A 72,089-nucleotide genomic window follows, 5' to 3' on the forward strand; every position below is an offset into this window, starting at 1 on the left:
GGTCTCTCCGTTTACCAGTACTAAAACACGCAACTTCATACCAGGTCATGCCATTTCTGCAGCAATTACTCGCAAGAACACTAAATACTTAGATGTTTGCACTTCTCTCGGGTATGGGTTCGGTGTTTTGGATTTCTCCACTTTGGTGAGCTTAGTACGGATTTCTTAACTTTCCTGAAGAGATTAAGGAATTGCATGGCAGGACATGATGCCAACTTCAAGATAGGCAATTCTCGTTTTCATAGGCTATGGATCGTTATTCAAAAAGGTGTTGGTGCCCAACTTGTTGCTAGGCTACCCACCATCTCTTGTAATATTGATTTTGAATAATAATAATAATAATAATAATAATAATAATAATAATAATAATAACGTGGAGAGAGACTCTCCGGCGAAAACACAAGCGATTGAAAGCTTGGGTTACTTATTCTATTATTACAACTTCAATCTTCATCCGAACGATTTTATCATCCACCTAGTTCGATTCCCCATCGCTTCCTGCATCTTTTGATATCCTTTAGACTATCCCTTTTCGCAATCCTGTGTTGCAGGTTATGGTTAAGGTAGTTACTTTTCCTTCATCACCAAGATGCCACGAACTAGATCATCTTCCAGGGATGCCACTCAATCTACCACCATACCAGCCCCTCTACGAAGTCCTTCATCTTCATCTGCAACTTCCTCGGAAACTAGCGTTTTGTCTGATAATGAATCAGATGATGATACATCCTGCCATTGTCCCTTTAAGGGTTTTGAAGGCTGCCAAGACTGTATAGATGGCAGGGGATATGCAAAAGTTACATTTCCAGGCACATACAAGACCAACACTTCTCCATTACCAATGGGTTAACTATCTGCAAAGAAAATATTTGTCAAAACGTTCATGTTTATCATGCCTGGGAAAAGCTTTTGAGGCACCTACGTATGTGGTTATGTTTTCCCTACATGAAAGGGTACTCTTGAAAACGCCCGTGCAGAGATCATGAAGGGTGAACTTTAGCAGGTCCTTACAATGGAAGAACAACATCTTTTCTGATTTACGGCGTTAACAAGCCAACCTTATATGGTGATGTGTCAGCTAATGTATCCACTAATTCATCTGCTGGTACCCCTCAAGATAATGTTGTGGTAACTGGTGACGCCCGTGTGGTTTTATCAGTCGACACACTCAATTTGATTTATCAAAAACAGATACCCACAGTGTCGAGTATTCTTCCACAGTGTCGATTGCAGTTTTCTAGGACCCTCAAAGCTTCATTAGACAGGGTGATACATAACCCCAACGTCCTCCTGTCATGGCTTCAGTTGCTCCTATTACCTGTTTGCCCTTTAAATCTATACTTTCGCAACAGTTCCACAAAAGAACGATCAGGTAACAGGAAGCATCTCCAAACTCCAGCTATTAATCAGGCATTGGCCAAATGGTGTGAACCTACAGGGTGCCTTGCATTGGTTGAAGAAATCCTGCAGACGCATAAAGAAATTCAGAAAGCAAGGAAATCTTCGAAACCAAAGCGGAAATCGAATGTCAAAACCTGCAGGAAGAAGTTAAGCTAGGGACACTATACTGCGGCGATTCAAATCCTTTCGTCTTGTGGAGTGGCACCCTCTGGTTTGGAAACTTTGCACGAGCTGCAAGCCAAGCATCCACCTGCACCCCCTGTTATTCCTACAGATAGTGTCAATGCATCACCGATTACAGTATCTAGCAAGGCAGTTTTGGATGTCATTCGAAGCTTACCAAAGGGTACCTCATGCGGTAGGGATGGCCTTAGGGCTCAACACCTACTCAATGCATTAAGCGGACCTGTAGCAGCAGTCTCTGATGACCTGTTAAGCTCCATGGCAGGCGTCATTAATCTGTGGTTAGCTGGTACATGCCCAGAAGCTCTTGGTAAGTTTGTCGCAAGCGCCCCTTGTACACCTTTACTTAATCCTGATGGAGGACTTCGACCAATTGCTGTCGGAACTATACGGCGAAGGCTCTGTTCTAAACTTGCTTCCACGACAGTAGGAAAAGAAATGGCCAATTATTTAGGCGATTATCAGTTCGGTGTGGGATTCCATTATGGTGGAGAAAGCATTCTTCATGCTGACAATACTCTTATGGAACTCAAAGGTAAACAGACTAATCTTACAATGATGTTGGTGGACTTTTCAAATGCTTTTAACATGGTCGACCGTTCAATTCTCATCAAAGAAGTACGATACAGATGTCCTTCTATAGCCAGGTGGGTCGAGTTTTGTTATGCTCAACCTGCCCAATTGTATTACAATGAATACACCTTATCGTCTTCGCGTGGAGTGCAACAAGAAGATCCCCTTGGACCTCTCCTGTTTGCTTTGGTGTTGCACACTCTAGTGTTGAATATTTCTTCTCAGTTCTCTTTGGACATGCGTGTGTGGTATCTCGATGACGGAATGGTCATTGGCGACGCATTGGAAGTGTCCAAAGCCCTTAACATCATACGCCAGGAAGGTGCAGATCGTGGGTTACATTTGAATATTAAGAAGACTGAAATCTTTTGGCCATCTCCGGACCCCAGACGTATGATGCAAGGTGTATTCCCGGATGAAATTGGTAAGACTGATAAGGGAGTAAAACTACTTGACGGCCCTGTAAGCCTTGACTGCCAATGCAGTAGTGATTTGATCATGGATAGAGTCGACAAAACACTCTATATCATGGATTCAGTTGGGAAATTGAAATACCCGCAGAACGAGCTCCTTCTCCTTCGTAATTGCACCGGAGTTTCACGTCTATATTTCACCCTACATACGACCAGTCCTCATGTTTTAACGACAGCTGCTGAACATTACGACCAACACCTTATCTAGTATCTCTGGCACCTAATAACTGGGGATGGGGCCAGTTTTGGTAGACTACAACAACGACTTGTTATTATGCCTATGTCTGAAGGGGGTTATGGTGTTTACACAATGGCAGACACGAGCCATTATTTTTTACTTGCTTCCAACATTCAAACACATCAGCTGCAAAATGCCATTCTAGGATCCGCAGATGAGGCGGCTCCGAGGAACACTTACCAGCAGGCTCTTGATAGGTACAAAGAATTTTGTGGTCTCTCAACTTTCAACTTCAACTGTACTGCCCCACATCCAATGAAAACCTTGGCAGCACAGTACTTTGAAGTTGTCACACGAGAGATGCCATCTCAGTTCACCTTATCACCAAGAGACAGAGCATTATGGCAATGTAACAAGCAACCACACGCTCAATATTTCTTAAAATCTAAATCTATACCATGGCTAGGCCAGACGTTAGGTCCTCGATAATTCCGTGCTATGGTGCAATACCGATTGGGTATTCCATTGTTCCCTGCAGAGTGTAGTTGTTCGTGTTGTGGGCGTGAAATGGACATTTACGGCGACCAAGCCCTGCACTGTGCTAGCGAGGTCGGGCTAAAATTACGTCACGACTTGGTGCGTGATGTGGTTCTTGACATTTTCTATAGAGCTGGAGTAGCGGCTAGAAAAAAAGAGCCATCTCTGGGTTTTTCTTCCCAATCGGACAATGCCCTTAAACCCATAGATATTCTCATTTGTAATAGGGAGAATGGAAGAGATACCTTCTTTGACATCACGGGTGTTTCCCCCTTTACTGGAGGCGGAGTTTAATGTTTTTCCGCTGGAAAGGCCATTACCGTCGCAATTAATCGTAAACTCAGTAAGTATGTGGCTACTTGTACGACCCTTGGCTACAATTTCTGCGCCTTGGATTTCACGACTTTGGGAGAACTTGGAGATGATTTCATCGTCCTGATGAAGAGATTGAAGAACTTCTTAGCCAACTATGATGTCAATAACAAAGTTGGCGGATCCCTTTTTCATAGAGTAGGCTTGGATAATCAAAAGGGTGTCGGTGCACAGATTGTTGCCCGACTTCCTCCTATTTTTGTGTAATTATTACTCTTTGTTCTCAATAAAGGACCCTTACAACATCGTTAATAATAATAATAATAACGTGGAGAGAGACTCTCCGGCGAAAATACAAGCGATTGAAAACCTGGGTTACTTATTCTATTATTACAACTTCAATCTTCATCCGAACGATTTTATCATCCACCTTGTTTGATTCCCAATCGCTTCCTGCATCTTTTGATATCCTTTAGACTATCCCTTTTCTCAATCCTGAGTTGCAGGTTACGGTTAGGGTAGTTACTTTTCCTTCTTTACCAAGATTCCGCGAACTAGATCATCTTCCAGGGATGCCACTCAATCTACCACCATACCATCCCCTCTACGAACCGGTCCTTCATCTTCATCTGTAAATACCTCAGTAACTTCCTCGGAGACCAGCGTTTTGTCTGATAATGAATCAGATGATGATACATCCTGCCATTGTCCCTTTAAGGGTTTTGAAGGCTGCCAAGAATGTGTAGATGGCAGGGGATATGCAAAAAGTTCTATTTTCAGGCACATACAAGACCAACACTTCTCCATTACCAACGGGTTAACCATCTTCAAAGAAAGAATTTGTCAAAACCTTCGTGTTTATCATACACGGGAAAAGCTTTTGAGGCACCTACGTATGTGGTTATGTTTTCCCTGCATGAAATGGTACTTTTGGAAACGCCCGTGCAGAGATCATGAATGGGGAACTTTAGCAGGTCCTTACAATGGCAGAACAACATCTTTTCTGATTTACGACGTTAACAAGCCAACCTTATATGGTGATGTGTCAGCCAATGTATCCACTGATTCATCTGCTGGTACCCCTCAAGATAATGTTATTGTACCTGGTGACTCCCGTGTGGTTTTATCAGTCGACACACTCAATTTGATTTATCAAAAAAAGATACCCATAGTGTCGAGTATTCCTCCACATTGTCGATTGAAGTTTTATAGGACCCTCAAAGCTTCATTAGACAGGGTAATACATAACCCCAACGTCCTACTGTAATGGCTTCAGTTTGTCCTCTTACCTGTTTGCACTTTAAATCTGTACTTTCCCAAGAGTTCCACAGAAGAACGATCGGGTAACATGAAGCGTCTCCAAACTGCAACTATTAATCAGGCATTGGCCAAATGGTGTGAACCTACAGGGTGCCTTGCATTGGTTGAAGAAATACTACAGACGCATAAAGAAATTCAGAAAGCAAGTAAATCTTCGAAACCGAAGCAGAAATCGAATGTCGAAACCTGCAGGAAGAAGTTAAGCCAGGGACATTATACTGCGGCGATTCGAATCCTTTCGTCATATGGAGTTACACCCTCTGGTTTGGAAACTTTGCACGAACTGCAAGCCAAGCATCCACCTGCACCCCCCCTGTTATTCCTACAGATAATGTCAAAACATCACCGATTACAGTATCTAGCAAGGCAGTTTTGGATGCCATTCGAAGCTTCCCAAAAGGTACCTCCTGCGGTAGGGATGGCCTTAGGTATCAACACCTACTCGATGCATTAAGCGGACCTGCAGCAGCAGTCTACAAGGACCTGTTAAGCTCCATGGAAGGCGTCATTAATCTGTGGTTAGCTAGTACATGCCCAGCAGCTCTTGGTAAGTTTGTCGCAAGCGCCCCTTTGACACCTTTACTTAAGCCTGATGGAGGACTTCGACCAATTGATGTCGGAACTATATGGCAAAGGCTCTGTTCTAAACTTGCTTCCACGGCAGTAGGAAAAGAAATAGACAATTATTTAGGCGATTATCAGTTCGGTGTGGGAGTCCCTTGTGGTGGAGAAAGCATTCTTCATGCTGCCAACACTTTTATGGAACTCAAAGGTAAACAGACTAATATTACAATGATATTGGTGGACTTTTCAAATGCTTTTAACATGGTCGACCGTTCAACTCTCATCAAAGAAGTACGAGACAGATGTCCTTCTATATCCAGGTGGGTCGAGTTTTGTTATGCTCAACCTTCCCAATTGTATTACAATGAATACACCTTATCGTCTTCGCATGGAGTGCAACAAGGAGATCCCCTTGGACCTCTCATGTTCGCTTTGGTGTTGCATATTATAGTGTTGAATATTTCTTCATAGTGATCTTTGGACATGCATGCGTGGTATCTCGATGGCGGAACGCTCATTGGCGACACATTGGAAGTGTCCAAGGCCCTTAACATCATACGCCAAGAAGGTGCAGATCGTGGGTTACATTTGAATATTAGGAAGACTGAAATCTTTTGGCCATCTCCGAACCCCAGACGTATGATGCAAGGTGTATTCCCTGCTGAAATTGGTAAGCCTGAGAAGGGAGTAAAACTACTTGGCGGTCCTGTAATCCTTGACTGCTACAGTAGTGATTTGATCATGGATAGAGTCGACAAAACACTCCATCTCATGGATTCAGTTAGGAAATTTTAAGACCCGCAGAGCGAGCTCCTTCTCCTTCGTAATTGCACCGGAGTTTCACGTCTATATTTCACCCTACGTACGACAAGTCCTCATGTTTTAACGACAGCTGCTGAACATTACGACCAACACCTTATCCAGTATCTCCGGTACCTAGTAACTGGGGATGGGGACGGTTTTGGTCCACTACAGCAACGGATTGTTACTCTCCATATGTCTGAAGGGGGTTATGGTGTTTACACAATGGCAGACACGAGCCATTATTGTTTCCTTTCTTCCAACATTCAAACACATCAGCTGCAAAATGTCATTCTAGGATCCGCAGATGAGGCGGCTCCGAGGAACACTTACCAGCAGGCTTTTGATAGGTACAAAGAATTATGTGGTCTCTCAACTTTTAACTTCAACTGTACTGCCCCACATCCAATGAAGACCTTGGTAGCACAGTACTTTGCAGTTGTCACATGAGAGATACCATCTCAGTTTACCTTATCACCAAGAGACAGAGCATTATGGCAATGTAACAAGCAACCACACGCTCAGGATTTCTTAAAAGCTATTCCGATACCAGGGCTAGGCCAGACGTTAGGTCCTCGACGAGTCCGTGCTATGGCGCAGTACCGATTGGGTATTCCATTGTTCCCTGCAGAGTGTAGTTGTTCGTGTTGTGGGCGTGGAATGGACATTTACGGCGACTACGCCCTGCACTGTGCTAGCGAGATCGGGCTAAAATTCCTTCACGACTTGGTGCGTGTTGTGGTTCTTGACATTTGTTATAGAGCTGGAGTAGCGGCTAGAAAAGAGCCATCTCTGGGTTTTTCTTCCCAATCGGACAACGCCCTTAAACCCGCAAAAATTCTCATTTGTAATTGGGAGAATGGAAGAGATACCTGCTTTGACATCACGGGTGTTTCCCCCTTTACTGGAGGTGGAGTTCAATGTTTTGTCCCTGGAAAGGCCATTACCGCCGCAATTAATCGTAAACGTAGTAAGTATGTGGCTACTTGTACGACCCTTGGCTACAATTTCTGCGCCTTGTCTTTCACGACTTTGGGAGAACTTGGAGGTGATTTCACCGTACTGATGAAGAGATTGAAGAACTGCTTATCCAACTACGATGTCAATAACAAAGTTTTCGGATCCCTTTTTCATAGAGTAGGCTTGGCTATTCAAAAGGGTGTCGGTGCATAGATTGTTGCCCGACTTCCTCCTATTTCTGTGTAATTATTACTCTTTGTTCTCAATAAAGGCCCCTTGCGGCATCGTTAATAATAATACTAATAATAATAATAATAATGTTTAAAAGCCCTTTGCGACAATCTTTATAATAATAATAATGATAAAATAAGGAGTGTGTGGGACCGGCCATGGCTAGGGCATGGTCGGCCGGCTAGTGGCCCGGTCTCGTGAACCTTCCCTAATTTTATATCTTTTCCTTGGTGTGAAGGAAATATCATGAAATTGAGGAATTTAATGGGATGGAGGAAATAATGATAATAAAATAATAAGGAACGCAAGGTGTGGGTCCGGCCACAACTAGGGCATGACTGGCCGGCTAGTGAACCCGGTCCCGTGACACTTTTGCTAATTTTATATTATTTCCTTGATTCAAAGGAAACACCATGAAACTGAGGAGTTTCCTTAAAACGAAGTAGTTTTGTTCAAATGAAGGAATTTTCATGAGATCAAGGAAAAATAATAAAATATGACAAAATAAAGAACTAGGCGTGGGACTGGTCACGGCATGACTGGTCGACCGGTGGGCCCAGTCCCCTAGCGCCTTAGCTAATATTTTATTATGATTATTTTTCTTCCTATTTTGCATAGGTCCATCGTTCCTTCGTATTTTTGAATGCCCGTTCATGCATTCAGGTGGTCGTTAGTGCATTATTGTTGAGTACACTTGCACCATTTAATAGCGACTCAAATGCCCGTACGTTGAATATTTATCACTAACTCATGGAATTCTGCTGGGAAGAACCACGAATTGAAGTAATGAAATATTATGAAGAACATAGAATATTTCTGAATATTCAGTTAATGAATTTAAGGATTAGAAATAATTAATTGATGGCTCTATCCTAGCAGGCATGCTGTCTAGGAGTATTAATTATTTGAGAACTGAGTGATATGAGCTTGTTGAAGCGTCATATTTCTTTTATATAGTCAGGGAAAACATTGTTACATCCTGAAGACGTTATTGCTCTATACTAGCAGGCAAGCTATCTAGGAGCAGTCCAATAGTTCGATTCTATATAGAAGTAATTACTGAAATTACTTAGTATTCATGAGATATGTCGTTGCCTCATTTGAGAGTTTACACATCTACATATGCTCTGAGAGACAGTATTCTCATTCAGAGGTTCTTGCGGCATGAGCTTTCATGCTTCAATGAGAGACATGAGCCTCAATACTCATTTGATTGCTGGATCAGGAGTATGTACAATTATGGTTTTACGATTTTATCCTTTTTTGAAAATCCACCATCTACATTAAGTCCCATGCTTAGTGAGGGACAGTCATGTTCCCTAGTCAGCACTGGATGGTGATTTTCTAGTTACAGACGAAATAAGTAATTGAACTTAGTCGTAAGAAAAAACATTACCGGATTTTCGATTGCATGAACGAACTATGGATTGAACGAATATCCCCATGGCACAATAAAGCATCCTTTAATGAGCATAAATTGGTGTAGCACCGCTGATTTGGTGATGGAACCTTGGTCGGTTTAGGATTCACGGGTCCGGGCCCAAAAAGGAAATCCTTGTGGAATTAGGTTTTGGGAATAAAATTTGATATAAAATGGATTAATTCTTATTTTTTATTTCACCTCCACGACCGACCACCACCTTCATCTCTTCATCTCCTTCACTTCCGAGCAGAGGAAGAGAGCAGAGAATTTTTTGCCGGAGCTGACGCCGTCCGACTGTCACTGCTACCGTCCGGCCAACTTCCGGCCGACACCGACCAGCTACGCAACATTTTTTTTCCTTCAGGAGTTGATGAATTGTTCATATTAAAATTATATACATATGCATATATAAGCGTGAGTTTTGTAGAAAACCCTTATTTTAGAAACGTACGGTCGTTCGATCGTTAGTTTAAGAAACTAGCAATAATCCCTGACTTAGGAGAGATTTTTTTTATATAGACACGTGTCTAGTGATAAAATTTTGTCTATGAGCTTTCATGAAGACCAAAACTTCATCTTGATGTATGAATTTCGTAAAATCGGAATAAACCTTCGTTTCAAATACGGACGATCATACGAAGGAAAAGAGAATTTTTTTTTTACAAAACTCGTGACATGTTCACGAAAAAAATAAAATTATTTATTTACGTGAGTTTGTTCACGTTAAAAATAAATAAATTATTATTACGTGAATAATTCATGTTTTATATATATAAGTATATATATATATATATATTTTTGTTGAAAATCAAAGTCTGATTTTGAGTAATATTTTAAAAGTAAAAAGTCATTTATGACGAAATATTGTTTATTTTTCATAATTTAATGGTGAATGTTCACACAGTAAAAATTATGTTCATGATTTCATGAAAAATCAAGTTTTGAAAACTAAAGTTTTGCTCACTTTGTAGATTTGAAGAAACGAGCGAGTTTTGAAGTGTTAAACTCTCGTATCACAATCACTACTGTTAGTGGAATCATAAACAGGTAAGATTTGAGAGTTACCATTTTGTAGATGCTTGCATGAGAATTTTTATCATTCAATTGCTTCATTACATCGTTTCGTTGATGTTTGTATCTTGTATGAATGGTATACTGAAGCGGAGTATTGTGTGCATGTTACAGCTACTTCGCAAGGATGTCTGACTCCCAATAAAATGATGTCTCCAGAGATGATACATGAATAGATGATACTTTTATTGTTGAGAAGAAGAAGAAACACCTGGAATCAAGAATGTTCCAAATATAGATGATGCGTTTTCTGCGGTTCAGCAGGAAACTGAAAAACGTCTCAAAACCACAGCGTGTCGTCTTCTGATAAATCCCAGAAGTATTACTCAGAAGAAATTGGTGACTCCTCGGGCAGTAATCCGATTTTGTCTTGAACGAGGACTTTTCATTGCGTCAATTATAGAGTTTAAGCTTTCTCGACAACCTTTAGAAAAATTCTCTGGATGGGCGAGACATATGCTGGGTTTTCCTCGCGTTAGAGTTACGCTGGATCAGGCAAAAATAAAAAGGTCTATTCAAGCATCTGGAGACTTGTTCACTTTTCATGATGCACGAGGTATAGTGGCTCTGCTTGCTGGTGCATTCCGATTCGTACTTTCATATGCAGATGGGGAGGGTTTACCATCACCTTAGAGGATGTATTTGCTTTGTTGCATCTCCCAGTCACGGGCAATCTTCCTGAAATCCTTTCAGCGGTGGAGACAACAATTTCTAACATCTTGTCAGCAGAAGTGGATAGGATCAATAAAGTGTCCAGCAAATGTTGTTATGCTCACTGGTTAACACACTGGTGGCCAAGAGACGAGGCTCCTGACAGTCTCGTTGATGGTATGTTATCTATTGCTTCTTTCTTATGTTTATGGTTGTCCAGAGACGTATTTGAAGATAGTGGAAATTTGTTGAAGCCGTTTGTGATTTCATTTGCTATCAAGATGGCTCAAGGTGAGCAACTTCCAATAGGTAGCCTATTCTTGGGTTCTTTGTACTCTAACTTAGACTCCCTGATTATGGAGTCCAGCGTATCAAATGGCTTTATGAAGATGAATGCTATTCCAATATGATGTTTCTTCAAGATTTGATGCGGGAAATTTTCAAGAATTATGTACCTATTCCACGTACTATCTTGCAAGGACCGAATGCTGATGCTCGTCATGTTTTCTCTGAGAAGGATAATTTCAGGATCATGCGCTGGTCTACAAAGAAGCCAAGGTTTAAGACACGTGTGTTAGACAATGAATCGGAGTTCGATTTTCGCCCATGGGTTTCAATTTCTTATTATATTTCTCAGCTGACAACTATCAATACTGGAGAGAGTATGGCTTTGGCGTCTAGTGCAGGTCTGAGCGATGGAGAGAGATCTTTTATGTTGAGTTGCACTCCTGGTCACTTGATATCAGCGATATATGTAGAACTCTCAGTGGAGGAATACAACATTGATAGAGCAGCTCGACAAATGGGTATGGATCAGTGTGTTCCGACTTTTCGAAGAAGGAAACCATCGGTTGAGCAACTTAAGACCCATTTAGACCGCACACATGTGGAAGGAAGCAATTATTGGTTCCCTTGCTCTGAGAGAATTACGTAAGTAACTCCAGGTTATGTAGACTTTTGGAATCAACAACTTGAGCGGTTACATGATTTCGTAATGGTTGGTAAACCTCTGTTGAATGATCCTCCTTATGTTGAGATGATTTCTACTCGACCAAGATTGAAGTATCTCTCTGGTGGTGATAAACGAAAGACATCTCCAGGATGTTCACAGGTATGTACCCTTTGTATAATCTTCATAAATTTATGATAATTGTATTTTTATTATTGCATCAAATTTTTCCACAGGACGGTCGTAACGTAAGACCTCAAATCGATGTAGACCTCTCAGAAACTGAAGCAATTATTCATGGCAGATAAGGCAGGAGCAAAAATTATAAGCTGTTACCTAATACCATGAAGTCCCATGTTGTTTCTTTGGTGAGTTGTCAATACTTATTTTGCCATGACTTCTTCTTATCCGCGTAATTAGGATTATAAAACCAATATTTGTTATTCCGTTGCCGAACTTTCCTCCATCAAGTATTGACGGTCTTCAATTATCCGCTGGGCAAGCGGCTTCTGAATTGAGTGTGAAGAAGAAGATGTAAGTATTTCTCCGCATCTCCAGTTATAACACTTTGTGAATAGAATCTTAATTGCTATGAATGTATCCAGGAGGATGTCTCCATGGAAGTGAAGAGTACTGGTGATATTCGTTCGTCTTCGAAGGATGATGATGAAGAAAATTCCCAGAACTCAAAACCGAATGAAAGCAATGATGCTCCCGATGTTGACACGGGCAATTCTGGTTCTTTGAACGCTTCAGTGACCACCCAAGTAAGTATTTCTCTTGTATTTTATTCATAGGAGCATGATATTATTGATTTTTGAATGAATGAATGAGAATCCATGTGAATATACGAAATTTTTTGCCGAAATACGTCACCAAAAAATCCAGAATTCAACCCTTTAGTAAAAACGTTGTAGAATCTTCGTCCGATGTCGGATTTTTACGGTCTACCCCAGTTTTCTTATGCCCAGGAAATTTACAAGCTTTATCAAAGAAGATTTTTAAGTTTTGAGCATGTTTAGAGGTCGAAATCGACGAAACAATAAACTTCCAGGAGACTTCCAGAATATTTTCAGCTGTCATGTAGTCCAATGTTTTAGCCACATCTCTTTACTAGTTTATCCAATTGCTATGAAATTTTGATATGTTGTATATAACATCCTTACGAAGAAAATGGTACATAACTCAACCTTAGATTCTTCACCAATTTCTCCCAGTTCGTCGTCTCATGCAGGGCAGTGTAAAATCTCTTCAGATGAGCTTGTTGTAAAACGTGTTTTTATGACTTTCACGCTATTTGCTTATGTATTGCATGTATAATAAAGAAATTAAATAGTATAAGTTCACTTACATGATATATTTTATGATTTCCCTTGGTTTCATGCTTGGATAGCTCTAATCTCATGTAATTTTCGTATTAGGTGCCAAATGCAGAAGTTGAGAATGAAGGAACCAATAAGGACGACTCGAGCAACCCTGGGGTTATTGATGAAGAAACGACCATCTCTACACTTCAATGTCGTGAGGGAGTTGTTGCTGAAATTATTAAAGAGACCGAGACTTCAATTGCTTCAGTAGAAGAGACTGAAGAAACTGTTGCCTTGACTGTAGAAGTTGCTCTGATAATTGAAAATCGTATTGTGGTGCATGAATATCCAAGTGCAGGAGTTTCTTTCGATCCTCTATTTGGCGCATCACTCCAATATCACGAACTAGTTGGCGGATTCAACGTTCCTATTGGATATGCAGGCTTGTACGAGAATATATGGAGGAAGCTTGGTCACATCATCCTTGACAAAGACCCTAAGCGTGCTTATTCTTTAACAATGCAAGTAAGTGTTATCTTGCGTGTTTTAAATGATATATGCACCAGAGCTAGAAATACTGTTACTCCAGATGTACTCTTTGATTGGGAGTTCAACTTGGAAAATTCTGAGAGACTTGGCTTCAACGTGAAGTGGCTTCGTAAGAAGATAAATGCTATCAAGGACTCATGCGAGAATAACATACCATTTCCCAATGATGCTGTGATGGAGAAGGAAGACAAGATTGCTAGATTGACTGAGGAGCTGAATATGGAGAAGGCGGCTTTACAAGTCTTAAAGGATGCAGAGGAGCGAAAATCTTACTTTGCTGATTTTCTTTGATTTTCTTCCTATAATCTCTTGAACTTCCGAGAGATGTAAGGTTTTATTTCTGGTTTTGATTGTCTTTGGATAAGTAGATGATTGGGGATTTTCTTTGGATTTGATAGAGATTTTCTTTAAGTAAACTGAATTTTGATAAATTGATGAATTTAAATTACTGAATGCAAGTATTGCAAACATTTTGGAGGAAATTGAAATACATGAAAGAAAATCCTAAATGCCAAATTCGGGTATTTCAGGCGTCCATGCCTGGAACCCAAATACCTCAAATATCGAATATCTTAGGCGTCGAATGCTTTGAGCCGTGTTTCGTGTATTACTGCCACATTCGCTTTGTCGTCCATGTTGATCAATCTGTAGTATCCACCAGCAACAGGCTTAAAGATCATAAAAGGTCCTTCCTAGTTGGAGTTCTTTACAGATTGATAATTACGCTTAGTAGCTTTGAGAACAAAATCTCCTTCCCGGAACTTGTTAGACTTGATTTTCCGCGCCCTGAATATCTTCTGTTGGTTTGGAATTCTTCGTGTAATGGTATTCCATGTTGTCGAAGCCTTCCAATCTTGTGGCACATATGGACATTCACGGAGGGGCGAGTATCTAGGATACTGCTTGCCTTGTTCAGCCATTATTCCAGCAATGAATGTATTAGTGAGGTGATCGATTCGAAGAGGTTCTGCGTCCGACCACTTGGTAAAATATTGCTGAGGTGAGATTATCCATTCATAGCATTTTGCAATAGCTAAGTTGTTGGTGGAGTAAAGCCCTCGAACCAAAGCAGCATGTTTGAAAACTGATAATATGGACACATGAGGAGGAATAAGACTTGCCTGAGTGCGAAACCTTTTGATGAAAGCATTTTCATTTTCTTCAGGATTTTGTGTCAGCTCTGTCAAGGTTTTGACATCCTTCATATACTCAAACGGTGGAGTATCCTCTATTTCTTCTACCGAATCAAAGGTTTCCTCAACGGAGAAATGTGCAATTGAAGGTGTTGGAGTTACCTTTCCATCATGAATCCACGTACGTCCAAGGATCATATCATATCCTGGATCTTCTCGGATTATGTAAAATTTGGTTTGTTTCCAGGTTGAGTTTACATTCACCTTGAGAGTAATGTGTCCATAAGCATCTTTGGGCGTCTCTTCGTGATCCATGATTGATACTGGAGCATGAATAGCTTCTTGTCGTGTGATACCAGTAGTTCTGAGAGTTTTCAGAGGGATAACATTGACAGCAGTGCCAACATCTATCAATGCTCGTTTGAACATGTTTCCTTTGAGATGGAATGTGGTGAGAAGTCCCCAGTCGTACATTTCTTTGTCTGTTGTTGAAGGCTCAGGTAGTGTCTCCTGAATAAACATTTCCATGACACGATGTGATTCAATGCAACAAACATGTCTTTCCTTTGAGCCTTTGATAATTACAACAATTCGCAGACATGCTCGATTAAGGTTTGAACTGCTTTCTTGACGGGTGGTTCAGAGAGAGTGAAGGTTCTGACTGGGAGAGGGTCTTTATGTACTCCTTCAGTCCCCAAGTTAAGTTCTCCTGATTCAACCTTTTCTTGGAATATGCGCTTCAAGATTCTGCGGTCCTTTGTGGGATGATTGACGAATCTATGAAAGCGACAGTAACGAGGATTTTCCATGTCTTCTTCAGTTGGTTCTTAACTCGATTGCACCGTCTTTAACCCAGACATCTAATAATTCAATCACCCCTTCGATGGGAAAAGGGAAATCAGGTGCTTCTTGACCAGCTCCTGCGTGTTGGGTAGGAGATTGTGCATCTCGAGTTTGATTATTCTTCCTTTGTGTTTTCGAAGGGGTCGGAGAAGTATGCTTGCGCTGCGACTCGGCTTTTCGTTTTCTCCCTTCTGCAACAAAATTTGTGGAAGGTTGGAGGTTGTACTGTTTGTTGATTAAACGTCTGCTGCCTCGAGTTTCTCGTGGTTCTTCAGATTTTGTAGTTTTATATCTCTCTAATAAAGAAGGTGCAGTAGTTGCTGATCTCTTAGCCGCTTCATGAATTTCTGAGAAAGTCTGGAACCTGAGATTTTCTAATAAAGCCCTGTAGACTAGAATTATTCCATTGATGCATAAGTCCACGAGTTGTTGTTCTGTGATATTTGGATCATGACAATCCATAGCTTGAACTCTGAATCTTTTCACATAATCCTTAGGATGCTCATTGCTCCTTTGAAACATCCTTCGAAGATTGGAGAGGGTGATTTGCTCTGAAACGAAGAAATATTTTCTGTAGAAGGCATTAACCATTTCTCCCCAACTTGCGATACTTCCTGGTGTGTTCTACCATGTATATGCCCTGCCTTTCAGATACTTTGAAAATTCTTTCAGACTGACAACGTGGTTGTACTCATGTTCACCCAATGCTTCCAGAAATCGAGAAACATGTTCTCGATCATTGCATGTTCCATTATAAAGGGTGAATGTTGGAGAGGTATAACCTTTTGGCATAGGAATCCTTTGCGTAGCAGCAGGGTATGGAGGTTGGTGACGGTGGACAGAGGGCGTCTTTTCCTTTCCACGATCCTCCAAAAGGCGTTTCAGGTCTTCACGAGTGATGAAACTGGGCGGTTCTTTCGCCGGTGGATTGTCTGCAGCCTTAGGAATTTTCTTATCATCTACTACATGGATTGGAGTGACTTCAGTATCAGCGTATGAAGATGTTTCTTTAGCTTTTCCTTTCTCTTGAGTTTTCTCTGACATCTTGTCTGTAAGAGTCTTGATATAATTGCATAATTCTTTTTGAGTGGCAGCCATGTCAACTTGATTCTTGGCAATAGTGTCTTGCACTTTCATGAGATCATCTATGGTAGGCGGATTTTCTCTGACTTCTTCAGGAGACTGACCGAAGAGAGGATTATTGATGGTGCTAGTACCATCGCTTGCAGGAGTGATCACTGGGGCACCAGTATTTGGAGGAGTAGTATTGGCAGGTTGCGCCGGAGGAGTGGTATTAACGGTACCACTAGAGCTTGTGATATTAGTGTCGAGTGTTGAACCCGAGTTGGTAATTAAACCAGACCTAAGACCGGCCATCTTTGTGAGAATTGAGATTGCAGCCGAGAGAATGATCTCCCACTATAGTCGTCAATATGTAGATGAGGCAAAACGAGTTGCTGGTTTTTAAGGAATTGAGGAGACGACCGTGCGGAGGAAACTCCTTGAACCGAGCGAACTGTCTAACCTCACACAGATGCACTGCAAAAAGAGAGTGCTTTGAATTCGAGAGATCAATTTGTAGGAATCCGGCCTAAACCAAGACAATGGTCGTTCCAGAGTCAATTCGGTCACAAGAGAGGATGGGTCGATCTGTAGGAGGAAAGCTGAGAAATGTGTGAGATCAATGGTGATCGAAATTTTAGGTGTGTTGTGTATTCTGCGTGGAGAAATAAGATAAGTTCTGATTGATTGAATCTGCTATGTTGAGAGTAATTGTTCAGACACTGAGTTTTTTTTCCAATCATGATTCAGAGACTTATTTATATTGCAAGAATTGTAGACACCTTTATCCCGTGAAGTATGACAGTTGCTGGAGTCAAAGAGTGGGGAAGTGGGAAGTCGTGTCAAAACCAGTTGCTCATCGTGCAGAGACTTGGTTGATTTTCCACCCACTACTTTGTTAACTCCTCTAACTGCTTGCACAACTTGCTCACATTCTCATCGTGTGTATGAACATACATGCCGTAGACCGCCAGACCAAAACCCTAGTTGATATCCCCCCATGTGACACGATTGATGTCTCGTGATTTTAGTTAGTCATTTGGGACTTGATGAGAGAATGAGTCTTTGTATTGCTGAGTTGAACATGATTTGTAAATGATCTAGAATTGAACGTCTCTGTTGAGACAAAGGTACGTCTCTGTTGGACTACTCTATAAGCAAGCGGGTTAAGAGCCCTTGAATTAGAGTATATGAGTGATATCAGTCACTGATGATGAAGTGTACCTGTCAGCGGATACAATTATAAACAATCCCTCTAGTTTAAATTAACAAAATTAAAATAACCTTATAACTTTTTTTATTTTATTTATAAGGACCTCTTCATAAAATGATTGTTGAACGAGAGCGCAGGTGGTGGCGGTGGTGGTGATGGCGGTGGTGGCGGTGGTGGAATGAAATCGATTTCAAAATACATGAAATATTTAACTAATTTCACGAAATTTTTAAATGATAGTTTTATTTTATAAATTTTCATATATTATGCGGAAGGTAATTTTAGCATCTTCCATTGCGTAGAAGATAATGGTGTTTCACATCAAAATTAAAGCAATTAAGCTGTGTACATACATTTAAAACTTCAACACCATTATGTATGAAAATGTGAAACCCATTCTTATGAATTTCCCAGAGAATTTATCATGGCGAACTGAACTAATTACAGAGATAGATCAAATCCAAATCAAGTTCTTGAGTATCAATTGAACAAAGGGATACACCTGATTTAGGTTGGTTTTGTATATTAATCAAAAATTACCTCATATAAAGATTAAGTAAGAAATCATTACTGATATAGAAAAGGTAACCTGAATTCATGAACTTTTTTCAGTTGGATCAGCTCAAAATCAGAATTTACAACAAAATGAGAAGAACAAGGGAAATGGTAGCAAATGTGTTGCTAATCAAATCTAAGAGGTGAGAATTGATTTTAGAGGAGAAATGTGTAATAAGGAAAGTGGTTAAGTATGAAGTATGAAGAACAACCAGAGAAGGAACATTAGCAAAAGCGATACTTAGCTCAAAGTACAGAAACCGTTGCTATGAAAGAATAAGGGGAAAGGACTCTAACCAAATTTGTTTGTCATTCCATAAATGGAGAAATTGGTAAATAAGATGGAAGTTAAAGGATTTACTAATAATTATTTATTGGTTTATGGCTGTCGACAGCTGTTTATTTTGCTTTGTTTTATAAGAAAACGGAAAATGATGAGATCTAACCAAATCAACGGCTGGCAGGTCCGCTTGCTTATAGAGCAGTCCCGCGCAGCTGCTCAAAAAATATTGTTCATTTGATGAATTGTTGAATATTGATAGTTGAACCAATATTCCTTAGTTTGAGCAAATGTTGCTCGTTTGGTGAATTATTAATTTAAAATACTGGCAACTGAACCGAGTATAATAATTAAAGTGTTGATTACGGGATCAACATAAAATTATTAGTGCTTGAATCTGGAATTATGAACCTTGGATTCGAACTCTAATTTCGATCAATTGATGATCAACCGATGATTCATTGAAAATCAACCACAGAATGAAGGAGGGACCGGCTACATGGGATGATGAGTCGACCATGTAGCGCCCAGATGCTTGAGTGAGCAAATACCAAAGTATCTTGAAGACCAGTTGGTGAAAGGATGATTAAATGCTGGTTTAATCATTTATTAAAATAATGCTCGTCTGAGCCTTAGGTGACACAACCTAATTATGACGGAGTGAGGGACCAACCAAGAAGTCATGGAACCGGCCCTGGTTGGTCATGGGATCGATTGACGATCATTTGATGAAATTCCAAGTTGTTTGGAAGAGTTTGAACCTAATATGAACAAATTAGGTCAAACTATGAAAATATGTGGGACCGGCTTCTTGTAAGACAAAGAGTCAACCTTGGTCAGTCAAGGTAATATGCTAATATCTCCAAAGTGTTCGTGTGATATTTTCTGATGCGCGTTTGAGCAACATTTTGAGAAAATATGAAGAAATCAAGGTTTTTGCTCAAACTGAGGAAATTTTATAAGATGAAGGAAATAATAATAATAAAATAAGGAACCATGAAGCGTAGGACCGACTATGGCTAAGGCACGGCCGGCCAATAAGCCCGGTCCCATGGCACTTTTCCTAATTTTATATTATTTTCATGATTTTAAGGAAATATCATGAAATCAAGGAGTTTGTTGAAACTAAGGAGTTTCCTTGAAGTGAAAGAGTTTCCACGAGATGAAGGAAATAATAATAATAATAATAATGATAAAAAAAGGGGCATGTGGGACCGGCCATGGCTAGGGCATGGTCGGCCGGCTAGTGGCCCGGTCCCGCGAACCTTCCCTAATTTTATATCTTTTCCTTGATGTGAAGGAAATATCATGAAATTGAGGAATTTCATGGGATGAAGGAAATAATGATAATAAAATAATAAGGAACGCAAGGTGTGGGACCGTCCACAACTAGGGAATGACTGGACGGCTAGTGAACCCGGTCCCGTGACACTTTTCTTAATTTTATATTATATCCTTGATACAAAGGAAACACCATGAAACTGAGGAGTTTCCTTAAAACGAAGGAGTTTTGTTCAAATGAAGGAATTTTCATGAGATCAAGGAAAAATAATAAAATATGATAAAATAAAGAACTAGGCATGGGATTGGCCACGGCATGACTTGTCGGCCGGTGGGCCCAGTCCCCTAGCGCCTTAGCTAATATTTTATTATTATTATTTTTCTTTCTATTTTGCATAGGTTCATCGTTCCTTCGTATTTTTGAATGCTCGTTCGTGTATTCAGGTGCTCGTTAGTGCATTATTGCTGAGTACACTTGCACCATTTTGGTCAGGGCTTACCTGATAGCGTCTCAAATGCCCGTACGTTGAATATTTATCACTAACTCATGGAATTCTGCTGGGAAGAACCACGAATTGAAGTAATGAAATATTATGAAGAACGTAGAATATTTCCGAATATTCAGTTAATGAATTTAAGGATTAGAAATAATTAATTGATGGCTCTATGCTAGCAGGCATGCTATCTAGGAGCATTAATTATTTGAGAATTGAGTGATATTAGCTTGTTGAAGCGTCATATTTCTTTTATATAGTCAGGAAAAACATTGTTACATCCTGAAGACGTTATTGCCCTATACTAGCAGGTAAGATGTTTAGGAGCCGTCCAATCGTTCGACTTTATATAGAAGTAATTATTGAAATTGCTCAGTATTCATGAGATATGTCGTTGCCTCAGTTGAGAGACTGTACATCTACATATGCTCTGAGAGACAGGATTCTCAGTCAGAGGTTCTTGCGACATGAGCTTTCATGCTTCAATGAGAGACATGAGCCTCAATTCTCATCTGATTGCTGGATCAGGAGTATGTACAATTATGGTTTTACGATTTTAGCCTTTGTTGAAAATCCACCATCTACACATTTCAAGTTATTCTCTCATCTTTTTTGTTCTCATTCATCATATCTTTATTCTCCTTCATCCATATCTTTCAAACACCAAAAATGGATCCCCCGTTCAATAATGATGAAGATGTCACTATTGTTAGATCATGGATTACGGTTACGAAGCACGATTACGATAGAGTGATATACTCTTTCTTGACCACGAAAATAGCCAAGATATGTATTTTAACATGGATCAAACATCCGATGCTTGGTGGAACCGTATATATAGGATTTTTGAGGCGTTGGACAGAAATATCCATAGGAGGACACAACAAACCGTGAAGAGTAGATTCGAGGAGGTATTTAGGGAATGTGTGGCTATGAAAGATGAGATTAAAGTCATAGTTGATCATTATCCAGGTGCAGGGGGTACCGAAACAATACGTATATGAAACCAAGTATCCATACGAGCAATAGTTATTTTGGTTAGTTTTTTTTTAAATGATCCTAACTTATAATTGATTCATTTGTTGTAGTGGTGTTCGGCACTCAGCGGATATGAAACCAAGTATGACAAAGAATTTTTATTCTGATCCCTATCGCATCTTGGAAGAAAGTACCTTTCCATTTAAATTATATGAATAAGTGTTTCTAAGGAAATTTGAATGTAGTAAGCTTTGTTATTTCAGTTCTTTCAATTCTACTCTAAATTAGATGTACGTTTCTTTTGGATTTAATGAAATGAAATTTTTGGATATTTTTCAACTTCTAAATTTGAGTTTACAGATAGAAGTTCGGTTACGAACTAAAATTACAGGACGTTGCCGAACCATGTATAAGCAAACAAAAACTTCTATGTACGCCTTACAAAGTTACTAATACTCAATTGAAAGATTAAAAAACATGGTTTACATAACATTAATATCTGGAACGCGCTACGAAAAATTCTTAAGGATGCGGAAATGATCTTCATATTTGAAATTCTTTCTTTTCCATCTTCGCCGTTCATTTTTTGATGTTAAAATGATGTCCTTGAATGTTTCACCCCTAAGTCGATACTGCCTTTACAATCCGAAATAAATCCATAAATTCCACAACTCTATCTCTAATCTTTCCAAATCGAATGAACAAAGCTACATAGTCACGGTTATGAGGGTTTGTTGTGTCAGAGCATAATTTCTCATGAATTTTTCCCCAATAAATTTGACTCATAATACCATTCATTCTTCGTTCTTTGCCCCTCGTTGGATAATACATTATGTAGTTTCTTCAAAGAGAAAGATCTTCCCCTAGAGTAAATTTAGGACTAGCAACTGCATTTCTAGGATATTTTATGACAAAATGTTAACTATGAGATAGATATATATACCATGGAGGTGTATAGCGGCTATATTTTCAAAAAACAAATTAGTCGTTACTCGATATTTGTGTCAGGTAAAAGGCATTGTAATTTAAAATTTAACAGTTCGGTTACCAGAAAATTTTTGCGAACAAACCGAACTCCAACGTTTGGTTACCAATTGAAATTGTGAGGTAATCGAACTGTGCTTTGAAGCCTCAAACCCAAAATAAGCATATAAATGATACACAGACCACTCTAAAACAAACTTAAGAGTGCAGTTTTGTGATTTCTGCATCAAGAGAATGAGTTTTTCAGCTTGTGGACAAAGCAAAATTTGAGTCTACAGAGAATAGTTCGGCAACCGTTGATAATATTGCCAGAAACCGAACTAAAGAGTTCGGTTACCAGGTGAAATTTTTAGGTAACCGAACTATGCTTTGAAACCTCAAACCCAAACTAAACATATAAATGATACACAAACCACTCTAAAACAAACTTAAAAGTGCGGTTTATTTCTGCATTGAGAGAATGAGTTTTTCAACTTGTGGACAAAGCAGAATTTGAGTCTGTAGAGAATAGTTCGGAAACCTCTTAAAATTTAACCAGCAAACTAAACTACAGAGTTCGATTACCATGTGAAATTGTGAGGTAACATAACTATGCTTTGAAGCCACAAACCCAAACTAAACTTATAAATGATACACAAACCAATCTAAAAAAAACTTAAGAGTGCGGTTTTGTGATTTCTGCATTAAGAGAATGAGTTTTTCAACTTGTGGACAAAGCAGAATTTGAGTCTACAGAGAATAGTTCGGCAACCTCTGAAAATGTTGCGAGCAAACCAAACTTTAGAGTTCGTTTCTTTGGTGATTTGAAGAGGTAACCGAACTATTCTATGTAGCCTCAAATTGAAGAAGGACTTGGACTTCAGCCTACAGAGAAAGTTTGGCAACCTACAAAAAGGTTGCGAGGTAACCGAAATTCTTGTTCAGTAGCTTGTCAAATTTTACAGGTAATTGAAACTGAACTTCGGCAACCTGGTAAGTTTTACCAGGTCACCGAAAATAAAGTCCGGTGACCTGTATTTTGTCACAGGTTTTCAAACTGTAAGTTTGGTTCTCTGACTAAAACTTTTAGCTAGCCGAAATACACCCCATAGCATGTTGATTAAAGAGTTTTTGGACTCTACTTATAAAACACACATAAAATTCAAACACAAACACAATTAAAACAAATATAAAAGTGTTATATATACCAAACTACGAAACTCCTTGACTAATTATTTAAAACACACAAAAATATGAAATTAAATCATACGAAATCCATAACTAAGATGTTTTATGCAACTACAACCATACGAAATCACTGACGACCACTACGACGAACCCTTTTACTTCCTTGTTTACCACGAGTGTTAGTTTGAACTTCCTCATCAGTTGGGGTTTCATCTCCTCTAATGGTTTCCTCCACCGTGGTACGAACAACGCAACTTGAACCCTCTCCTTGTTGTCGACCCCTCTTCAATATCTTAGACCGATTTGGCTCCACCATTATTTTAGTTATAAGACCATACCACTGGCCGTAGAGGTCAGTTTGTTCCTTAGTCGACATCGACTCTCCACTATGGATTTTAGTCATCCATTTCATCAACAATTTCGTACCCTTCTTCACATGATTCCAATTTTAACCACAAGTAAATATGTTTTCAGTACTTTGCAACAACCCAAAAGTATAAAGAGAAGAAATTTTCTTACCACATTATCCCATAATTTTTTTGCTTCTTCTCCACAAATAGGCATCTCCTTCTGAACTCTCTTAGCTTCCCTCTCCTTTTCCTTCGCCTTCGCCTTATCAACACGAGCTTATTGTTGTCTGTTTATCACAATTGGATGACCAATACCTTCATACCACTCCATATAATAGTCACATGCATTTACATCTTCACCTAAAGGTACACAATCACCTAAAGGTAATTAGTTTTTATTAAGTTCATTCCAATATCATACCGTAGGAGTTGGATCGGTTTTGGGACAAAATACTTATCGGTGTTCTTTGTTCCTTGAACCATCAAATTGAAATTTTCATTACCCACGTCGGGTACCATTTGGACAGAAGAAAGTTGTCTTAGTATTCTTCGTGAATTATACATTGAGTGGCCGTTAGTATACCAAATTGGTCCATAGTAACCCGAGGCCAAAGAGAAATTCCGCACTTCGACTTCATTTACATCTATATCATCGGGTACGATGTATGGGTGAAATACCACATCGTTCACTGTCATATTATCCAATTTCTCCCTCAACGAAGTCAACTGCTCTTCTTTAGACTTCTTTTGTGCATCCAAGAACACCCACTTTCCTGCTGTGGGATTTCCATAGGAATAAGGTTTCTTCTCTTTAGCTAATTTCGAAGAAGGGAAGTGGTCGTAGATCCAAACCTATGCGAAAAAACGAAAATATTGACCACATAGATGAAAATTGAATTGGAAACACAAAATCTTATCGAATAATTTGCTAATTAATAATGTAGAAGATCACCTGAATAAAAGTTAAGTAGCCTCCAATTTGAGTTGTCTTAATCCTCGACCCTTTGTTCAGCTCTTCTTGAAGAAATGCAACCACCCCAGTGACCCAAGAGTAGTTGTTGAACTCATTGAGGTTCTACAAAAGTTGTAGATAGTGTGCATCCATCCTATTTCCAGAAGTGTCGGAAAAATAACAGTTTCTGGCTAATATAACCAATAAGCAGTGACCTGGTGCTTAAGCGTCTCCTCGTCCATCACCAACTTTCCCTTCTTTACCTTATGTTTTGTCTTTTCAAATGCTTCCTTCAACTTTACCCACTTGAATTTCTTCACCATCTTCTTCAACGCTCCATATTCATCTTTTGGATTATACTCATCGTCAGGTTCAGGGTCCTTCACGGAACGTCTAAAATCACATTGGGCCTTTCTTGCATCCCATCCTAGACACTTTAGAGCCAATGCTTCAAGAGATTTATAACACATTGAAGGTTTGTAACCTTATCGAAGATATTTACTTTCCACTGGTAGGCCGGTGATTCTCATGCAATCGTCGGGAGTAATTCCCATCTCGCCAAATGGAAGATGCATGGTATCCGTCTCCGGGTAATGGCTCTCGAGAAATGCAAATACGCCAACAACGTCAATTCCTCATGTGCGTAATTAATGGCATTCCATAACACACATTCTTTCATCTTCGCCTGAAACTCCTCACACTCAAATTTAAGATCCCATGTGAACACCTTTTGACGACGAATAAGACGAACTGCATCATTATGATCCTACAAAAAAAACACCACACTGTTAATACTTAACGAAACATATATCTTAATCTTAATAATAATAATAATATAAAGAAAAGACCCATTTTTCAATCGTCCGACAAGAATATACCAAAACAGCCTTCGGTGTTTTTTTTTTATCTACGTATTTTTTCGTAGTTTTAAGCCATATGAAGGGTGCATGCGTAAATCGTATCCAATTGGAACAAATTCTATCAATGTAAATCACGTTTTCTATCAGTGTTTTTCTTCCCCCAAATCCTTACTTCCCAAATCGACTACACAGGTTCCATAGAACGACACTGATTTTACAGAATGGTTTGGTAGAACCCCTTACCCATTCAATTGAAACATGCTCAACCCCAAATCCAACTCTTACAGCTTCAATTTTTTCAATCGACCCCAAATTCAACTCGTATGGATTTTTGAGCTCTATATTTCAGCCATTCTAACCTGAGTTGACATCGACTTCAATTTGTCATTATGGTCACCGGATAAGATTTACAGAGCCAAGGTTGCAAGGTTGAGGTAAAGAATATTAGTGACTTTAATAAATGAAATTTTGAATGATTTTTTCATAAAACATAGCCTTTAACATTTGAATGGGTTCGTATTTGATGGTTTCCATGAAACGATACTTCGATTGGACTGTCAATTTTGGCTGATTGTTGAATCTCAACTGTGTAAATACAACTTATTTTATATGAATTTTAGTTGTTTGGCAAAATACCCCAGTGAAATCTTAGTTTGGGTGTCTCATTTAGTATCTTAATTTCACTATCAAGTTCAACAACAGTTGATTCGAGCTCTCATTTTGTGCAACCCTCTGTTATTGCTCTGTACTTGATGTTTTTCCATGCCTTCCGAGAGTGTTTCTGATAGCATGCCATTAGTAGTCGTTTCTTTTAGCTATATGATTCACTGGAAACAATTAAATCCAGGAAATTCTGTTATTGTTTTCTTCATCAAGGAAAAACATGAATCTTTGTCCCTAGTTTGATTTGCTAGCCTAGATTTATAGGATAACTCCAATTTGATATTTATCTGGATTTGAAAGAAAAAAAAATTGTGAATTTATAGTTGTTTGTGTAAATTTCTAACAAGATATCACCTCTTGATCTTATTTCAGATTGGTTTTCGCATGAACCAATTATTTTTATTTTCAGATTTCCTAATTGGTTGCCGCTATTATTAACCAGGTCAAGAATACCATTTCTCTGGAAGTCAGGCATATTATTGCCTCCAGTGTCCTTATACTGCCGCACTTTCATTTACTGCCAGGTATTGGTGCCCCTTCTTCTTCTCTTATATCATTGCTGCGTTGTGTTGAAATAGTAGTCTTGGTAGTGTCCTGTGGCATTTTTCGATCAGGCCTGCTTAGTTCCACAAATTTATTGTTGCATCTCCCCGATGCAAAAATCATCAATCAACTCGAAAACACGGGTACCATGAGAAGTTAAGTAATAGATATCATTGGAAAAATAAGAATGGATGTGTTTGACTTTTATAGAACTGAAACTTATTAAAATTGTCTTCTTGAAAGTTTTGTACTTAGAAGGGTTTCGTTAACTGGATGGATTTTAAGGTGCAGTACCTTTGAATGAGATAATTGGTGAAGTTTTGTACTTAGAAGAGTATGCGTTAACTGGATGGATTTTAAGGTGCAGTACCTTTGAATGAGATAATTGGTGATTAGCGACAAATAGGACAATGAGCGTTCAGTAGCACTCTCCCTCTCCTCCCTCTCGGTTGATCCAATTGAGACCACGTTAAGGTGGGCAGTTAAGCTTCCAATAAACGTGCCGCATGAAGATAAGACTGATTTGAGTGTACAAGGTTATCACTTAACAACAAGATAAATTATTGGTACAAGGATGTTAAATGCATACCCATAAAAGTTACTGAACCTTAAAATCCATTCTTAATTTTCCAATTATTTTAGTTTGGTTTTCGCATGAACCAATTATTTTTATTTTAGGATTTCCTAATTGGTTGCCGTAATTATTAACCAGGTCGAGAATACCATTTCCCTGGAAGTCAGGCATATAATTGCCTCCAGTGTCCTTATATCGCCGCACTCACGTTTACCGCCAGGTATTAATGTACCTTCTTCTTCTCTTATATCATGGTTGTATTGTGTTGAAATAGTAGTGTTGGTAGTGTCTTGTGGCATTTTGAGTTCAAATTCTCTGTTGCTTTGGCGGTCACTTTGGGTTTCTAAGTTCGACATTTATAAAACTTTTAGTAATTTCAGAAACACGGTACTATTGAAGGATTGTGAGGTTACTACTATATTGAGTTTCTTACACAGGTACAAACAATTGACAACATCCGAAGAACGTAATCAGACAAAAGAAAAGTCATAATACAGTTCCTTCAAAACCAATTATTTTTATTTTTAGATTTCCTAATTTGTTGCTGCAATTATTAACCAGGTCAAGAATACCGTTTCTCTGGAAGTCAGGCATATGATTGCCTCCAGTGTCCTTTTTTTTTCTGAATAACATAAGCTTTATTAAAATTTCAAAAAAATGTTACACTTGAATTACAAGAGAGAATAAATTGACATGTGAAAATTGACAAGAACTCTAACTGAATCTAAATGCTCTTTCTAGCAAAATCTGAAGTAGTCCGCATCTGGCATTTCAATCCTTGGTAGATAAGGAAGTCTTCCCATTTGTAATAATCTTTCCCTTGCAGTTAAAGAAGCACCTTTTTTGGCAATGCTATCTGCTAAGAAATGTATTTCTCTGTAGAAGTGATGATACCTTATTTGTGACACCTTTCCTTGTGCCATTTTCCATCTCCCTTTTAGAAACCAAGGAACCTTCCCCTGAGCAAATTCTGCAAGGACTGTTTTTGAATATGAAACAATAATGATATTCTGCAATTTTTATTTAACTGCCAACTCCAAAGCATTCATGACATCATAAGATTCTGCTAAGTAGTTTGTAGCTACTCCTATACCACCAGTAAGAGTACCAATTACCTGACAATCTGAGTCTCTAGCAACAACACCAAAATCTGCAGAGCCTGGATTACCAAAGGATGATCCATCACAACAAAACATAACCACACCTAGCTCAGGAGGAGTCCAACAACATTTTTTGATGCTCTGAAACTTGGAATGCCTAATTCCCAAATCAAATGTATCAATGATCTGCTGATCATAATTCTGACACCATTTAGTTCCTGTGATTCTCAAACCACTTTCATGTACCAGCTTTAAAACTCTGCATTTGAATCTCTGCATATTTGGCTTTATATCTTCAAAAAAAAAATTATTCTTCTGAAACCACAGCTCCTTAAGAATGATACAAGCTGCACATATCCATACTTGTTTAACCAAAGGGCTTACATTAGTTGCTCTCTTCCACAAATCATCAAAGGAATTTGGTATTTGAAATTTAAATATAGAGCATATCCACCTCCAGATTTACGTGCTAAATTTGCACTGCCAAAGAAAGTGAAACATACTATCTTCATTTTCTTCACAAATGCAGCATCTTGAAACCATGGCATACCCATTCTTTATCATTGTTTGATCATCAGTGCACACTCCTTGAATCAATTTCCATATATTACTAGCCACAAAAGGATGAAGAAAGTTTTTCCATATATATATCTATACCAATTCACTGGCTGTTCTTTGTGTCTTAACTTATTCACTGCAACTGAAACTGAGAATTCCCCTTTCAAATCACCAGTCCAAACCTGCATATCTTCTCCTCCTACAACTTCTGGTGGTCTAAGATTGTGTATCATCATTTGAAGTTCAGTATCAAAGGACCATTTACCATCTGCCATTATATCTGAAAGCTTCAAGTTAATATTTTCAGATGTGTAATTAGTGTACCCAAATCTGTCAATGAGTGAGCTATCTCCAATCCACAAATCAAATCATACAGAAATGTTGGTTCCATCACAAATACTCTATCTGATATCATCTTTAAGAGCATTCCAGGCCCATTTTAAACCTGGCCACACTGAAGATTTTTGCCATTTTGTGCTCCACTGACCATTCTTATCTTTGTATTGTGCATGAAAAAACAAAGCCCAATCTTCAGCTGACTTATTAATATTCCACATCATCTTCATGAGAAATACTTTGTTTATAACTTCAAGTCTGGAAATACCCAAACCCCCTTCACTAAGTGGTGTACATACTCTCTTCCATGAAAAGTTATGATATTTCCTTATGTCTCCATCCCCTGATCAGAGAAAATTTCTCATAATTTTTTCACAAATTTTAATAACTGAAGTTGGCCATTTGTAAATAGCATGCTATACACAGGAATACTGCTAAGAACCGACTTAATCAGCACTAATTTCTCTTGAAAAGACAATAACTTACCCTTCCACGTAGCAAGCTTCTTTTGCATCATTTCTACCATTGGCCATAATGTGGAAGTTTTCGCTCTTCCTTGAATAAGCACTACACCCAAATACTTGTCAGGGAATACACTTCTTTCCATTTGAATCATCTCTTTAATCTGCATTTTCCTCAACTCAGAAGTACCATCAAAGACCATCTTACTTTTGGTTTTGTTTATAATTTGACCAGAACATTTTTGATAATCTTCAAGAAGTTGCATTAGACTTAAAATACTCTTTTTAGCTCCATTAATAAAGATGAAAACATCATCTACAAAGAATAAATGAGTTGGATGAATACCCTTCCTTTCCACCATTGGAAAAATTGAACCTTCATTCACCAGTTGTGTGAGTCTTCTACTCAAAGCTTCATCCATTAACACAAAAAGAATTGGAGATAAAGGATCCCCTGCCTCAATCCTCTTCCTACAGTGAAGAAACCACAAGGCCCACCATTCACCATTACTGATATTCTAGCTGACTGAAATAAAATATGCAGCCAATCACACCAATTTTTTGAGAAGCCAAATTTCTGCAAAACCAAAAATAGAAACTCCACAACTAACTGAATCATAAGCTTGAGAAATGTCAAGCTTAAGAGCAACATTGCCACATATCCTTTTCCTTGACATTTCATTCACTAATTCTGAAGCTAACATTATATGATCTTGAATACATCTACCCTTAACATAAGCCACTTGCTGAGGTGAGACCAATTTATGCATTAGATTACCAATTCTTGTAACCAGAATTTTTGTGAATATTTTGAAGCTTACATTACTCAGACCAATTGGCCTGTATTGACTTGGGTTCCTTGCACCTTCATTTTTTGCAATAAGTACTAAAAAGTTGGAGTTGAGACCTTTGGGTATAAACCTTCTTCTCCAGTAGAATTGAGTTGCTTCCACTACATCTTGATGTATGATATCCCAGCATGACCTATAGAAACAACTTGAAAATCCATCAGGACCAGGTGCACTGTCTTGGTCCATGTCAAATAATGTGGCTTTAATTTCTTCTTCATCTGGAACTTTCTCAATCATTTCCTGATCATCCCTAGTTATCACTTCTGGAATATCATTCAACATATGCTCAACTTCTTCCACCTCCTTGTACTTAAATTTCTGTTCAAAATATTTAATTAGTTCTTCTGAAATTTTCTTTTGGTCTGAAATAATATTACCATTCTGATCCTCAAGCTCACTGATGTTATTCCTTCTTTGCCTAATCTTGAGTTTTGCATGTAAAAGACCTGTATTAGCAACACCCTCTTTTATCCATTTATTTCTTGATTTTTGTTTCAGAAAAGTGTGTAACTGAGCTTCTTTAGAACTGTGCAAATTCTGAGCTGCCACCAAAGTATCTAGTGCTTCTTCATCAAAAGGGTTATTATCTGAATTTATCATAGCCTCCTGAACTTTTGCTTCTGCCTCCTTAACTTGAACATTAATATTATCAAATACATTCCAATTCCAATCCCTTAGAATCTTCTTTAATTTTTTCAGTTTATGTTGAAAGACAAAAGCTGGATCACCAAAAAAAAATTCAGACCAACAATTCTGCACTACTTCCATAAACTATGGATGTGATAACCACATTTTTTGAAATCTCATTGAAGTATTTTTAGGTTTAGGAATATTGACACAACCACCAAGTAGGGGAGTATGATCCGAAGCTACTCTTAAACCAACTTTATACTCCCAACCTTCAAATTTCTGTAACCATAACTAGTTAAACACAGCTCTGTCTAAATTACACAAAATTCTTTTGCTTCCATGTTGACAATTAGACCAAGAGTGTATAAGACCAGTTTTAGGAGCTTGCATGAGTGCACGGGTATCTAGACAATTATTAAAATCCATCATTGCACTTCTATTTGGAGCTTTACCACCAATTTTTTCATCAACTGAAATAATTGCATTAAAATCACCAATTGCCAACCATGGCAAATTTAGATTACTAATTACTTCCATCTCTGACCATAAGATTCTGCTTTGAACAACTCCCACATGAGCATGAACACCAGATACAAGAACACCACCAATATCCACTGTAACCATCTGACTTGACATAGATACTACTGAAGGAGTAGGTAAATTCTTATTCCAAAACAACCATATGTTGCCCTTTTTATTTGAAATTGAGTTATGAATCACCATACATCGCATGCCTGGTAAATTCAGCTTATTACAAAAAGAAGAACAAAATACTTTAGGTTTTGCAACCCAAACTACTGAAGGATTAAATTGATTTATTAGAGTTCTTAATTTATTTTGAGACCTGGCTCTTCTAAAATCTCTTAAATTCCAAAAGAGGACTCTCATTTCTTGGATTGGAGGCCTATAGTGCCTCCTTTTCCGTGATTCTTTCTAAAGTTGTATTTACTTGGCAATTGTGTACTAGTTTAAGTAGGAGCAGTAATTACCTGACTTACTGTAGGTTCACCTTCTCCATATTTTGCTTTTTGTGATGAAGGTTTCTGAACAATTCTAGACCAAGAAGTTACTGGGACTCTTTCAGAAGAAACTGTGCCATCTTTACCATTAACAAACTTAATCACACTTGTTTCCAAAGAATTGTTTTTCACCACTTGAAGAATTTTTGTTGGAGTGAGTATTTCTTGTGGAACTCTTTCAATACTAGCTTCTTCTTCATTTACTGCTAAATCATGCAAAGAGATGAATCTTCCTTCAGTAATAGGAATTCCATTGTTTGATTGAGGAGTTCCTACCTCTGGTATTATTAATGGTGGACAAATATCAAAAGGTTCTTGTGGCTTCATACTCTGACCTTTGTCAATTGGCTTCTCAACACTACCCATTGGATCCACTGTGGGATTTTCCTTATTAGTGTTAGTCTTGAATCTACATTCTGCTAAAGTATGACCAACAATTTTACAATGAGAGCAAAACAAAACTTTGGAAGTTTGTTAAGAACAATACCCTGTGAGAAACTACCATATTTAGTGACTATCCATAGCTTATTTGGTATTGATGGTGAAAGATCCATCTCAACCAAAACCCTTGCAGCATACCTACTTGAAAATCTGAGAGTAGCATCACCCACTTTGACCGTATTCCCAATTGCATCACATATTGTAAATAGTGTTTTCTCATCCCAATATTCCAAGCTTAATCCTGGTAAAGACACCCATATCAAGGCATGAGAGGTTCTTTGATTTTCAAGTTTAAATTAGGAATCCATTTCCTTGTTCTTAATATTTGATCATGTATATCCCATCGATAATTTGAAATATAGTTCTTATCTTTTTCATTAGACAGCTTAATCGTGGAAAAACCTTTACCCAAAGGAATTAAATGACAACTACCAGTTAATTTATATTGACTTTTTAAAATATTAATTGCATCTGCAAACTTAATTCGAAGAAAATCCAATCTACCAATCAGATAAAACTTCCATGAATCATACCTGTTGTCTTCTTGATCATCAATCAAAGAAATCGAAGGACATTTTTCTGATGTTTTTATAATGTTAACAACCCTCGAACCACTTGTTGAATGATTGTCTACCATATTATCAACGATTTCTTTTAGTGAAGCTCCATTAGTAATTGTTGACTTTGAAGATCTAAATTCCCACACCAGATTCACCTGAAACTAAAAAGGAATTAATGAAGAAAGATGAAGATCGAGAAAAATTTTGAACTGAGTCTGTCGCCGATTCGCAGAGCTCGGCTCAGTCCAATTTTCCAACTCCATCTCCAGTGTCCTTATATCGCCTCACTTTCATTTACTGCCAGGTATTGGTGCCCCTTCTTCTTCTCTTATATCATTGCTGTGTTGTGTTGAAATAGTAGTCTTGGTAGTGTCCTGTGGCATTTTTCGGTCAGGCCTGCTTAGTTCCACAAATTTATTGTTGCATCTCCCCAATGCAAAGATCATCAATCAAGTCGAAAACACGGGTACCATGATGTGGCCTGGAACACAATCATCCCAAACATGAGAAGTTAAGTAATAGATATCATTGGAAAAATAAGAATGGATATGTTTGAATTTTATATAACTGAAACTTATTAAAATCGTTTTATTGTAAGTTTTGTACTTAAAAGAGTATGGGTTAACTGGATGGATTTTAAGGTGCAGTACCTTTGAATGAGATAATTGGTGATTAGCGACAAATAGGACAATGAGCGTTCAGTAGCACTCTCCCTCTCCTCCCTCTCGGTTGAGCCAATTGAGACCACGTTAAGGTGGGCAGTTAAACTTCCAATAAACATGTCGCATGAAGATAAGACTAATTTGAGTGTACAAGGTTATCACTTAACAACAAGATAAATTAATGGTACAAGGATGTTAAATGCATACCCATAAAAAGTTACTGAACCTTAAAATCCATTCTTATTTTTCCAATTATTTTAATTTGGTTTTCGCATGAACCAATTATTTTATTTTAGGATTTCCTAATTGGTTGCCGTAATTATTAACCAGGTCAAGAATACCATTTTCCTAGAAGTCAGGCATATAATTGCCTCCAGTGTCCTTATATCGCCGCACTCCCATTTACCGCCAGGTATTAATGTCCCTTCTGATGTCCCTTCTTCTTCTCTTATATCATGGATGTATTGTGTTGAAATAGTAATGTTGGTACTATCCTGTGGCATTTTGAGTTCAAATTCTCTGTTGCTTTGGCGGCCACTCCGGGTTGCTAAGTTCGACATTTATAAAACTTTTGGTAATTTCAGAAACACGGTACTATTAAAGGATTGTGAGGTTACTACTATAATGAGTTTCTTATACAGGTACAAACAATTGACAACATCCGAAGAACGTAGTTATACAAAAGCAAAGTCATAATACAGTTCCTTCAATGGGATCCGACAACTCCCCGAGGAAGAGATCCCGCCTGAATCCGGCAAATATTCATGCTTCAGTGGAGCTCAACCCGGCCTCTAGCTCCACTAAAGCATACGAATAAAATACACATTCTTGATGTAAAAGGATATTTATGATTGAAAAATTATTAAATGAAAATTTCGAGTTTAGTTGTAATTTTCTTTTTTCTAAGTAGCATTAAATGAATTTTCACCACTTATGGTTGATCGGTGACTTAGACCATTGAAAATTTGTTGACTTTGACCATTGATCAGTGTTGATTTTGACCGGTGATTACTACACAAAAATAACAAATTATTAAAAGAACGGAACGACAGGCGAATCGCGAGTGCGTGTTATACTAGTCAAAAAAAAAACTTGTTTTGTTTGTTAACAATACCTTTGTCGCATAGATCTTCGCATCCCGTGAATGTTTGTTACCAAACAATGTTTCTCGTCCATCATTTGGAGTACCATAAGTTGGGATCTTTGGTGACAAACACAAATCATCAGGAGGAATGTGTAAATATCTAGGATAAGGTGATTTCGGCTTCTTTTTCTCTTTAACAGGAACAATTTCTCGAATTTCTTGTTCTTCAGCCTCTTCCTCTTTTTCAGAGTCATCCTCTTCCTCTTGTCCTTCTCTTCTTTGGACTCTTTATCTCTTTCTTCTTCCGACTCTTTCTCTTCTTCTCCTTCCTCTTGTCCTGGTTCTTCTTCCTCTACATCTTTAACCTTTTTTCCTTGTTCTTCATCCTCTTGATTTCCTTGCTCTTCTTCATCATCTTTTTCTTCTTCAACAGTATGATCAATTGTATTATGTATCACCTCTTCATTGACATCTTGGATTACATTACGAACATTCTCTTGGTTGACTTCCGGTAACAACCCCCTCCATGTTTAGCATTTTTGGTACCACGGTTTCGAAAATCTAAATGTATTCTACCACGAGGGGTGGGAGTTTTCAAATTCTTATCTAGGTGTGGATTAAATCCTTTTCCTTTGTTCCTAATGAATGAAAACCAAAGTATTAGCTAAACAAAATAAAATATTGTGTTATCAAATAAAATAGAACTAAAGAATGAAGTTAACACAACACTTAGAGTCAACAGACAAAAGTTCGTTTACCTGGTATAAATTGCGAGCTAACCGAACCATATATTTAGTTGTTATCAGACTAAAGTTCGGTTACCAGATACAAATTGCGAGGTAACCGAACAACATATTACCAAAGTTCGGTAACCAAAAGAATTTATCGACAAAACCGAACTTAGCTTTTCCTTAGAAACAATGAGTTCTGTTACGAAAGTTTTTTTTTTTGCGAGCTTACCGAACTATGTAGTTAGGTTACCAGACATTATCCTACTTCACCGAAGTGTTCTTATTTTTAGAAGTTCTGTTACCAAATCTAGGGTTTGACCAAAATTCTCCTAGCTGAAATATTTATTGTAACTACTCTCTTCAATGAGTTTTAATGATTTTTGATCGATTTCTTTAACAAAATAAAAACAAATTAAAAGGAATGGGTATTAAAGAAATTACCAGTGGATTTGCATTTTACTCGAAACAGACTTCTTTTTTCATCAATTTGAAATTGATTTGGGAGATTCGCTATATGTGCGAGTCCCTGACTCAATCCTGGAATTCTTGGAGTCTGCTTGGAACGCATTGTTTATAAACGATTGATTAATCGACGATGAAGATTTTTCCAATCGACGATTAACGACGATGTCTACGAGGAAGAAGAAAAAAAGAAGAACATGAAAAGAAGATAAATGGTTTTATTTTTGAAACGAAATTAATCAGTTGGGTTATTTAGGTTTTTATATAGTAGATTAGATTAGTGGGTAGTGTTTAGATTAATGAGTTATTAGGATTAGTTATAATCTTAATTAGGGTGAGGAAATATTCGTCCTCTCTAATCTTTAGGACACCCCTTAAAAATGTAGGATAGATGTTCTTATCACTTAATAGTCCCCCCAAAATGGAGTACTGCCCAAAAACTGGTTCAAAAAAAAGGCCCCCAAGAAATTTAATGTTTAGCCCATAGTGATGTTTTAGCCCTAGACTCTCAATCCCGCTTCCGTAGCTGGGCTCTTATTGTATTCTTGCAGGCTCTCTGCTTGATGGTCTTTTGAGATATGTTGTACTGGGGCGCGGTGCCGACGAAGAACAATCATTTTATACTATTTTTCTGTTACAAACGATGAAAAATTGAAAGAAAATATGAAGAAGATGTGTTTCCGTTCATGGGTCAAGGGTCCGTTTGCCAATTTTAACTCCTGTTTAAATGCTTGTAAGTGTTTTGTTATTGAAAACAGAAATATATTGCAAAAAGTCACTGATAATCCGCGGATTCAGTCTCATTTGAGACTAACTCATGATGACCGAATCTTTTGGATTAACATGGACAATAGGAGGTACAGAGTTGTTATTATTGAAATGCTTGTAAGTTGTAACTCTAATAAGGTAGACTTTGTATGTGATTGAATAGCTACACTATTGTAGCTTCTTCTTTTTTTCATATAAATATCAATATTATGTACATGTACATCATCTTGAATCAAGAGCGGATGGTATCTATTACTTCTTTCCTTCTTCTAGTCGCAACAAAAAATTGGATAAAAACTAACATAAAAATCTATACACATATTCCTGCCTACAATGAGCTTGATCTGAACAACCCCTAGCTTTTGAATACGTCTTGGGACATAAGCTGGGTTTTGCTTTCAGCAATTCCGAGATCATTCGATAGTTTTGTGCACATCTGCATCACCATCATCGTGGTTGTTAATATTAATGATATAACGTTCTAATAATTTTACCAACTCCAAATTCTGAGAATTTAAGCACTACTAACAAAGTAACAATGTCAATACCTGTCTGTATAATGACGAATCTCCATGCGATTTACTTAATTCTACGACATGAAGAGATGGACTGATCTCAAACATCTGTAAAGACAAAATTAGAATCTCAAAATATCTTTCCTGTAAAAAAAAAATCAGATGACAGATAACTACGTACCTCTGCTGCCACGGAAAGGCTAGTATGGTTCTTCTGGCCTTTATGTTCTTGCGACACTTTTAACTGCATAACGATATTTCACTAGCAAATTATTTCATTATTCACTGAAATATTTTGTAATGTTCAAAACATGCAAGTTATGATGAAGTTACCTTTCCATTTCTTTTTTGTACTTGAAATCCCATTTTCGTTACAATATCCTCGATTTTTTCTAGTAGATCTTTGGAGCCATAATTGGAAGTGAACCTAATCTTCCTCTCTGAAGCATCCTGTAATTCATATGAAAATGCATGTCAATTTTGCTTCTTAGTACCACTCAGACGTGCTCATGCACAGTCCACAAGATAGAAAAGGCAAATGTCCTACCTCTTTCTCAAAAAAGCCCGAAAGATCCAAGCATGAAGACATTCCAATTAACTGAAAGGCATTGATTTGGGTTGGTGAACCTGGCTGTTTATCCTTGTCCATTTGCTTCAATTGGAAGGGAAACCAATCAGTTTGACATAATATAATAAGAAAAGAAGTCTACAGAAGATGCACTCAAGAAAAGATACTAGACTATGCGATGGACAAATCCGTACCGCTACTTTTATTGAGAAGGCCTCAGCATCGACGTTAATATTTTCTTCTTCGTCCAAGGGAATAGCAGGAATGTGATCTTGGATAAACCATTCATGTTCTTTGATTTCAGCAATTGTTATTCGGGTAACTGGATTAGGATCAAGAATTCTTCTTAATAAGCTTTTTGCTCCATCTGAAAGCCATTTGGGCATTTGAGTTTCCCCTTTAAATATCTGAACCATTAACAAGATAGATATGGAAGTTAGCTGATTTCAGTTAACAAAATAGCACATACTGAGTGAGAGCTATCATTGTACAGAATATAATTCAATACCTTCTGATATAGAACTGCTAGATTTCGATCGTCAAAAGGTAGATACCCACAAAGAGTAACATATAAAATGACACCACATGACCACACATCAGATGTTGCACCGTCATATCCTCTATTAGCAAGAATCTGAAATATATGTTTACAAATTGAGAAAAGAATCCTAGCAAAGTAATCAAGCATTGCATAGAGAAATACAAGTAGCTCAAAGTTTTCATGTTGTTACCTCTGGAGCAACATAGTTGGGACTTCCACACGTTGTATGCAATAGTCCATCTTCCTGAAAATGGAGGTAACAGTAAACAATGTCAAACACGTATAAAATGTTATATAAACAAAATACAATTGTTAACCAGTGTGTTCGAATAAGGGTTGAGCAGGGTTTTATTATGTACCCGAAAATGTTTAGGCAAAGCACTTAGACCAAAATCTGTTATCTTTACGTTTCCTTTTACATCAACAAGAACATTCTCCAACTGTAAACGAAAACAAGAAGTCTAAGTGAGTATGTACATCTTTACTTCAAATGGGAATAAGATATATTACTTCAGAGGGTAAATTGAAAATCTGAATGTAGGTAAAACAAATTACCTTAAGATCTCTATGGTAAACACCTTTACTATGACAGTAACTCACACCATCAATCAACTGTTGGAAGAGCTGTCGACCAACAGCTTCCGAAACCCTCCCTTTTGTTGCCTATACGGGAAAAAAAATATTTACAAGCTTATTAGTAACACTTCAAAAGGTAGAAATGATTTCTTACTGAAGGGTTAATCAGTAAAATTTATTTACCACTAAAACTAGGGTGACAGAAATTACTTACAATTCTGTCAAACAATTCACCTCCTCCCACATATTCAAGTACCATGTATATCTTTGTCTTACTTGCTAAGACCTGCAGTTTACCAATTGATTAGATATTACTACTTCTAATTACCATTAGAGAAAAAAAATTGATTTCTCAACAATCAAAATCTAGATATGGGCATTCAATTGAAACAATAAAAACTTAAAAAACGAGGCAAAAATCTAAAGATCATTCATTTGGCGGGACACTGATAAAACCCAAAATGGACCAGGGCAAACCAGAGGTGCTGCTCCGTATGCCACAAATTGTTTTATACTTGAATGGGGCTAGCTAGTAGATAGGAAATTGAATATGCAAGGTCCCCCATAGTCCCATACATGAAGATAGTTGTAGTTTGTAAGTGTAACCATCCATGAGGAAAACTGCCGCTACTAGACATTAAAAGTAGGACCAATAAATAACAAACACAAACTTTACAATTATTGAGTTAAAATTGAATACACAAACTCCATACTCCAATCATCTTGGTGACTGATTTGATAGGATATGTCCAAAAGAGAGACAAACTCCATTTAATATGGCCATACCTTCTCAACAGTGCTAAATAGGCTCTTGTGTGCAAGTAAAGAGGCCAAATGGCTCATAGTGTCAAATCAAATGGAACCCTAACCTTATCTATGATTGTTGCTTCACCGTTTTGAATGGTTATTATAAATTTGGTGAAGAAAACAAGAGCCAAAACAAAACAGTATATCTAGTGGGTGATATGAAACTGAATTTTCATCCAGTTATAGGTATGAAGTGGGTATAAAATATAGCCTCTTGTTCCACAGAAGGTGGACAAAATATTTATTTTATTTACCTTTTCATAAAAAAAATATTAGTCTAAAGGATTTTAGAATCTGGTCTTTTTTCAAGGAAAATATTCAGTTAGAAATAAAATATTGAGATTGAGTGGTTTATGGGCAAGTGGCAATAAGCCTTGTCATCATTAAAGAGTGAAGCTAGTTGGACAACAACATTGACCGTTCTTGTAATCTTATCCAGCTGACGAAGCAAGCTGGCTTAACCTAAAAGTACCTTAAACCCAAGTCGTTCCAAGCTTAGTAACCTTGCAAAATCAATCTACTTGGAAACTAGCACCGCTCAACTCGGTTAATGAAATTTTATTAGACTCCCACAATCAAGACTCCAACTGATGTCACGTCACTACAGTGGTACTAATGACCGCCGATATCATTACAATACTGTAATAAAATCATTAGATATCGGTGACCAGAGTTTGAAACTCGCTAGCTTAACACCAAATTCTTTACTGATTAAAAAAGCAAAAACACCATGGTTAATTACAAGTTCCAACCTATCAACCCTTTTAATTTAGCTCATAGCCAGGTACACAAACCTCGTCATTAAACACTAGCACCACCTAAGCAAAATGCCACTTGGGAAAAAAGCTCAAATAATTTTCTGATAAAGTACTCTAAAAATAGTGTTAATTTTACAGCATGGATGATGCTAATGGTACTTTTACATGATTCATATTATACGTGAAGGAGTCAGAATTAAACAACACTGCCTGGAAAATCTAATCTTATACAGCCCCCATTGTTGATAATTTCAGGACTAAATTTAGAAACTTCAGTTAGATTCAGGGAATTTTGCTGCGAAAATTTCCCAAAATGAAACCGAAAATAATATTGCGAGTTGGCGAGAAAATCAACGGACGTGATTAACAAAAATTTTGCAGATGAAGAAAAGAATCTGAACTTACTTCATGTAATCTGACAACATTTGGATGCTTCAACAGTTTCAGTGTTCCAATCTCATTCTTAATCTGAACAAACGAAAAATCAAACCATCAATAATAGACATACAGGGATAATCTTGATCTTTTTGAAACAAACCCAGAAATGATTTTTGATACCTGATCGTTAACTTTGAGGTTAATGATTTTCTTCTTCTCCAAAATCTTGACTGCAAAAATCTGTCCAGATTCAAGATTCTGAGCGTATTTAACTTTTGCAAAATTCCCTTCACCAAGTGTTTTACCAAGCTCGTATTTTCCTAGTCGCATTCCCAATTTCTCCACTTCTTTCACCATCAAAATACTCTCTTCTTCCTCTGTTTTCTTTCTCTCTGTCTCTTTAAAAATATGAAAACTGTATTAATTATCCTCTGTTTTTTTCTTCTTTATCCGTTTCCCTCAAAATTTCTATCTCTCTACTGTATGTTTTTAGCAATTCTCACAAAATCTATATTTATATCTCAAATCTATCTATGTTTGTAACTCAATCTGTTTTGTGAAACCGACGAAACTGCTTTGTGTTTATGAAGAAATTATGCTGATTATGATCTTCTACTTCTAGTTCTACTCCTTCTCTTGTATCCCACCCTCTCTCCCTTTTATACGATGTCCTTGAAAGTATATGGAGTCACCACCCTACAAGAAACTTGGACTATTTTTTTATTTTAACCCAACAAATACGTGTAATTGGTAAGAGTTGGAATGGAAAACCCACATGGAAATCGATTCCTGTTTAGTATATTTTAAACCGTACGCGTAAAACCGAGAATCCTAAGATGTATCGTAGTTAGACTCTTACGTTAGGCGTTCCTAGCCCTGTTTGTATTCGACGTACGTTTTTAGTTGGTAATTTGTGGAACTTTAACCAAGTCAAATCTCGTGTATAACGAATGCACATGGCCAACTACTCCGCAATTTGCAGATGAAAATAATGAAATATTGGCAGTCCGTCTAGGGATCGAGATGTGTCAACAAATAACACTCTTTCGGGGATTGATAAGCTATCGATTTTATTTTATTAATCAAGAAAATGAATATTGGTCTATCAATTTTTCTCGAGAAATTTTTGGCAAGACTCTTTCAACCAAATCGATAAGCTATCGATTTGATTAATGTGCAAGGAAATCCAAGTCAATTGGATACAAAACAAAAGTATTGAGTTACACCCAATACGCCACATTAACATTGTATAAGGCCAGCCAGAGGCCTCATCATTGCAAAGAAATTCCAAATGTAATACTTAAATTATTTATAACAATTCCAATTAAAATTTTCGAAGAAAAATAAGTGAGGAAAAGGGAGAGCAGGGAAATTGTGTACTACTCCCTCCGTCCTAGTTTACTTGTCAAAATAGGATTTTGTAAAAACTTGAAACAAATTCAAATTATTTCCAGATACACCAACAATCTTTCAAATCACTTGTTTAATATACGAAAAATGGGTCAATTGTCCAAATATTTTTAAATCACGGTTCAAATGGACGAGTAAAAAATAGTTTGGGTGAAATGGCCAAAAAAATAAATAGTAAGGATGAAACCAGTTTCATCCTAGCTTAAATTTAAAAAATAGCAAGGATGAAACTGGATACATCCTGTGTAAATTAAAAATATTTGAAAATGGGCAAGATGAAACTGGTTACATCATGTCTATTTTTACATTTTTGTCCATTTAAACAGTATCAAAATCTAACTGTCCATTTCACCCAGAAATTGTTGATTTTGGTATTTTTAACCAATTTGGTGTTTAATATACAAGTTTTTGTATCCTAGTTTTTATTTCTTTCTTGATAATTAGATAGTTTTAGTGGGAAATATAGTAATTTTTTGGTACATTTTTGTTAAAAAAAGTACATTTTTGACAAATAAACTAGGACGGAAGAAGTATTATACAAATAAAATTGCTAATCAAAAAAATAAATGTAGCGAAAAAATAAATTCAGCTAAGCCATATCCATAGCATAAAAATATTCTAAAAAGTGGGATATTCCCAAGATATGGGGAAGATTAAGCTTAAATATAAACACAAAAAATAAGCAATATTAAATATTTATATCCCACCACAATTGTAGGGTTATTTTCTAATATTGAAGCGTCAACTACAATATATTTTTTGATTTCGAGAAGATTGAAAAAATCAGATAAGATCGAAAGCATCACACGCAATGTGGGTTATCCCACAAATGAACACTTTAAAATATCACAAATTACGACATTTCTATAGCGTAAACCAATAATTTAGTGTTTCATTGAAAAATGCAAATTTGCACACGAAGAAAAGTATGTCTACACTACAGCAAGGGAGGAGACGAACTTTTGGTCCATAGGATAGAAGCATTCATATCATATCATATCCGTTGATTTAGTTTAAGATGGTAAAGCCTTTATATCGGATGGAACTGGTGAAAAAACATTTGTTAATTGTTTTACTGCAATTCCGTTAATATCCCTAATATTTGTATTTTTTGTATAAAAACCACGGTTCGTTCATTTGAAATCTCATAGTACCGGTGCGAGACCAGCAAACCCGTATACAGCTAAAAGTTAGACCCGTTTCTGTTACAAAGCAAGCTCAAAATGAGCTCAAGTCGGAGATGTATCTACACAGTCATTGCCTTACTTTGTGTGGGGGAGATTTTGTTACTAAGTGGTCCATAACAAGCAGTACAGTGGTAAAATTTTGGGACGACGGCACTAGCCACCAGTGATGTGAGTTTCAAGTTCATCGATAAAATCAAAGAACATTTTCGAAACCATAAAAAGACCGGGAAAAGCAGAATTTGGCGCAAGATGAACGGCGGATTTGTTAAAGACTGTTATATTAATGAGGTGGAAAATGACTGTTCAGAATAGTGGTTACGACGTTCTCTTGAATGGTGGATGTTGTCTGAGACCCAATCACGTGGAGGATGGTTACTTAAGTTGGGGGTCATAGACGGTGATAAGTGGGGTCTACAAATCTCACCATCCAGCAAATACCAACTAGCAGTCTATAAACTCTCTATCGGCATACGCCGCATAACCAATCACATGGTGACTATACAAAATATCTAACCGTTCTTCTTTTTTCTGTTATTGTTAACCGACCTCTCTTTTCTAATATAACAGAATTGCTACAATAATGTAGGAAGATATACCGCAATTATACAAGGGCATAATATTTCATTGAAGTATTCAGCTGGATTCATCATCAAACATATAAATCGATGGAGAATTTAGTTGCAGCCAGGAAAAGCATGAACATCACATTTAACTGCGTAAGGATGTCCAACCTCTGGTTAAAAACTTATAACATCAACTACGAGCAATTTAGTGCATGTAAGTCTTTAAAATGGTTTTCAAACATAGCAGGCGTTTATCCTAATCTTTCTGTGAATAACATAATCCATCCATTAGGAATTATGACTGCTTCAACCGGTGAAGCTAGGGCTATACTACTGGCATTTAGAGCTGCCATGAAAAGGCAATGGCCAGAAATTATTTTCGAGACAAACACAGAAAATTTATTTCGCTTCGTTGGCTTTTCTATTGTACCGTATTGGTACATATCAGAAATAGTCGATGAAATAAAAAAGAGAATACGCCAAATACCACACTGTGATATCCAACATAACTATAGAGAATGAAACCAGACGGCATATGGCCTAGCCAATCACGCAACAAATATAAGTCAAATTGGAAATCTACCGATAAAAATATGGAACCAGGCAATCCCAAATTTTCTCAATCAAATTGTTCTAAACAATCATATGGGTACCGTATACCCTCATGTAATCGTTATCTAATTCTTTAATGAATGCATGCTTAAAAAGAAAAAAGTTTCAAACTCGTCAAATGTTTGTCCCTTTTTCTTTTTTACGGGAGGGAAACAAGGTGAAACGGAAGCGGTACCATGTTCGGCAAGAACCTTAGATACTAAAGAATCAATTGAGTGAATGTAGGTGACAATACCACGGAAAACCGAACCGAAAAATCGGACCATAAACTTACCAATTCTAGAATTCTTATTGGTCGGTATTTTATTATTACCTTTTTGTTCATTTAGCTGTGACCTCGAGAAAGATATGATTGTTTAATTTAATCGTTAAGCACGACTAATTGACCGAGTATGAGCGTTTTGTCAAATCGTTTAGCATAAACTTTATTAAAAAATGAAATTATAATATTTATTAGTTAACAATAGTAAACTATTTTAGAATGAAATCCTGAGGTACCTCCCGGAAGAGACAACAAACATAGAACTCACGGTGGGTAAAGATCACCTCTATGTTAATCTCTGTGGTGGGATTTCGGAGCTGTATTTTCTCAATAATCTAGACTCAGTTATTAGGTAAATATCCCTCAAATTAGTAGACATCAAAATGTTATCACCTTCGGCTCATAAAAATTGATCATTTCTCAGCTTGCACAAAAAAAATATCGTTTTTAAGTCAAAAATAAAACAACAATTTTTTTATATTTCGATAATTTATATATAATAATTATTGGAACAGTATGGGAATAATAGGACACTCAATTCATTTCAAAATGAAGTAGTAGAAGAGTAATAAGGGAGTAAAGTAGTGACAATCTTCACTAAACCAGAGAGCATCTACCGCTTTATGAAGAAAAAGCAATAAAATAACATTCTTTGCTGAGAGCATTATTTATCCCAAATAACTGACTGAGGTTCTATCTAGGCTTTACAAAATCCTTAATATCAAAGATGATATCATCCCAATCGTTGGATAGTAAAAACTTTCGAGTTCTACTTCAAATCCCCGAATTAAACATAGGATTTTGGAGTAGTAACTTTTAGTTCCTCTTATAAGGGTCATTCCTATATATTGGACGAGCAAGTCTTAGGTTTTCCCATTTTACTTCCACTATGGGATGAACAAATTTGAAAAACGAATAGACAAACGGGAAAATTTATTATTTGACCACAACGTAACGAAGAGCCATGCGCTTCACGTTACGTAGAAGGTATGAACGTTGGCTGAGTGGTTTATCTTCAATCGGGGGCATCTAACCTTCAGATGCGCGGCCAACATTCCGCCACTCAATGGATAGATCCAATGAATATCTTTGAATTTATTATAAGTTTTTGAAAGATATCTCGACCCTTGTTAGTTCGTCGAGTCTAGTATACTCGAGAAAAAGATTTTGTCTCTTGCAAAAATTATGTGTTATAAATATAGTTTGTTGAGCACAAACACCAAGTGTAAATTTCTGGAAGAGTATTTGTTGATGGTGGTTTTTAGTATAGGGCGAAAACTGTAAAAGCCTATCTACCTGACCCGACATCAGATGTAGTAGACATTGATATGTCTATATTCCGCAGAGAATTTGGAGAATATATCAAAATCTAATGAGTGCCTATGTCTCTCTTCATATATATTGAAACTCAAGAATTGTTCACTAGTACAGAGCCTAATGAGTATATAAGCTCCTAGCTGCATTACTCACTAATGTCGGAGCCTGCTAAGTATTTTTCCTAGCTATGTTCCCCGGCTGAACCCTTAATATTGATATGGCATGAAAATTTGTGTTCACTCGCAGCAGAGTAGCACGAATTTCCAAGTATCAAGGTTAAGGTCCTTGCATAAAAGTACTCAAATCGGAAAGCATACTGCTCTCTGGAAATAAACTTGAAGAACTTTGTGTCAACACATAGAATTCAATTAATTTTGTGATAATTCACAAGATTCATATATTACCCTGACTAATTTGCAAAAATTAGGATTTTGCGCCCTGCGCAGTATACTAGACCCCTCCGGTCGAAATTAAGCTTAGGCGAACTAGGCAATTAATCCGCCATGGATTATTAGGTGCACAATCCTACCCAAAATCAGAAAACAAGGAATAAAAGGAGTCGCGGAATAGGAGCAGCAACAAAGGGAGGTGTGTCCATGTCATAGGCCAACCGGCGCCACTTGCAAGTGGCCACACCCCATGTTGCCCGACCGGCCCATGTTTCCCGTTGACCAATCAGGTCGCCTTAAACCCGCACACGCACATAAGTTGTGGTTGGGCCCATACTTGTCGGCCCTATTTCCCATCGACCAATCAGGTCGCTTTAAATTCGCCACGCGCGCTGGAAGTGTGGCCACGCCCATGCTTGGCCGACCTCTTCTATATTAACCAATCAGGTTGCTCTAAACTTTCCGCAATGTTGAAAGAGGAAAATTGCGCCAGATGATCACAAAGCCAATTGGCTTTCCAAAACCGCGTCAACATGCCAAACGTGCTATGTTGCGCCAATGAGCTGAACGGCATGCCAACATGCCACTCCGCCACGCCAAACGTGCCACTTTGTGGCAGCATGCCAAAAAGGCCAACTTGCCGTAAATAGCGCGCTTACGGGCTAACGTACCTCATGTTCGTGGACAACGTCATGACGTGCTTAAATTAGGGTTTTCTAGTCAGAAACACGACTTTGTTTTAGGCGCATTAACCAAAACCCTAATTTTCAGTTGTGGCCCAAATTACACCGCTTTGGGCCCCACAATATGCCACGAGCCATGTGGAACCCAGGAAACCCTAAAAGTGGCTCCATGCTATGGTCACTCATAGCCGCCCTTGATCCTATGGCCATCCCCGTGTTATGGCTCTGCCATGATTCCTTTGGCATGGCCATGGCTCCATTTGCACAAAAAACGACACTGTGCCACGGCCACATGCCACACGCGCTAATTAGGGTTTCGATAAGCCGAACCCTAATTTAGCCAAGGTTGTCACGCCAACCAAGCCAAGTAATGCTCCCTAAGGCATTAAGTTTGATATGGCAACTGGAGCCAATGTTGTCGAAGCCATATTTGGGTCTAACACCAATATGCCAAATCCTAGCCTTTGCCACGGCGCCGAATCCTAGCCTTGCACATGTCGCCAATCCCTAATTTTGGCCACGACGCCAAATCCTATCTTGGCCATTCCGCCAAGCCCCAACTTTAGCTACGGCGCCAAATCCTAGCTTGGCCATGCCTCCAAGCCCTAATTTTGGCCACAACGCCAAATTCTAGCCTTGACCATGCCGTCAAGCCCTAATTTTGGCCGCGGCGCCAAATCCTAGCTTTGGCCATGCCACCATGTCACTGGCATGTGCCAATGGCTTTACTATGCTATTAAAAGATGCCAACGGAATGCGTCCATAATCAATGGCCATCCTCTCATATGAATTACAATCCCAGCCGTCCAAATTCGCCACATAAATGACAGGCATATGGCAAGTTTTAGGCGACCGGAAAGCCTAATAGCATCACACGCTATTCTCTTGCAGCAAGTCTCCTGACTTTGACTCGCCATACATGGCTATCTGCTACTTAGTTAGCGTACAATTAATCAGAGTATCCAGGTCTTGTGCACAAGACGCACTCAACAATCTGTTACACTTTTCCATACTCGAGACATCAAACATGTCACAAACTGGGGGATGCTCATCAGGGTATTCGTCTGGCAGTTTACAGCGTGTGGCGTGCAACACGTCCATCATAAGAAAGTGTCAGGAAAACAGGGCAGTTAGTGGCGGCAAGAAGTAGTGGGTGTAAACAAACCTGTTTCCTTCATAGTGGGAACGTGGCTTCTGGCATTTACACATTACCCCACTTCTCCATCACTCAACAACTCCCACTTCCTAGGAGACCAGGGTGCATTCAGTTACGACTTGTGTAGATAGGTTTCACCTATTTCGACCAAACAACAGAGTTTTGGTTAACAACAACACAGTATTCAGAAAACACCAAAGAACTGATAAATTACATTGTGCAAGCCAGTTCCAAATTCTGAAACAAGTCATAAAATAGCCACACCTTCAGAATTAACCATTATGGTCTCAACACCTTCGCTTCCCTCCCTAAGACCAACCCATCTCCTTAACTTTGTGACTGAATCAAGACTGGAACGACCATTTCTTGGTTTAGTCCAGGATTGTACTGATTGATCTCTCGAATCTAAAGTACTCCCGTGCAGTGCATTTGTTTAAGGTACCGACTCGTTTCTCATCCACACACCCAAAATTTACCAAAACCGGCAGAAACAGTTTTTACCCACAAACAATATTTACGAAAAGTTCTGCAGTGACGCATGTAAACCGATTCGTCGTCTTACATGTGACCTGCAATCTCGTTTTGAGATAATTAGCAAAGAAGTAAGTGAATTTGTAGCTTTAGCCATGCAAGTCAATCGACTTAGAGTGAAGGCTAATACTGATGCTGAGTTGGAAAGAAAATATATAGAAGAATGGAAAATTAAGATGAAAAAGGGTAGTATTCCGTTTCGAAGGTTGTTTCGAAATCCTTAAGATGTTAAACAAATTCAACCATTTTTTTTGGATGTTATTCCACCAAGTACATCTCGATGAGTGGTCAATTATAAGTTTTTTGATTGGTCAATTATTAATAAACTGAATGGTTGCTTCTAACTAGAAGTAAATGTGATGCTTAATTTAAAGCACACGTCTCTTGATCTCAACAGAAAGCAATATTTTTCATTCATTAAATTTAGAATTACATTATTAGCAAATATAAAAGTTACAAGTCTTCTAATGTCGTCCATCATTGCTTTCTTCACCTTGTTTCCATGTTTTAAGGCGCGAAATACTCCCACTTTCCAACAAACTTGAGAATTCACTTATACTTCCGTAATTGTTGAAAAGAAAAATTGGGTGGTTATAAACCAGAAGTAGTAGTTGTTAGAGACGTAGAAGAGGTTGCCCGTGGTGCAGCGGGATGATAATTTTCGTTCTGCTTCTAGTTCGGAAATGATAAGTTTCGTTCCAGTTCGGAAATGATGCGGGAAAGCGTCTCGGATCTGGTTGAATTACTCGATGATAGGAAATAGGCAGAGTTTGTGGAGCAGTTTTTGGCACTTGTATATACAGACATGGTATCTGTCAGCCATTTTCAAACGATCTGCAAGTGCAAAGTGGTTATTTGTTGATTTAACCAATACAAGTTGTTAAGCTCTGTTTTTTATTGGTCTTTGGGTATCCACATTGTAATAAGGATAAGTATGTTCCACAGCTGTCGAAATTATTGGGATCGTGGTTGTCTCGCCTTGTGAAGTTATACTTGGCAATCCCCAATGTATTTCATACATATTTGATGAAGATGATGGGGAACTTTCATATGTGGGATAGGTCATACAACATGGTTCTTCTGTAGGCGGATGGTTAGGAATGATAAACTTATGATGAGCCGTATTAGCTAACCCTGGGAAATCAAATCCCCAAATGTGCATGTTAGAAATGTCAATTGCCAGAGATACTGTGTTTCAGTAATATTCATTTGAACGCTTAATTCAAACCTCTTCTATGGCATCTGTTGCGACCTGTCAAAATCTTTTCCATTGACTTGCATTTGCTTTGGGGGTTAACCGTCCTTGCAAAAGTATTATCTAACTGGAAAAGTATCCTTTCTCCAAAACATCAAACATCTTTGTTCATTATCGGGGGTGAAAAAAATAACTCTTTAGAGTGAATAATCAAGAATAACTTATACCTCATGATCTCCAAACTCAGTGATACTGTAGTAAGAATGAACAACAAAATTTCGGGCGCTTCGTATCATTTGTTGATATCTTTGACCAAAAGCGAAAAGCATTTCATTGTCACCAGTGTCCGACCTTCAGTCGCACGCTTCTTCTTCAGCTGCCAAGTTCATTTTCCCATAGTGTAAAAGCTCGTTTACCCAACCACCTGGATGACCAAATTTTCTATTTTGCAAATCACCATATGATAATACCCTAATAGCCTCTTTTTTTGGGGAAAGTTACCTTAATGCGGAGAAGTTACTGCTCCCTAGACCAAGTGCTTTAAGAAGTGATACATGTCTTTCAAGTTACTTATATTTCATAGAGTTATATACATCACCATTCTTAAAATATATATATATATATTAGTATTATATTATATCTAAAAAACATCAAAAAAAACATCAAAAAAAAACATCATTTGTCTTAAACTTTTTTTTCTTTTTAAATTAAATATAAATTATTCACATGATTAACCGAGAAGAATCATTATATACGAAATTGAATGGGAGTCTCGGAAGTTGTTGAGCTCCAACACCCTTTCAATAGTTCATAAGTTATTAACTTATTGAAAATAATAGTCCTTAATTTAAATTAATGGTTCATAATTTATTAATTTATTAAAAATATAAATTCATTTGTTTTGATATTAAAAATAAATAAAATATAAAATCAGAAACGAAAGACGAAAAATTACCGATAAAATATTTGGTGTTGACAAGTTTCCATCTAGGATAAAATCACCCATACAATGATTTTACACTGACGACCGACAAAAGGTCCACTATTTTAAGACTGGAGAAAGTCTATGCATTATGTAATCAGGAAGCTGGCTAGCGTTTTGCCTCTGCCAAATTAATTATAGTGTTTGACTTATGGATCAGTGGTTCAGCCGAATCCACCAAAAATACACTCCACCGTATAAGAGTATACCAACATATGCCAAGCCTTCGGGTAGAAATGTGTACATGAAATGCTTAGACATAAAGAAGGAAAGATAACTAGATGAACAAGACTTTTGACAAAATCAGCACCGAGGAATGCGACACAACAACAAGAAGAAAGAGAATGTGAAGTCATCAGTGAAACTACTATTAGGATGCCAACACTGAAGTGAAGTTATAATTTGAAAATGTCATTAGGAAAAATGGAAATGACCTTTGTAGATTGAAAGCTCTGGGATGCTTTTTTAATTTAAAAGTGCACGTTTTTACGTACGCTGATGCACGATTGTTTGCTAAAGGAGAAAGGAATGTGATTCACGCTCTACTGCCATGAGGTGTTTAGTAGCATTCATACGTGAGGGAAGACCCGTTGGTACTTGGTAGTAGTTATTGGCATCTCATCTCACATTTTCGCATCATTTATTTGTTTTATAAAAAACATAAAATTAGATGATAATGATTCAAAGCCAAGTGTCTGTCATTCTATTCTTCTTACAATGCTCTACAATCATACTGAAAAAGAAAAAAATCCGAGATACCACCATCTATTCTATTAGACAACTAATCGTCCAAATTTACAACCAAAATGGAAAAACAATAAATAACGAGCTTTGATGTCTTGAAATGCGTTAGTTTTATTTTTATATAAGAATATATAGATTAGTGTAAGAATATATAGTTTTATCATTAAGATTTTATAAAAATATCAGCTGCAGAAAATGCGAAATTTCGAGATAGCTGCTGGTGCGAGACCAAGAACAATCATGTAACGAATCTTCCCTCTTCATACGTAACCTTGGCTTCTAGAAGGGCTATTTCTACATAGTTTACGGATGCACTGCCTGTTCAAAAGGTTTCAGGCCCTACTTAAGATAGCCTAATAATTTATCTATTACTAACAAATAAAAAGAAAATTTGTCGCTCTAGTTACACAAAATTGGTTAAAAAGAACAAAATCAAAAAATTTTGGGTGAAAATGACATTTAGAGTTTGATACTGTTTAAATGGACAAAAATATAAAAATAGTCAGGATATAAACAGGTTTATCCTACCTATTTTCAAATATTTTTTTTTATTTTTAATTTACGTCAGGATGCATCCAGTTTCATCTTTGCTATTTTTTAAGTTTAAGACGGGATGAATCCAGTTTCATCCTTGCAATTTTTTTGGTGTCCATTTCACCCATACTATTTTTTACTCGTCCATTTGAACCATATTTTGAAAATATTTGGACAAATAATCCATTTTCCGTTCTAGTTAAATTGGAAAAAGTTGTCGACAACCATGGTAAATCGGAGGTTTTTTTTTCCACCTTTTCAGTTGTTTATTGAGATCAATCAATCAATCAATCAAACTTATGATGTTTAGATGAAGAGACACTCTCCTGACTCCTGAGATCGCTAAGACTGTGCGATAAATCTAACAAAATAATAATAATATCTATTTTATTTTTAGTAAAAGTGAAATCAGTACAATAGTGAACGAGTCATGAATCACACTTCCCTTTATTGCTTTTCATTTGTACGCTTCTTAAACCTCACATTCACGAGTGACTCGCGAGCGAGAAACATAACATTGCATGTGAACGTTGGAATGTGTTTGTGGCTACTGGCTAATATAGAGCATTACTGGCTGCAACAAAAATAGTTAGAGATGTTGAAAACACGACCTTGTCCAACCTTTTTGTTTGTGTTTTTTATTAACATTGTCCTGTTGTGTGTCTTGTAACTAAAGTAAACCACAAAAAAATATATTAGTAACCACTATTCCTGTGGCCATTAGTTATTGGACCAGCAGCCCCCCACCCCCACCCCCTCTATGCAATAACTGTTTTAAAATGCTGGAGAAACAGAGCCAAATACAGTATTTTGATATTCATGATAACAAAGAAAAAGAAAAACTATTGAGAATCGGATATTGTAGAAGTTCCAATTTTTCAAACCTTCCACCTAATCTCTTTTGTTATGTGTACTGTACATAATGGTCTGCATGATCGATACCAAAAACTGGAGATGCAAAAAGTGTGGACACGCCACAGCACATATTGGCGGGTTTAAACCCGTTTTCCTCGAGGAACAGAAGGTGCGCCAATCCCACTGCTCACTTTTCATATGGGAATGCTTCAGTTGATCAGCCAAACAGGATAGATGGGAAGACATTCGAGATGCCCAAATGGGAAAACAACATACTGTACCAACCACCCAGTACCAACTCACAACACCAGTAGTCAATCTTATTACTGGATCCGATCAAATATTTTAAGTTTATTCTGAAATTTGACAATTGAAAATTACATAAACAAATTCACGGTCGGCTCGACGAAGAACGTGATATGTGCTCGGCAGCTTACTAGAATTTCTGCAAGGATATTTATATTTTAAACAAGGATAATACAATTAACATATGAAAATCACCTGTATTATTCTTGTTAAGAAAACCAATGACAACTATATTTAACCTGTCAATCTTCCAAGTAAGTAAACCACAAATGACTTACTCTATGCATCTTTAATCATTCTCCACAGTTCGACTCTGTTTCAATCATGTTCAGCTATTTCACTTCTAAATAATAATTCCTACAACTTTCTACATTCTCATCTAGGATAAATGAATCCACGACTGCTCTTCAAGACTAAACTCAAATCATTCCAACGAAAAGTGATCCCTAAATCCAATATAACTAGCTGTAGTTTGTGCCACCGTGCATGCCATACTCTTGCAGATACTAAAAGCCACAGAATCCTATTATTAATTTATTACTTTCGGGAAAGAAAAAATGTAATAGCAACCCAACAGTAGCTGAACATGTTCATCATCTTATCTTCACGATTAGGCCCACGAGGCAGGCAGCATCCGCTCCAATTATGTATTGTACTGTGCAAATATAGAAGCAGGCAAGGTGCTGTTGTTATACATACATGGAGTGCCTGAGTCATCGTGCTGCATGGAGGTAGTACCCTGGAGTTTCCTCCGAAATGTAGTATTATCATCTGCAAACCCAAAGCATAATCGACCAACTTCCGAAAATATGGTCGGAAATGAGAGTTATATGGTGCTTCTAAGTTTTCTGTTGGTAAGTAATAAAGTAGACTTTAGACATTTTGTGTACGGCTAGTCCGGTTTCCAGATTCTATCACATTAAAAGTGCTAAAGAATCATAAAAGAACAAGGCAGAACTATAGTGAATGACTTTACAATTATAGTAATTAGTAATTACCACAATAATCAATCTGAGCTACTATTCTACACTCGAAGAGGAAATGGACATCACGACACATCACTTTTTCCTATAACCATGCTCTCTCACACAGGAAAAATAGATCACACTAGGAAACAGGACAATATACAAGAAAAATGCCCCAACAACTTCGATATAAGTTAGAATGTGACATATATGTGTTGTACCAAAAAGCATTTATATGGGTGTCGACGCAATGAGCCAAAGGTATGTTCTAGTTGAAAAAAAGCTCGAAATGTACACACAGATGCTAATTATATTATAACATGCCAAAGCATTGACGACAAAACATACATACCTACAGAAGTCTAATATCTCTAGATGGATTTGCATGTCGATTTATTGTGTCCAAAACCCTTGCAGTTACTACACTGAAGTTTCCGCTTGTCCAGATCTTGTGCCCGCTGTGATTTTGGTCGACCAGGTGTACGCCGAGCAGGAGGAGGGGTTATCAGGACTGCCCCTTCAGACGAATCTATTTTGGTAGGCATGTCTTCATTTGGAACAGGGTTTATTGACTGAGAATAGGTTGTTCGGTAAGTCTCAGTAGTGAAGTATCTGGAGCAGTAAGCATACGGGTGTTTGCCAATGTACAAAATGCAAGCTATTGCATGGGAACATGGCAATCCACTTAAATTCCATCCTTTGCAACTGCAATCCCATTTTTGCCCAATGTCCACTTTTTCAGTGTAAGAGTCCCCACGAACCTCAAACTTGTTATTATTAGGTGGAAATATCACATCATAATCCACACGAAAAGATTGTGCTTTCGCAGTTTCTTTCCGTATTTTTTGCTCTGCAGATGGAGTTAGTGTAGTCTCCCATTGATTGGAATCCACCCGACGTGTATATATCAACTCCATCATCTTCCGCCGGATTACATCAACCAACTGTGTTATTGGTAATTCATGAGCCTCTGATACCCATTGGTAGAACATTTCCCCGAAATTGGCTGTCATATGGTTATACCTTGCACCCTCAAAGAACACGTTAGCCCAATGCTCAGGCTTATTTTGGTGAACCCAGTTATATGCTTCAGGAGAAATTCCTTTGATACTTTCATGGCTCCTTTGGAATTCTTCGTATCTAGTAGCATAAGCAGCAGAGTGAAGATCAGCAACCAAAAGACGTTTCACTTCATTAGAAAACTGCATCTTCAGATCTCTCTTGAAACTCTCTGTAAGATACCGCAGGCAGTAACTGTGTTTAGCATCAACAAATACCTCAGGTATTGATTCACTTAAACCCTTTTGCATATCTGCTACAAACGTAATTTGAGAAGTGGAAACTGCAGAGCTCAGCTCTACTAGAAACCAACGCCAGTTATCATCGGTCTCAGCGTCTACTATGGCAAATGCAACTGGGAATACACCGTCATCCCCATCAGCTGCAGTTGCAGACAACAAAGTTCCCTGGTATTTAGAGTTTAAAGACGTGCTGTCGAGGAAAAGGAGAGGGCGGCAACCTTGTTCAAAACCCTGCAAAGATGCATGGAAAGAAACAAACAGACGATGAAAACTCGAGTCTTCCTTTGTGGAATATGTAGCATGACTACCTGGATTTGTCTCCTTTATCTTCTCACAGAAATATGGCAACTGATTGTATGCTTCTTTGTAAGACCCTTGAAGCTGCTCTCTGGCAATCTCTTTTGCACGCCAAGCCTGCGAATAGTTCAGCTCAATACCAAAATCTCGTTTAATATCAGTAACGATATCCTTCGGCTTGTAGCTTGACGATTCTCGCAGTTTCTCCTTAACAATTTCTGCCACCCAGTTCGTTGTAGCTTGATATCCACTTGTTAATATAGACCCATCACATGAATGCACTCCACTTACCTTTTTAATACAGAATAACTGGGTAGTCGACAACCTCGACGCATGTAACCTCCATGGACAACCTTCCGATTTGCATTTGACAGTTACACGGTGACTATCATTCTTAATGAATTTGTAAGCAAACCCGTGTGCAATAGAATATTTACGCAATGCTTCACGGAATTCATGAACATTTGTAAACCTTTGGTCAACACCAGTGATAGTGTTTTCCCATTCTACGGCTCTATGATGCTTGGCAGCACTTGCAGCAGTGACAGCAATAGCTGGCGGTTGATTTGGAGATATACTTTCAAGAGGAACATCAAATACTGCATCTGGTTCAACTGAGTTTATAATAATGCCATCAACTGGTGTATCATCAATAGCAACCACAGCTTCTGATATGGTTGTCCTACTTGACCTACTGGCAGGCATGTTGGACACATCATGATGAATAACATCTCTGGTTATAACAAAAATATCCGCCGTGGTTGAACTCTGATGGAAGTTGATCATACGTTGCAAATCTTTGTCATTAGAAATCGTAATAAGTGTTTTTCCATGACCTGGAAGAATATACTTCATAGTCATAGTCTCAGGACTATAATTCCACATTCCAGCAACCTCCAACATGAAATCATCAAACCTAGTTTCGTTATCAATGTCAATTGCATGAGCATCTCCGCCATTGTATGACAATGAACCATCTTTATTTGTCACAAACTCACCCCCAGATTGACATATAGTTATAAGTTTCTTATCCCCCATTACCTACACACAAAAATAAATAAATCAAAGAACTGTAATTTCCATGTAGAAATCACTGTTCTGAGAAGACCCATTTTGCTAAAGTCCAATTCACAGAGAAAATCTACATAATCATAGTATTATGAACCCCAATCACTCAAAAAATAAAAGCCCTAAATGCAACAAAATCACAAATAAACAATAAAAAAAAAAACATAAATCTTGATGTTCTCTCAATTGAGACCTTAAAATTGTTAAGAATGAAAAAAAGGAATTACCTTTGAGAGAAAAGCGTGATCTTTGTCACTCCTCATTAACAGAGTTATTTGATTCTTGTATGGAGATCATCAACCAGAGAACAAGAGAAGAGAGTAGAGGTAATTTGGGGGTTTTGTTATTGTTTCTACCAAACCTCCCTCAATAATTTGCTTCTTATTTAACAACCCCTTCGCAAGATGTCTTGAACTATCTTTTATTTCTAAGAACCCCCCTGATATATTCAAAGTTTCCTGTATTTTAATTGAAGGTCCCTAAATAATACAACATATCTATAAATAAACCTTAGACGAGCAGAGTTTCTTTTAGGGTTTGTTTTGACCATCCTTGACTTTGATAAACCATGTTTCGTATAAGGGCTAACCCAATAGTTGGTTATTTACATTTTACACCCACGTTCGGAATATTTTTTCTTTGGCATTTTGTTTGTCCCTCTGGCTATGGCTGAATCCCGTACAAACTAAAAAGTCTCTCTCTCGGTTGTATTGCTTGGGGACACTACAGTTGGCAGTAAGTAGTATAAGTGTATTTGAAGTTTTGGATTGAAGTTTTGGACCAGTGAACGCTAGAAATTGATGAAAAAAGTAATACTAAATTTTGAAATTTTAAATTTTGGTGTGAGAATAATAATTTTCTCCCGCTACGCCGGAAAAGGAAAATATTTGATTTTCTTCAAGGGCTTAGCCTAAAATTTTCAATTGACAAGGGGTGTGTTTCAATCCATCTTTGTTCCTAGTTAACTGTGGTTGCTCTACAGATTGCTTGTTGAGCTTTATGCACAATACGTTCTCCTCTCTTTTATAAATAGTACGCTTCATGTACATATGGACAACTAACTATCTATCTAAAATTTAGATAAAAAAATAATTACATATCAGAAGGGTTGTCATCTGATAAAAAATTAGTCGGAAGCCTAGTAATAAGCTGATCTCCAACCCGTACACACAATCTTTTCGAGTGATCGTCTATGCACAGAGTCGAGATAATATAACACCAAGGTAATCACTTGATAATAGTTAAAAAACAAGACCGATATACTACACGATCAATATCAAGTGCTTTCGATTAACGTACAATGTAATTTACTTTATTAAAACTAAATAATTATAATGCGGAAGTAAAGTAAATGACACGACAAGTTTTTTTAACGAGGAAACCGCAAATGTAGAAAACCCCGGGACTTAGTCCAGTTTTGAATACTCTCAGAATTAAGCTTCTATACAAAGACATTACCAACTTCGTATAGTTGAGACCGAGTAGACTACCCTAAGTTACATAGTTTTCTCAATATCCCTGCGCTTTCAACCAATCTGGCCAATGCACGTGAATCCTAAGATAGAGTCCATTATCTTAAGTTGCTTCAGTCTCTCTGAATACTATAAGCACTCAACCCTTTGGATCGTCTTCCAAACAGTAAAGGACTAATATGTTTGGTAACCACTCTTCTATCTCAAGAAGTTATTCAGAATAATGATGCTGAGTGTGACAAAGATTTTTCTTGTTTAAAATTAATTAAAACTCCTTTGTCGGGTTAGATCTTCCAAGATCTGGATTAAACAAGTCAACCATATCGAGTCAAATAGAACTAACATATTCGGATACTGAAGAGTACCACCAAATGATAGCTTGTCGATCTAAATACGACTAATCAACCATCAGTCTATCAAAGGATAAACCAGATCTAGTCGGATCTCAGCCGATCAAGTTTGTGCACGAAGCAAATCACGGAGATACAAAACCAATAAGAAAAATCTTTTTGTCTTCAATCTTCAATAGTCCCATGTACCTGCACAATAACAAACTTGATTCCTGACTTATGATCAATTACACACATAACAGAGTCTGTTAACAATGGATGATCACAAGTCACGTTAAGTTCTTGATCTTGTTTGAGTGACCTTATATCAGAAGAGAAGGTTCTCAAGAATAAACAAACTAGTTGTAGTTAAGAGTTAACAACTGTTAGTCTATCAAATCAATAATTGAAAACTAAAACAACAATACGATTCTATTTTCCCACCAATAGTACTAGTAGACTCTTCTTGATCTCAAAAAAGTCTTTAAACTAGCGAATGTAAGAGATTTCGCCTAATTAGGTTACTCTCCTCTCCAAGATATATTACGAGAATACTATTAGTCGGCTACACCAGAAACATCGAAGATGAAGTTTGTCTGGCTCAGGATAAGTTTGCAAGAAGAACAAACTTCACTATTTATAGACTAAGGTAGTTTGGACACCAAGGGATTTCCATAACCGAAGATATTCAAAAGATATGCAATAAAGCACCTATTCTCGGTTTTATGAATTCCAACCAATATCCAAATGTACAACCGAAATTTCAATGAAAAACTCAATATCACCTAGCAATTAACTAATATATATATCAAGAAATATATTTTGATTACTGGTAAAACAAAACATAACTTTCCTATTTTGCAAACCTAATTTCCAAATCACACAAACCCTAAAGTGTACGTGACTGATAAAAATCCATTTTTCTTATTGGGACCAGTTCTACCATGCTACCTAAATCAAGTTAGGATCAGTTCTACCTTAGCTCCCAATATAGGTAGGGATCGGTTCTACCTTGACTTCCAACATAAGCTAGGATCGGTTCTACCTGATTCCCTATATAAGTTAGAATTGGTCATACATAAGATCTTTAATGAAAACCGAGACCACCATCCTCTTGATTTTCTTTCGACGATGAAACAAGTTCATACGTCTACTTCCTTAAACTTATGTAATTAAACATAGTTTTCTAAGTATGAAATCAAACTTATGTTCACTACACAATCTAGTAACGAGTTACAAAAATTATATCGATGTCGCAGTTACAAAGTTCGTTCACTAGACAATCTAGTAACGAGTTACAAAGATTATGTCGATGTCGCAATTACGAAGTTCAAAAGATAAGCATTATACTTCTTAAATCAATATACCAATATTAAGCGCTTATTATATATTGATATATTGTTCCTTGACACTATGATCACAATATGATGATCAAGTCTATTATACTAGAGTTTCACATATATAACTTCGTGTGTTATGTTTTCAATCAGAAACGACTTGAAAGCAAACAATATAGAAATGGAAACAAGTCAAGTCATGTATTACTAAGCTCAAGTTGAAGTATGATGTTAATTTCGTTGTCGATACGTCTTCGGAATCTTCAGGTCTTCAGAGTAATACTCATATGTCTAAACATTTCTAGACTTTCTAGTCTAACCTAACAAAGTTGACTCTAGTGATCTAATCAAGCGACTTATGAGTTTTGATATTAAAAAAATGACAACCAACTTTGACATACCAACGCTGGGTGGGTTCAACCGAACAGTGCTTTAACACTTTCTTTCTTTACTTGATTTTTTAAATGTTATATTAAAGTCTAAACCTATTTTATAAGAAGAAGCTGCGAAGAAAGAAAGAAAGAAAAACTTCCCCACCCTATGTATTTGATTTACTTAACTGACGTCCTTTACATGCCTATGAGTTGATCCACAATCCTTCGTGAAGACTATTGATGCCATGCCTACAACATGGCACATATTTGATTTTCTTCGATTATGTTTTAATTAAGATGGTGGAAATCTATTTGCTTTGAGGGATCTCCAGGTTAAAAAACATAATCAAGCACACCAAAACAGTTAGGAAATTTACTCTTTTCAAAAGTTTTAGAGATCCCTAATTGATTTTACTTTAGAAGATTTATCTTAATCAAGTTTAGAACGTAATCTTGTTCATCTAACAAATTCGGAGATGAAGAACTTCTTCTTGTTTTTATCAATATTATTTTTCAAACATAGTTCTTGGACGGTCGTGTAACAGGAGAGACCGACCTTTAGAATAGAAAAGAACTACGATGATCAAGGTAAGATTCTGGATAATCAGGTAAAAGATAGATTGGGTGGACTTCATGAATCCCAAGTAAATTATTTAACGTCGTACCTAATTATGTTTCTTGGGTAAACCTAGGTCTTTGGAGGACAAGTCTTGCAGCAACAAGATGCACAACATGCTGGGATTGAGAATCTTAGTTGCACAAAGTTCTCTATTTATAATGATGAATAAGGCTAAGTTGCTTAAAGATCAAGCAACTATCACTTGCATTCAATGCAAGTTCGTGAATTAGTTTCCATGTTTACGAATTTTGATCCCAAGAAAATTTGAACTTCTCAATATATAACAATCCAAAGAATAGAAACCATGTAAGCATATGAGAAGTCTGCCTTGTAATACAAAGAAGAATGTGCATACAACCATACACATAATTTATCAATTAAGGTCCGTGTATAAAACAGCAGCTCATGAGTTAACCATATGTCCGTGAACCATCAAGCAATGTTGGAGTTCTGTAAATCTCAATATTTGTACAATTCGCAAACTAAAAAAACTTTGTTCCCGAACTCGAGAAGTTGGAGTGGTTTAGGAACATACCTAAAAGTACACAGTTCACCAGTTCAGAAGCATGTGTAAATTTCACAAACTCTGTTGCATTTTGGAGTTCAATAACATCAAGTTTTGTTCAGCGATCGTGAAAACATTTTCAATTCGCGAACTCTAATGCAACTTAATGTCTTTAGGATGTGATTTCGCAATAATAATTTGTTGAACAATAAAATTATTCTCAACCTCAAATGCGATAAATCCTATGAACATCTAATGTTTGAGTTTGTGTTTCGAGATTATCAAAGTACAAGATTGAACTCGAAACTTTTACTTTATACGTAACTCATCATATGCTAAAGTTATACAATATTGTTTGGAAGATAGAATTGTACGAATAATAAGTAAATAGGATAGTCAGTCTTCGCATACCTTTGTTTAAGAAGTTCTCTTCGATGTATCTGTAACCTTCAAGGGTATTTGGTGATTTCTCATACTCAACTACATGAATATAGTCCTAGTCTGAGACTGGCTTTAGTAGACAATAAATCAAGGAATATTTTTGGTCAAGTAACATCGACAACGAGCTTGACATACTAATACTTGCAGGTTCAACCGAGCAATGCTCTAACAATATATAATGTATTTGGGATTCTTCTATAGTTTAGGTACTCAATTCTTTGATGGATTTTTATTCAATTATAATTCTTTGTCAAAATATTTTGAATTTTTTCTAGTGGATTTTTACTGGAGTATATGCACTTTGTGCATCAAGCACTCAAGAAGTAAAACTGTTTTGGAGGGAAATTGAAGAAATTAGATGTTATCAGCAGCATTTGTGGGTGATCGGATAGAGTCTCTAGCGACTTAATACAATGTGGTGTTCAAATCTGAGCTAGGTCCCGGGTTTTTTATGCATTTGCGGTTTCCTCGTTAACAAAATTTCTACCGTTTGTGTTATATTTATTCCGCATTATATTTGTTTATATAATTGAAATATCACAGGTTGTGCGTAGTTCAATCATAGTTTATAAATCCGACCTTGTTTGTTGAATAAGACTTGATTGACATTCGGACATTGGTCTTTGGTACCATCCGAGTTATTCTCTTAATAATCAGTCTCACGGATTTTTATCTAGTTGATTTACTGATTGCATTGATAAAGAGATAAAGATCTTTGATATCTTTCTTGATTGAGTTTTACTTTTAAATTGGTTCTCTCAGAATTATATTAGAGTTTAGTCCATACAGATTGTCGAACGAAATATTGGGTGTGATTGTTATACCCCAGCATTTTCATGTTTGACTAGAGTAACTCATTTTCGTAACAAAATCCTCAAAAACTAGAAAAAATCCAAAAAATGTTTTCCAACAAAATTCAGATTTTAAATCTGACAAAAACAAAAGTCCAAAAATCCAAATAGCTAATATAACAATATTAACTTAACTAATTAAATGAATAAATATTAATTAAGTAAGGGAAGATTAACCATTAATAAAATATATGGCTATGCGGCTTTTGAGACTTCCGAATGACACTATTTTAGTTTATGACCTTGCCCTCAATTAATTTACCTCTAACACAATCTCGCGAGTTTTAATAGAAACAATATAAAAAAAATTCAATTTTCAAGCATATGAAAATCTCGCGGGTTTTTCTGGGGTGAAACTTCGACGTCTTCCGGGCGCACGACAAAAGGATGTGACCATTGCAAGTAATTACCGATGTAGGCGGGATCGGCTTCATCACCGTTGATCGCAAGCTCCCAATTACTAGTATATACCAAACGACGCGGCTCTCTATCCCTCCAATGTGTTGGTTCTGGAATTGGATCATACTCTACCCTCAACCTTGTGGAACTTGTCATGGACACATAAAGGTCAAGCTGTTCAGTAGAGGCTGTCATGAAGGAGGGTAATTGCTTGTATCCAAGTTGCCGCATCACACTTCGAGGATCAGCTATAACATATCCCTTTGGGTGGAACAAAGGCCCATTGTAAAATGCAACGTTATAAAACCTCAAATATTGGTTTTCTCTAGCCTCCTTGTAACGGTCGAACACAACATTTTTGGTAGTCATCGCGTCCAGAGCCAATCTCATTTTTTCCAGACGATGATCGTTACCGGGCTTCAGATAGCTTTTGAACTCGTATCTCTTGGCTCTGGGCTCCTCGGGGTCATCAACGGGATTAAACTTCAAGAAGAGGTTGTCCTTGAACAATGTTGGGAAATGTTCACAAGCCCACACCTATACAAATGTGAAATGATACATATAAAAATCAGTAAATTTTGTTTCTAAGTTCATGAAAATAGTACATGTGAACAATATAAATAAGAACATAAGTTTAAAAACAAAATTACCTGGAATAGAGTGAAATTCCCGACAAATTGGTTTATAACCGCCTTAGAGGCCCTTCTCATCTCCGTCATCAAATGTGTCATTACCACGGTGCCCCAAGAATAGCTAAAGACCTCTTTCAACGGATCCAAGTATTGAAGGCAGTTTGCACTAACCTTGTTTCCACTAGTGTCAGGGGATACCCTAGTGCCCAAGATGAATAACAGGAATGAAGCAGCTGTATAACGAATCTGTGCGGGGTCCCATCAATCCTTCAAACTTCTTTCCTTTGAGTTTTGAAACTTCTCCTTAAGCAGGGTCAGATTGATGGTCTTTGTCCTACTAAGCTTAGATACATAGAAGCTTTCCACAGAAGTTTTGTAGTCCCAACCAAACAATCTTTTAGTAAGCTCGTGCAACTTCGTCCATTCTAGCTCAAAAGAATGATTATCTCCTTCTACGATTATTTTCCGGTAACACTCAAGCCTAGAATGTTCTGAGCATCATCAGGGATCAAGGTCATCTCGCCAAATGGGAAGTGCATGCTATCTGATTCACCATGATACCTTTCGACGAAGCAATTGACCGTCATGATACCCGGCTTCACATAATTTTCAACCAAAGGATATAGACCAGAATCCTTAACTATTTATTGAACCTCTTCATGCTCCTTAGACAAATCCCAATGAGCCGCGGCTTGGTTTCGACAAACACGCACAACCTTCATATGATCCTACAATTACGAGATAATATGATTAAGAGATTATGCATAAATACAAAACAATACATATGCACGAGATAGAAATTCTTACATAGGTTTGATATATAGTACGAGCCCACGAGTGCTTGTAGCAAAATAGATACCCCGGATCATGAGAAGCTGCATCCAAAATTTTACCATGATCATCATCAGGTATCATGTCATCAATATGAGGAAAGTGCGAACCTTTAACTTTTACTTTGTCTTTGCCTTTGCCTTTCCCCTCGCCTTGTGTGGGTTGTTGACTTGGACCACCTTGTTCCACTACTCCTTGACTTTGGTTTGCTAATTGAGTTGGATCAATCTCATTATCTTCCTCCTAACTTTCCTCTTCATCTTGCTCATCTTCCTTCTCAACATCTCCGGTAGATTCATGGATTACTATTTTACTACGATCACGACCACTCTCCCAACCTCTTGTATCATCACCCAAACGCTTTTTGTTTTTCCCTCGAGGAGGCAGAGACTGAGGAGTATCAAGACCATCCTTCCTTCTTTTCTTAGTGACAGTATCTTTAACTTTTCCTTTGTTAGCCTCCTTTGCTTTAGCTTCCTTTGCTTTAGATCTATTTCAAAATAAGCACGAAATAAATATAAGACAACTAACTTTCATTTCTAATACCGGCATAGATACACCACATTACGGCATAGAATCATCACTACCGGCATACTGAAAAAAAGTACCGAACATGCCGAGAGATATTACCGGCATGGTAAATTCAAACGATTACATGCTGGGAGCAACTACCGATATTGACAAATAAATTTCTAGGATGCCGGTACACTATAGGAAATTCCTGGATAAGAAAACACCAGTACCGGCAGCTACGTAAAATAAAAACAAATGCCGGTACTATTGAGAAAAAAGTTTCGAGGATGCCGGTAGTAGTTCTAAAGTTTCTGGATACCAAAACTCAAGTACCGGCATGGAATCTAACCTAAAATGTACGTCGGTACAAATAATAAAATCCTAGGGTTTTCTGTTTATTAGAAGCTTACTACCGGCGTACTCGTAAAAGTTCAAATCAATGCCGGTACTAGGTTCAGAAGTGGTGTTTAATGAGATTCGTTTTGTCCACGAAAGATCTTTTGGTGGAGATTGAACAATTGGTATGAGAAAGCTTAATAAACTCATCTTTTGTCATCAGTTGATTGATCTTCCTTTGATGGGTGCAATCTATACTTAATCCAATAATCAAGTTTAGAGTATCAGAAGTCGCATGGATAGGATATAAGTTTCTTATTCTTGGGAGTGTGCTTATCCTCAAGTTTCCCGACAAGCTTTGAAGAAGTTCATCTGGTATATGCTGGTTACAGAGATGACAGAGTTGATGAGGACATGCCTACCAGCTAGGTTGAGAGGGGTATTTTTCCAACTAGATAGTCTGAGCTTTAGTTTATCCACTCATTGCTTGAAATAAATAATCTTGCTTATGTGAATAAAAAGAGGAGAGCCAAGGTATTTGTCATTCAGTTGAAGGACTTGGACCCCATATTATTGCTAATAATGGGGATAAGACTTGGGTCAGTGTTTTTGCTTAAAAAAGCACCAGATTTGTTGAAGTTGATTAGTAGACCAGAAGATTCACCAAACAATTTAAGGATATCATAAGGTTCTGACTTTCTATCTTTTTGGCTTTGCAGAAAACCATACAGTCATCAGTAAACAAGAGATTGGTTGATGGAAGAATCATTCTTGCAGATTTTGATGCCAGATATAAGGCCCATTTTCTTAGCTTGGATTAGAGTTCTGGATAGAGCTTCCATGCAAAAAAGAAAAGATAAGGGGAAACAGGGTCACCTTGTCTTATCCCTCTACAAGGTTTGAAGAATTTGTCTTAAAAGCCATTGATGAGGACAACAAAGGTGGTGGTAGAGATGGACTGATAAATTTTTCCACACCAATGATCATTGAAACCTATTCTCTTCATAATAAACATTAGGAAGTCACAATCAACTCTGTCAAAAGCCTTGGCCATGTCAATTTTAATACCCATACTACCATTTTCACCTTTTTGACCTTTTTTTTTGCTTAATCATAGAAATTTTATTACCAAAGATCAAATAAAAGTTGTACAAAAAAACTGTCTAGACAAGCCCAGAACAGATTAAGCTAAACATAAAAAGGATGGAAAATATATAGGCCCAACACACTAATAGCCCAAAAATTAGCAAAACCTGAAATAAGTTTGATTTTCCCATTCCAAAGCTCCTAAGAAGGGAGGTTTTTCATCATATTCAATCACTTCTCCTCTATTAAGAGATGAGCCTTTCTTTGCCACTTTATCAGCTGAAAAAATGATTTCTCTAAAGGAGTGTCTGAAGGAGATACTGTTCACTCTTGCAATTATTCTTTGCCACCTCTTCTCAACCATCCAAGGTATCTTCCGTGAAATGAAAATTTGTAGAACAACCATTGAATCCAGACTAAAACACACATTAGAAAATTGTCTTCTTATAGCCCATTCACCAGCACCTATTAAAGCCATTACTTCAGCAATGAAGTTAGTAGCCACTCCTATTCCACCAGTTACTGCTCCAAGATAATCACCAGTACAACTCCTTCCAAAAAATCCATATCCTGAGTTACCATGATTCCCTTTGGATGGTCCATCACAACATATGAGAATTTTATTTACTTCAGGGAATCTAAAAATACATTCCTTAACCTCTGAGGTTTTGACCTTCAAACCTTTAATACAAAATTATGTCATGATGCTCAAATCATATATGGTTCCCATGATTTTACCTTTCATTCTTACACTGCACTCTTTTGTAAACTTCATTATTCTCATTTTGAAGCTTATCAAATCTGGAGCTTCCTCATCATAGTATACTCCATTCCTGGTAAACCAGAGCTCCACCATTGCAGTAAAGGCACTTATAAACCAAACTTCTCTCACGGCAAAAATTTCCTTCTGAACACATTTCAAAACATCCATAAAGCTACAAGGATTCAAAAATTTAAAGATTCCACCTAGCCAGTGCCAGATTTTTCACGAAAGTCACAATGCCACAAAATATGTTCCATAGTATCTTTCCCATTCCCACACAAATAACATTTAGATACAGTGGAAAATCCTTTTTTTCTGTAGTTTTCCTCTGTTGCACATGCTCCTCTTAGAATTTTCCATAAATTAGTTTTGTCCAAGTAACTTTAGGAATTTTTTTCCTGATTAGCTGCACTGCACTTTTAACTGAAAATTTTCTAGTCAGATCTGGTGCCCAAATGAGCATGTCCTTTCATTCACCAATGACTGGTAGTTCTTCTTGAGTAAAGAAATTCCACATTTCTGCATGTACATTACATTCACCATTTGCAATCAAATCACTGACTTTCATGTCCTTATGCTGTGAAATAAAAGTGTTATCAGGGTGCATCTCATTCAGAGCCTCTTCTTTAATCCACTTATCCATCCATACTGAAATTTCTTTTCCATCTCCAACCAGCCACCTGCTCCCTTCTTGCACTTCATTCATAACCCATTTCAACCCTGGCCAAATTGATGATTTCCTATGATATTTTATCCATATACCATTTTTATCCTTAAACTTAGCATTCATGAAGTTTGTCCATTCTGCTTCTTATGTCTTCATTTTCCATAGTAGCTTCGTGAGAAGTGCTTTATTCACAATTTCAAATCTTCTTATTCCCAATCCACCCTCAATGACTGGTGCACAAATTTCCTGAAACTTCACTGTAATGAGCTTCTTCACTACAGGATCCCCAGACCATAAGAAATTTCTTACAATCTTTTCACATTCTTTTATGACATTTTTAGGCCACTTATACACTGACATGTTATAAACAGGTATACTGCATAGCACAGACTTCACCAAAGTCAATTTATCTGAGAAAGAAAACATTTTCCCCATCCAACCTGCTAACATTTTACACATGAACTCTACCATTCCCCAAACTTGATGATTTCTTACTCAACCAGAATATAAAACCACTCCCAAGTACTTGTCAGGAAAGTCTGAAAGTTCCATTTGTAAGCTCTCAGCTATAGTTCTTATTCTACTTTCATTTACTCCACCAACAAAACACTTTCTCTTCACCTTATTTATCACTTGACATGATACACTCTGATAATATGTTAACAGTTTCATTAAATTGTCAAGTGATTTTTTTTGTCCATTACAGAAGATAAAAATGTCATCTGCAAATAACATATGTGAAGTCTAACAACCATTCCTGTTAATCATTGGCATAATCTTCCCTTCATGTATGTATTTAGAAATACTTCTACTCAACACCTCTTCAGCAATCACAAATAAAACAGGTGACAATGGGTCACCTTGTCTAAGTCCTCTTCCAACAGAAAAGAAACCATAAGGCCCAACATTCACTAATACTGATATTTTAGCTAATTCAAAAAGTATTCTAAGCCAGTTAACTCCAACATCAGAGAAACCAAAATATCTTAAGGTTTTAAAAAGAAAATTCCATCTCAATGAATCATATGCTTGAGTAATATCCAATTTCAGACAATATTTCCTCCTCTTCTCTTTACATCTAATTCATTTATCATTTCAGAGTCTAAAACAATTTTTTCTTGTATATTTCTGCCTTTTATAAAAGCTCCCTGCTGACAAGAAATTATCTTTTCAATTACTGTACTAATTCTTGAAGTTATGATTCTTGTTATTATCTTGAAGCTGGAATTTGCAAGTCCAATAGGTCTGAAATGTTCTGCCTTTTTTGCACCTTGAACTTTAGGAAGAAGAAATAGAAAATTTGAGTTCATACCTTTTGGAATAAACTTGCATCTCCAACAATATTGAATGGAATTTACTAGATCTTGGCCAACCACATTCCATGCAAATCTATAAAAACTTCCAGGAAAACCATCAGGCCCTGGAGAACTATTTGCCTCCATTCCATATACTGCTTCTTTAATTTCTTCATAAGAAGGAATTGTATCAAGTAAATTGTTGTCTTCATCAGTTATCATCTTTGGGATCACTTCATATAGTTTTTCATCATAGTTTATGGGTTGATACTCAAATTTTGTTTGAAAATGTTTTACTAAAGTATCAGCTATTTGATTTTGATCAACCACCATATTTCCATTATCATCCTCCATTTCCAAAATATTATTATGAGCTTTTCTGATCTTCATTGAAGTGTGAAAGAGAGAAGAATTTGCTCCTCCCTCCTTAACCCATTTTATTCTAGCTTTAGTTCTCCGAAATTCATTATGTTGTTGAGAAATTACTTCTTGTTTTCCTCTAGCTGTCACTAAGATATTAAGTAACTCAACCTTTTTAGGATTAGCATCAGATTGTATTGCTGCCCTTTCTACCTCCCTTTCAGCTTGTTTCATCTTTACATTCAAATCACCAAAAACCTCCCAGTTCCACTTTTTTACAACATCTTTGAATCTTTTTAATTTAGACATGAATAAAAATGATGGATTATCATTTATACCTTCTTCCCAAGAACTTTGAATCACATTTATAAAATCAGGATGAGAAGTCCACACAACTTGGTATCCGAAAGGAATATTTTTTGGTTTAGGGATTTCCACTGTATTTCCCATTATAGGACCATGATTAGAAGTCCCTCTAGCACCCACCTTATACTGCCAACCATTAAATTTTTCCACCTTAACTTTGACCTCTTTTTGATTTCATGATATGAATAATTTCATGAGATATAGCTATGCTATCAGAGATTTGTCTTCCAGGTGCGAAAGCATATTGGTAGGGGGATATGATTCTGTTGAGATAAGGTTTCATTCTTTGAGCTAATAATTTGGAAATGATTTTGTAGGTGGTGTTGCAGAGACTGATAGGTCTGAAGTGGCTAGGGAAGAAGGGTTGTCAATCTTAGGGATAAGAGATATGAAAGTGGAGTTCATTTCTTTGAGCATGTGACCAGAGGTGCAAAAAATGTTGAACCATTTTTTTGATATCTCAACTAATATGTCCCAACTGGCTTGAAATAAATTTGGAGGAAAACCATCAGGTCCAGGAACTTTGACACCAACCATGCTGAAGAGGATGGCTTTGATTTCATTACTATCTGGGGGTCTGCTAAGGATGGAATTGTCATGAGGGGTTAGGGTAGTAAGGATAAGGTTAATAATATCTGTGTTGATATTTATAACTTCAGCAGTGACCATATTGGAAAAATGATTGGTGAAGCAAGCTGTTAGGTCGTAAAAATCAGTTATCTAGACTCCATTATCATCTTGTATGGTATCAATATTGTTTTTTCTAGTTATGCATTTAGTGGCTCTATAGAAATATTTAGCATTCTTGTCTCCTAATTTAATGACTTGATTTCTTCTTTTGGTCTTTCAGAATTTTTCTTCAATATCCCACCATTCATTTAGATTTTTTCTAGCAAGTATGAGAGGTTGGATTCTATACAATCCGAAGTAGTTGTTTTGTAGCCATTTCATATGTTGCTTACATTCTTCAATGTTGGTTTTGATGTTAACATAAACATCTTTGTTCCATGCTCTAACATGCAGTTTGATATCTTTGAGTTTTCTGGCAATGAGGAAAGCACTTGAGCCAGAGTGGTCTTTGCTCTAACATTCAACTATAATCTTCTTGAAATCTTCATATTCCAGCCAAGGCCCAAAGAATTTGAAAGGTATACTACCATTCCTCCAGTTGGGATTAGTATTTAACATAATAGGATGATGGTCTGACCCTATAGACAGCATATTGGTTATAGTGGTGTTGGGGTATAAAAGAAGCCAACTATCAGTAGCAATTGCTCTATCCAACCTTTTTCCAGTGAGAGCACGACCAGATCTTTTATTGTACCATGTGAAAGA

The 72,089-nt window shown here is 37.2% G+C and overlaps 2 protein-coding genes and 1 long non-coding RNA gene across 7 annotated transcripts; 1 reads left to right on the top strand and 2 right to left on the bottom strand.

The window, feature by feature from the left end:
* Positions 1-25,752: 25,752 nt before the first annotated feature.
* On the top strand, positions 25,753-35,018 carry LOC113347036. Of its 3 annotated transcripts, none has more exons than XR_003358709.1 (6): positions 25,753-26,069; positions 26,741-26,822; positions 27,554-27,635; positions 33,502-33,675; positions 34,364-34,445; positions 34,675-35,018. It is a non-coding gene; the product is annotated as an uncharacterized LOC113347036 (long non-coding RNA). The 3 variants fall into 3 exon arrangements; XR_003358707.1 differs by having other exon boundaries at positions 33,521-33,675; XR_003358708.1 differs by lacking the exon at positions 33,502-33,675.
* Positions 35,019-37,230: 2,212 nt separating this feature from the next.
* On the bottom strand, positions 37,231-41,868 carry LOC113347037 (CBL-interacting serine/threonine-protein kinase 1-like). The gene is made up of 13 exons (XM_026590611.1): positions 41,402-41,868; positions 41,249-41,311; positions 39,493-39,564; positions 39,258-39,365; positions 39,062-39,142; positions 38,893-38,946; positions 38,670-38,795; positions 38,356-38,568; positions 38,141-38,245; positions 37,927-38,043; positions 37,775-37,837; positions 37,627-37,701; positions 37,231-37,514 (listed from the first exon to the last, which is right to left on the bottom strand). The coding sequence occupies exons 1-13, from the start codon at positions 41,576-41,578 to the stop codon at positions 37,434-37,436; spliced, it is 1,335 nt and encodes a 444-aa protein (XP_026446396.1). The 5' UTR covers positions 41,579-41,868; the 3' UTR covers positions 37,231-37,433.
* An 11,752-nt stretch (positions 41,869-53,620) lies between these two features.
* LOC113347038 lies at positions 53,621-57,957 on the bottom strand. Of its 3 annotated transcripts, none has more exons than XM_026590614.1 (3): positions 57,806-57,957; positions 55,265-57,551; positions 53,621-54,086 (listed from the first exon to the last, which is right to left on the bottom strand). In XM_026590614.1, exons 1-2 carry the CDS (start codon positions 57,839-57,841, stop codon positions 55,284-55,286), a joined length of 2,304 nt encoding a protein of 767 aa, XP_026446399.1. In that variant the 5' UTR covers positions 57,842-57,957; the 3' UTR covers positions 53,621-54,086; positions 55,265-55,283. The 3 variants fall into 3 exon arrangements, with proteins under 3 accessions (XP_026446399.1, XP_026446398.1, XP_026446397.1); XM_026590613.1 differs by lacking the exon at positions 53,621-54,086 and adding an exon at positions 54,118-54,745; XM_026590612.1 differs by lacking the exon at positions 53,621-54,086 and having other exon boundaries at positions 54,906-57,551.
* Positions 57,958-72,089: the final 14,132 nt, after the last annotated feature.

The sequence above is a fragment of the Papaver somniferum genome, chromosome 2, assembly GCF_003573695.1.
Source record: "Papaver somniferum cultivar HN1 chromosome 2, ASM357369v1, whole genome shotgun sequence".
Classification (NCBI taxonomy): domain Eukaryota; kingdom Viridiplantae; phylum Streptophyta; class Magnoliopsida; order Ranunculales; family Papaveraceae; genus Papaver; species Papaver somniferum.

What these genes read in the sequence shown, in the direction of transcription:
- LOC113347037 (XM_026590611.1), bottom strand. Translation starts at nt 41,578, where the DNA reads ATGGTGAAAGAAGTGGAGAAATTGGGAATGCGACTAGGAAAATACGAG. An exon ending in TTTACCATAGAGATCTTAAG is followed by an intron (nt 39,143 to 39,257) that starts GTAATTTGTTTT and finishes TTTCGTTTACAG; the next exon opens with TTGGAGAATGTTCTTGTTGA. An exon ending in CGGGCTTTTTTGAGAAAGAG is followed by an intron (nt 38,044 to 38,140) that starts GTAGGACATTTG and finishes TATGAATTACAG; the next exon opens with GATGCTTCAGAGAGGAAGAT.
- LOC113347038 (XM_026590614.1), bottom strand. Translation starts at nt 57,841, where the DNA reads ATGAGGAGTGACAAAGATCACGCTTTTCTCTCAAAG. An exon ending in ATCACGCTTTTCTCTCAAAG is followed by an intron (nt 57,552 to 57,805) that starts GTAATTCCTTTT and finishes TTTTGTGTGTAG; the next exon opens with GTAATGGGGGATAAGAAACT.